Consider the following 72089-nt stretch of genomic DNA (forward strand, 5'->3'; position numbering starts at 1 on the left):
AATAATGTAGTTTTCATCTCATCAATAAACACTTATTTTTAATTATTGTCACACTCAGTAATCTGGATAGATAAAAAGAAGTTGGTGAAAGAATATTCCAGACTAGATGATCTTGACTCTCTTTTTTATGCTTGTCAGACATTTGTTTTTTTTGCTTAAGAGTCAGACATTTGTTCAGAAGATGCTTCTATCATATTATTGGCAATTTACATCTCAAGGATGAGTGAAACAACATTATAGATGCAATATATAATATAAAATGCAAGACTTCTTATTGAAATGCAATATCAATAAGATCCAAGGAAAGATGCGAGTGATTTCAAAACTTTTATTCAAGGTATTGCATCTCGGTACCGAGCCCCGTACCAGTTCCACTCTGTTACTATATCAGTATGCCTGGTACGGTGTCTGGTTCGATGTACCGAGTGTTGGTATGCCTCCCGTATTATGTTTCAGTTAACTTGGCGTTGGCATCAAGCAACAAATACTTTACATGTTAATAGTAAGGAGTGCTACATCTTAGGTTGTTTGTTTGAAAATTTAGTCATTTTAAAGTCCAAATGTTAGTTTTATTTTATTTGGCCAGAGTATATATTTGAAGACAAGAAAAAATTCCTTAGTTCTTCTTTCCTAAGTTCTGCACAAAGATCCATATTTTTCATAGCAATGGATGCATCAATTTGCTAGATAATAAGAAGTAATCCCAATATCCCATGGTACTTTATAGATGTTCCTGCTTGCTGCAAGGTCACCCTTGTTTTTCATTACCCTTGTTTTTCATTTGAGTCTGATTCACCAGTTTGTCAGCTGATATATGTAACGACATATTATGTGGTCTAGTGTTCAAATGCAGCTCAGGAAGGTCTTTGTAGCTGGATATTTCATTCCTAGAAAACTTTAAATGGTTGAGGATGCAGGATTAATGATCTACAACAACTTTATACTGCTAGGGGATGAAATTATTATCTTGCTGCTTTTAGAGTTGCATTTGGATAACAATTTCAGAAAGAAACTGCTGCATTTGGATATCTACACTTCTTTTTTATGCACACCAGGTAACAATATGCCCCGGGGGAGACGATTTAGAGATGTGGAGTTCCAGCATTCTCAGGTGGGATCTACTTCTGATCAGTCCCTACAGTCCCAGCAGCCATGTGAGCACCAGCAGCACGACTCAGGATCTCAGCACGAGCCTCCTGCTGATTGCCCGGAGGATGAGCTCCGGATCCAGGGTAATTCGATTTAAAGTTCATATTTTATGTTCTTATTTGTCTTCAACTTTATAAGACATATTTTATTTAATTTTAATAGATGGACAAGGGACGGTGAGGACGAGACGGGGACCCACTCAAGCAAAGGATGTGTGGAAGCTTCCTCCGGGTGAGAAGATCATCATCCGATGCAACGAATTGGGGCAGCCCATCAATAGAGCTGGAAGTCTTCTATCAAGCTTCTTAGGATCGGTTGCACGCAAGGGTCAGCTGTGTCCGCTCAACTATACGAAGTGGAATGACATGCTTCCTTCGTATAAGGTTGAGCTTCTTAAACTTATAGAGGTAATGAATTGAATTTATTCTTTTTAATTCAACACCTTCTGTATGTTAATTTGCTTTGTACCATAATTTTATTTTAGAGGTTTAATATTATTATAACATTCTGTACCTTGTTGTAGGGTAAGTTTGTACTCCCTCCAGAGAGCCATGATTGGGTGCTAAAGTCCCTCAACCGCAAATGGAAAGAATATAAAGCAAAATTGAAGACGGACTTCAAGCGCGAGGGTATGACAGAAGAGGAGGTTGCTCGTGTGACTCCTCCTGATGTATACCCTCAGCAGTGGAGGGAGCTTGTTCACTACTGGTTTTCTGAAAGAGGACAGGTCATGTATATTGTTTCAATATCTTCTATTATCTTTATTACTAATATAGATTGCAAATATATACATTGAATCATATTATACTGTGTGCTTTTATTTTGGCAGACATATTCTAATATTGGTAGAGCTGCACGAGCATCTCAAGCAGTTCCTCATACTTCAGGCTCGAAGAGTTATGCGAGACGTAGAAATGAATTCGTAAGTTCTTTTGAAACTATTTGAAACTCTACTAACATATAGCACGTATCATGATATATAGTTTACCAATATACTTTCCGTATGTGTAGATAGTAGAGCATGGAAGAGAGCCTGGTGAGGTAGAGTTTTATAAGATGACCCATACTGACCGAGATGGCAGCTTTGTCCGGGACGAGTCGAGAGATATAGTTGTCATATGACTGATATGGCGGAGTTGAAGCAGAGCCAAGAGTTGAAGATACAATCTTTGCAGGATCAGCTTGACCATATTTCATCTTTTTTGCAGAGATTTGCTCCTCCGGTACATAACTAAATATATTTGAATATTTTATATAATTATAATGTATTCTTGTATGAGCGTGATGATTTTCGTATTTTTCTTGTAGGTTGATGATACTTCATCTACTCGTAGAGATGATGATGCCGTCGATCCTTGATACATATCGTAGATTGTGTACTTAGAAATTTGAGATCTATATTTTTAGAATATTTTTGAAGTACAATGTAATCAAATATTATAATATGAATGTAATCAAAGTTCTTGTTTGTGACGTGTATTTTGTTATATATGTGATTTAGTGTATTTGTTTTGTTAGAATATAATGTGTACAGGGTATTAAAAATTACTTTTATAATTTTTTTTTAAAAAAAATCATTTGCCGACGCTTTTAAGCGTCGGCAAAAGCGACCGGCACAACACGGGAAAATTGGCACGCCTTTGAAGTTTGCCGACGCTTAGAAGCGTCGGCACAACACTGGGAACTGGCACGCCTTTGAAGTTTGCCGACGCTTAAAAGCGTCGGCTAACGCCACAGTTAACGACGCTTAAAAGCGTCGGCATAGGCCACATTAGCCGACGCTTAAAAGCGTCGGCATAGACCGCCGACGCTTTCTTCACGCGTCGGCCTAAACCGGCCCCACGCCCACCTGCCCGACGTCGGAGCCACGCTTTGGGGAGCGTGGGTGAGAAATCCGCCGACGCTTAAAAGCGTCGGTATAGGTGAAATATAGCGCCGGGAGATATCAATTATTTTGTAGTGATTTCAAAGACATCATAGCAGCAGCCATCATAGATTGAGTTTGAGTATCAAATAACTTTCGTTGCATTTCCACAATCATAACAATTGGAACTCAAAATTGAAAGATATAACAAATTGAAGTGGTGCCAGTTCTGCCGAGTGTAACAAGAGGTTAGCATGCTATCGGTTGGAAAATTGGCCTATAACTCCTACACTGTCTGAGTCACCTTATATCGAGCTAAATAGCAATCAGATAATTAGGTTTGGGCGGCAACATAAATGTCATTGGAAAAGTCCGGGGTTCCATAGATTGGTCTTAGTATACAAGATTGCTCAAAGTGTTCCGTTTCCTCTACTATGTTGGTGTCAAATCCGAAAAGCACCTATAAATTTTAAGTCATTGTAATCAATATATATTATTAAGTAAAAGCATTATCTCTTAAGAGTGCACTTTGAATATTTATCTCTTTGCATGGTGGATCACGTGTAAGGTTCAATAGATTCCAGAGCAATCTTGGTAGATGTAAGACCTGAGGTTTAGCTACTAATTATCTTTTTAGCCCTTAACTTAGATCCCTAATTGTCTTATTCTAATTTAGTTAAAAGGCCTTGTAGATCCTAACCAATATTAGGTATTCATCTTGAAGTCACATGCATCCCCGAATCTTGCACCCGCAGTCTCCTAATCTTGCATGATAATGTCAAGTCTAAAAATGCCATGCCACTACAAATAGAAAGGGTCTAGAAATAGGACATATTGGCCATGACATGCGCATGCAACATAGATTCCTCCGGCTCTTCTTCTTTAAACAAGCCATGTCAGTAACCAACTAGAAATTCTTCTTCTTTAAACTTGATCACCTGTCCGTGCTCACGCCTCCTTTTCTGCCAACTGATGGCCCACCAGAGGTCACTTAACAAAAATCAAATCTAATTAAACCTAGCTTAAGTCACATTGCGCATGGACTCGGTTAATCTTCATATGTAATTGACCTAATGTCGGCTTCCGCATAGTGCTAAAATAGACTTTGCTCTCCTATGTCGCATCAACTTCCTTTCGCACTGAATAATAACAAAATGAGCTGGAGCAATTGTCGGAAACGGACATTATCTATCGTCCCTTGAAAAATCCAATCAAGTCTGACTAAACCAAGACTTGATTGCCCCTCGTCAATAATAAATAACTGATACTGTGTCAGCTCTCAATCTGCCATCCACAGTGCTAAAATAAACACTCCTCTCTGTACCGCATCAACTTCTTTGCGCGTGGGATAATTACAAGATAGGATAAACGGTAACTTCTTTGAGTCCAAGCCTTCACATAATTGTTTGGTATACAAGAAATATAACACCTCTCATGGACTCTCCCAACTAAAGCGGTTATGAAGAGAAGATACAATGATAGCGGTTCAGTCAAAAAAAAAAAAAAAAAAAAAAAAAAAGAGAATCCATGCGGGGGTATATTTAATTCCACATCGTACTACAAAAAAATCAAGCATTGCCGACGCATTTTATTGTCTATACCGACGCTTATAAGCATCGTTAATTTTATTACCGATGCTTTATAAAGCGTCGCAAAAGTGTCAGCAATGTGAACGTGGCAACAAAATTTGCTGACGCAGATAGAAAATGTAGTTAATTAGCGATAAAATGCCGATGCTTACAAGCATCGCTTATAATCGTCCGTAGTTAGCGGCGCAAGATTGTATATAATATCCTTCCAAGAATTGGTAGTTTATTTTAGCCTTCAGTTGACGAAGAAGCATGGTCAAGATTAGAAAATTCAAGCCCAAATATATGCTTCCTATTATCCGAGTAGTATCACCAAACTCCATCAATAAGATGCTACAATAAAAGAACATATAATCTCATCTGGGTGCTACCATCCAGTAGCTAGATAACAATTATAACCATAAAAGCTATGATCTTCTCTTACTTCATCTTTAACGAGTAACAATTACAACAAATGCCCAATTTATATGATGTTTCTTTTACAAATTACAATAAACTGCAAAACCTATGGTTTCATTTACAAATTACAAATTATACCATACCCTAACCCCAACCCCAACCTCAACTCCAACCTCCGCCTTCGATTCCATTTCCTCTTCTCACTCTCGCATTGGCGGTGGCCGCTTCTGCACCATCCTGGAGTTGCCATGAGGTGGTCCTGGGGTTCCGCGGCAACGCGGCAATCCGCCTTCTTCCGTATATAGCCTAGCGAAGGGGCCTCCAACCGAACAATGCCGATCTGACTATCGGAGAACCACTCGAAGCTCCCTCGGCAGCCGGAGAACACAGTGGCAAATCTGGTCCGGGTGGCAGTCGAGACATATGCCAAGTAGGGTCGCCGACTGCTGCTCCCCCACACTGATCCCAAGCCTTTCGACCTCCACTACTCTCAGTATAGCCTAGAGAGGTACACGCACTCCTCCTCTCTCTCCCTCTCTCTGACCGTGACTAGGGTTTCCATCGCCTGAATTTATTATTGGTGTTTTATAGGGGGACTTGGCCTATGACGATGCAGTTGAGCATCGTCTTAGGTCCCTTGGACCATAGGATTCCGATGACATTTTTAAGCATTGTCTGGCCCAAGTTTGCACTTCAGCTCCAGAGGTTTGCATCTATGCTTCCGAAGATGCTTACAAGCATCATTTTAGGTTAGTGTTTAAGGAGGGTTTAAGGGGGAAGTTAGTGTTAAGTGGATTTATTGAGTAGGATTCCGACGATGCTTTTAAGCGTCGTCTGCTCTTTTCCCTTCTTGGCCTCTAACGACGCTTAGAAGCATCGTTTTACAATTTGCTTTGGATGACGCTAATTAGTATTGTCTTAGTTTCATCCCTGCCGATGCTACTTAAAAGCGTCGACAAATTTTGGTGTCGAAGCCAAAATTACCGACATTTCTATCTAGCATCGACATGTATATGTTGACATTGTCCCCTTTTCCTGTAGTGTCAGCTATACGTTGGGTAGATCTTGAATATTTATACAAGGTTAAGAAATCTAAATAATACCTCAGCTAGATTGTTTGAGTAAGATTCTATATTGTGACATATGGTATTACACCGGATCCGACTTATGACCTATGGGACTAAAGGATGCTACAATACAGATTCATTGTGATGATCATGGGTCAATCGTAGTGGGTTAGATTTAAATAGATTTTAATCTCTAGCAAGACGTGAATGTCAGAACATAAACGAAAAAAGTATGTGATGATCCATATGGACATATTTGTAGTCCTATATTGACTATACACTCAGTAGATCATGCCAACTTATATAGGGTTAAGGCTGCAAATGGGTCGAGTTGACCGGTGACCCGACCCGACCTGGCCCAACCCGCTTATCTCCAATCCTACCCATTTTAAAGGACCCGTGGGGTTGGTTCGGGTTGCCGACCAGCTTATCCCCAATCCGACCCGTTTTAAAGGATCCGTGGGGCCGGGTCGAGGTCCAAACCGACCCGGTCCGACTGGCTTAGCCCCAATCCAAGCCATTTTAAAGTATTCGTGGGATGAGTTGGGTTCTAAAATTGGACCCATTTCATTTTTGGGGTCGAGCCTGAGATTCCTAAATTCTGACTCGACTCGATCTGATTCATTTGAAATTTGTGTAATTTCGGATTTTCAACCCTATGATCCGACCAAATTTGACCTGAACCTGGTAAACCGTTTGGGTGCATGAACCATTTGTGTAATTAGACTTTACTCTAAAATTGGATTTTTTCTGCTATCTTGGTTAATTTTATATACTATAAGTTTGAATACAACCTTTTATTTTATCTGTGCAAGAATTTTTTGAAAGAGTTTTATATATTTCTTCCCCAACCTTTTAGGGGGGTAAGTGATATTGATAGGTCATGTTTTTTTCCCAAGTGATCCTTGTGCTTGTTCTTTTGACTCTTGCATTTTAGTTCAATTGTCACCTTAATCATACATATATAAATTGTGAAATGGACTATTCGGCTGAATCATATTCAATCATTTGCAAATTATTTAGATAGCAAATTATATCTTTCAATGCTATGCATTGCCCTCTATCATTTTCACTGAAGTTTACTAGAGAATCATCAGTCTGCATACCAAATAATCAAACATTTAACTAGTAAAAAAATCGATCGTTTTTCCTTTCTGACAATATGTGTTCAATTTCTAGAGGAACCTGCCAATGAGATAGTATTATTTAGTTTTTCTGATCCTCATTACTATTAGAAGAAAAAGAAGCATGCTCACTCTAATTATCTGTTAATGATATCTATTTTCTAAGTTGGGCTTTTTTCTCTTTATGAAAGAATTGGAGGTCAAGCTTTGGAGATGCAATCTACAAGAGCATTGTTATTGAAATGCTTGACCCTGATGAGTTTCTAGCATCAATGGACTTGTCGACGGAGCACAAAGTCCATGACCTTAAAAATTGGATGGAAGCATCCAATGTAATTTGGAAGGGAAAGAAGCATAATAAGGATGGCAATTTATTTTGGGATTCTACTGTTAGTTTAGGAAAGAGGGTATAGTTTGAAGAGAGGGCAGAAATCCGAATCTGAATCGGAGCCGATCTGAACCCATCTCGGACTCCAATTTTTTGGGTTGGCATCGAGTTATATAACGACCCAACCCGACCCGAATGATTAGTTGGATAAAAAATTGTAGTCATAGATCCGATCCGATTTGATCCAACCCGATCTGATTCGATCCAATTTTTTATTATATTGGGTTTCGGTTCAACATTAGAACATGAACAAGGAATCAGATTGGACCGGAGTTACTCATGATCCGATCCGATCCAATCTATTTATATCTCTATATGGAGTCAAAAAATTTAAATAATATTTTTTAGCTAGTTTTTTTATAAAATTATGATTTAGAGAGAAAAAAAATCTACATGCAGCTCTTATAACGAAGAACTTTGGAAGGGCTGCTTAATGACTTGTCCGTATCATGTCTCTTATAACGAAGAACTTTGAAAGGGCTGCTCAATGACTAATCTGTCCCTCACAGCCCACAACAAAATTATGTAGGAGGAAGCTGGCAGGCAAAGAAAGAGGTTAGACTTAGAATAAAGCAATTAAACACCGTTCAATATTCACAAGCAGCTGGGGGGACACCAGCCGGCCCCTGCCTGACGTCAGGTCTGGACACCAAAAAATGAGCGAATCGAACGTACTCCTGTGACCCCTCAATTTTTAACTTGACTCCAAGATAAGTCTTCATATAATCTACTAAGAATCAGGAAAATGTTCTCTCCCTCTATTTACCGGTAGGTTCTATCAGATAAGAAAATCTCTCTACCTCGTCTAGGGCGAGTCTTGGATTATTTATAGTTATGGTTCAGAGAAACACTCAAGATATCTGAACCCCCGGTAAGCAGTAAAGACTAACTAGAGTCTAAAGAAAAATATTGGGATCTCGTCAAGTTGTGGCCCACATTGACAAATGGCGTCAATATGCAGGGGCGGCCCAATACATTTAGGGGCCTAAGGCGAATCCAATGAATGAGGCCTTTTTTTTTAATAATAATTTTTTTAATAAATATAAAATATTAAAAAAATGATATGAAAATGGATAGCTATCAAGTACACTATTTCAACAAAGGTACATGAATCTAACAAAGATAGGCCAGAAATCTTTTTAATTTAATATTATTTTTGAATGGAAATGCAGAAAAGTAATTATCCTAAAAGAAGGGCCATAAAACTGATTAAATAACTGAGATAATGCTTGGCAATTTTGTTTATCATGTCAAGCAAGAGCGGAATAGGAAAAGGTCATCCCATGGCACTTCATGGTCATGGTAAAGAAAAGAATTTCTCCAGGAGCTTCTCTATAAGAGAAAGTAGGGGCATTATGGAAAATTAACTCCATCTAATTAATAAAAGTCCCATCCCTCCATCTCCCCTTCAAGTGAGTACCCAAGCAGCAACCGCAACATCACAGCACAGCAGCCATTCAACCCCCTCCCTCCTTCTCTCTCTACCACCCAAGAGGGGAGAAGAAACCGAGAGGAGAAAATTAAAAGAATCTCCACCCTCCAAGAAGTCCATTTCCAATCCCCCTTTCTTCCTGATGGCCCAGCTGGATCAGGAGTAATGTGAGGGAAGGAAAACCAAGACCAAAACCAAACAAGAGAAGGGATGAAAGGTAAGAGTGGCTTCAGGCGTGTATCAAGCCAACCAAATCCCTCCTCTCTCTCTCTCTCTCCATCCAAAACAAAACTACTGTCCCCAACTTCCTAAATTTCCCCTCTGCAGGCCAAGAAACTCTCCACCTCCCTTCCATCAAGGGGGAAGACTCGTAGCCAGCTCATCCCGTTTTATATGGGGCCTTTGCTTCCTTTTGGTCACGGTCCCTCCCTCCCTCCCTCCCTCTCTCTCTCTCTCTCTCTCTCTTCACCTTCCGGAGGCCTTCCGTTGGCCCGAGGCCTTAGGCGACCGCCTCAGTCGCCTAAGGCTCGGGCCGGCCCTGTCAATATGGTACAAGTGGAAGAATGTTGGATCCCATTTTAATTAAATCCTGATCCCGTTTAATTAAAACCCACATTTGACAAGTGTCCCTTGAATTTCGTAAATCCTGATAATCACAAGGGCATTAAGGTAATTGCACGGCAGTGAAAGGTTGCCTTGATGGAGGGTGACTCTTCACGGATGTAACTAATCACGGCGTTTGGTCCCTAGAGAGGGCTGTAAATAGCCTGTCAGACCCCTTCTCTAATACATGCATTCAGTGCTCTCTCTCCAGAAGATCTCTCGCTAATTTCTGTCCAGATCACGCTAATCTCTGTCCAGATCAGAGCAATCTCAGTTGATCGAAGCTGCGCACGCATCTCAGAGTTCAATCGAAGATGGATATAGCGACTCATGGTATGATTCATTATATATTAAGGTTAATCATTCCATCAATGGTATCAGAGCAGATGGATTCCAAAATAAATTATGCTAATTTAATCTGCTAGACGAGAAAATTAGAGAACCCGATGTTATTTAAACATCGAAAAGATTTTTAACTTTCCGATGTGGGACTAAAAGCCTCTTTCGGGATGAAAGTTTTTGCCCATATTACTTAAAGCAATGAAATCTTTTCAATTGGGCGATGTGGGACTAAAACCTTCATCTGTTTTTTTCCCTCCTTCCACCTTTGTTTAAGAAAATTAAGAAGGGAGAGCCGCTGCCATGGCCGTCGCTGCGATGGGTCTCGGTCGTGGCCCTCCCCGTCCTAACCAGTGGCCAACAGGACCACCGTCCAGCCGCCGCCTCCCCGGCCGCTGCTACGGTCCGCCCCCCCGGCGAGCCGGCAGCGGCTGCAACCCGCCATGGCTACCATGGCCACCACGGGCGAAGAAAGAAAAAAAAAAAGGGAAAGGGAGGACTCGGCCGCCATGGCTTGCGGCCCGCCGCTAAGCGGCCCGGGCTGCTGCCAGCAGCGCCAGCCGTGCCACCCACGGCGCCCACAGCAAGGCCTGCGGCCGACGCCCCTGTGGCCCGCGACCGCGGGCTACGGCCGCACCCTGCGGCCGAACTCCGCGGCCTCCGGCCCCGCCTTATGGCCGCCCCGCGGCGTGCGGCCGTGCCTACGACCGGTGGCGGCGGTTGCGCTGCCGTCGTTTAGGAGAGAAGGGGCCACTGGTTTTGGCCCCCTTCTCCTCCTTTCATTTGGGGAAGATAAAGAGATGGGTTTCGAATTTCGGGCATGGAATCCAACCCGAAATCCGAATCCATTTAAATAATAAAAAAAAAGGTGAAGGTATTAACAGGTTTCGGGTTATTGGGTTTCGACCCGCAACCCGAAACCCGAATCCTTTTGACTTAAAGTGTGCTTTTTACAATGAAACTCCTGACATTATATTATTCTAAAAATGGGGCTTCCAAAATTCATATATGCTGCCCAGCCGAAAGTGAAATTACAGAAAGGTCTTCAAATATATTTATTTGATCCTGTACTTAAGATTCATTACAGAACGGTACACTGATTATTACATATTGGTCTCTGTAATGAATTTATTACATAAATGATCAATTTATATGCTTTCTTATGATGATACATGATTGTTTAAATTATTCATATTTTTCATAATAAAAGGATGATATATGCATGAGACGAGCCAAAGCATCTTATGTAGGAAAAGATATATAAATGATTAAATTTTTGGCAGATTTGTGGTAACTAGCCAAAGCATCCCATAAATTTAGAATGCTTTAATTTAATTTAATCAATTAAGAGTCTTTTATCACCATCTCATGAAATTGAATAGTTGCATCATATATAATGAACCGGCCCCAAAGGAAGTCATTATACAAAGTTAATGATGGGATGAAATAATGTTATTAGTATGATATTTATGATGAAATTTTGTTGCCCAAAGGCCTTGAATTCTTCATTAATATTGAACAATATCTAGTAAAATTTTATCCATTGAATAACGGTGTCTAAGAAAAGCTTGTCAAAAAGGCATACGTGCCTAAGAAAGGCTGGTACTTAAGTGAGTCTAGTGCTTCACCACCGATCTGGAGCTGATCTGGCTGTTATTCTTTGGATCTTTCCAACTAGATATATAAAGTTCATTAAATATCATACTTAATGCATTAGTTTTATCGTAAAGGGGTAAATCATGTAAAGTTAATTTTGATTTACTCACTAAATTACTAATATGGGTTAGTGATTTAGATAAGGTTTTAGCGTAATTATAGCATGCATATTGATAGCGAGCATATGTTTTGCAGCTTTGTTTCCGACAGTTTTTTCACAATCCACATCATGCATCCCAATACTTAATGGTTCAATTTTTTTGGAATGGAAAGAAAGACTGACATTTACTTTAGGGTGCATGGATATTGATCTGGCACTTCGTGAGGACATGCCACCTGTCCCTACAGAGGAAACTACGCCAGAGGAGAAAAAGTTGTATGAGAGGTGGGAGCGGTCAAACCGCTTAAGTCTTTTACTCATACAAAATCATATCTCCAGAAAGATAAGGGGCTTAATTCCTGATTGCAAAACTACAAAAGAATTCTTAACAGGAGTAGAAGAGCAATTTGTGAGTTCGAAGAAAGCCCTAGCCAGTACCTTAATATCAAGGTTTGCTTTCTTAAAGTATAATGATAATGGTGGCATACACGAGCACATTATGGAATTACATGACATCGCTGCCCAATTAAAATTATTGGAAGTAGACATGTCAGAGACTTTTCTTATACACTTTGCTCTTAATTCTCTGCCTATGAAGTATGCACCATTTAAGATCTCATACAACACACATACAAAAAAATGGACTATGAATCAACTTCTAGCCATGTGTGTTGATGAAGAGCAAAGAATAAAACAAGAGAGTGTTTATCTCACCTCTCATAAGGGAAAAGGACATAAAGAGGTCGGCGGTACCAGTCATCATATTCCTGTTAAGAAGAAGAAAATGAAAGTGTCAGCCAAAGTGACTGACAAAAGGCAAATAAAGTGCTTCTTCTGTAGAAAACTGATAAGTGCTGATTAATCTATAAGTTAATATTCTTTTTCCAGCACTTATCAATGATCTTAAACGGATAACTACTTGTTTTACCATGAGATTGAATAATTATTGAAATAAATTCAAATTATGGTAAGAAGTAAATAATTCTTTTCTTAAAACCGACTCTGAACTTGTCCCTCTTCCGGTTGCGATCTTTCATGAAAACTACAAGAAAACATATAAGGAGGAGATTGTGTTGACCTGAATTATTAACCTGATGGAGTTGCAATCAAGCTAAGGGTATAATTCAATGGGCTTTGGTCCTGGTTAGATTGAAAGTTATAATTGTATGAAAAAATATTTGATTAACCCTTTTATTAAGTCACGGTCTGATCTGGTTGAGTTCAATCTGAAGCGGTTTAGTAAGAATAAAATGACATTGGGCTCAAGAACAAGTTCAAGCAAATCAACGATCATGACCCACCTCAAACCCAAAGTCAATTCCCAACCAATGCCTTGCGTGCCTTCATATAAAATTTATAATTTAAAATATATATATATAATAAAATAAAATAATAAAATAAATAAAAATAGCACAAAAGTGCAATCATCGTACCACCTTAATTAGTATTATAGTTAATTTTTAATGATGAAATTAATGAATTAACATTGTATTTGTGTTTGAGTGCAAGGAATCCAAGAGACCCAATAACATTGGGTTTGAGTCCAATGCCCGGCAGCCCGAGCTCAACAAATTTTCCAGCTGCCATGCAAGCATGAAATCCCGCGCCGTCCATCAGATCACCTTCCAAATCAGTCCCACATCAAGGCCCCGCGATCATTTCCTTCTCAGCCATCCAGCCAATCATTAACATCCCAAATAAATCCATTCCGTCCGCATCTCCAACGAGTCCTCCTAAGCATCCCACGGTTCACGCCATCATCACAGCCGTTCGTCCGTGGGCCAAAGAAGAAATCTTCTTCTTCCTCCTGCAATGTTCCAACCGGATCAGCCTTTGCGTGATCCACCTCCTCCGCATCACCTAATCCCAGCCGCAGCCATTCCGGGCATTCCATTCCCAACAATCAAGCCGTGAAGCATGCCTCCCGCTTCCATTCCGGTTGTCCGCGTGCGAGAGCCTCCTCCTCCGGCAAAGATTTTGCAATCAATCCTTGCCATCTTTCAAAGCTCGCTTCCGATTTCATTCCGTGATCCAAGCTTCCACCGATTGCCGTGATCGGCTCCTCCTCTCAGCCCGCGCCTCTTTCATTCCGTGATCCGGCGATCCCGCACCGCGTCTCAGCGCCCAGATCCAAGCCGTGAACGCCTCCTCCCGTCTTCAACGCCATCATCCCGCGGCTAGCCCCCTCTCCCATGGAATCCAAGCCTCCCGTGATACTAGCAGTGGTCCCACGGCAGCCTCCGCCTCAGCCCGCCAGCTCCTCCTTCCCGTCGGCATTCATTTCAACGCGTCCCCGTGATAGCAGCATCCGGCGTCCGCTCCGCGATTCCTCCCAGCTCCATGGATCGTGCCTCCAAGTCCGCCCTTCCGGAATCCCAAGCATCCTCGCCTATAAATAGGAGGGTGGCCGGCGGACCAGAGGAGGGGGAGGGCTCGGTTGAGAAGAAAGAAACAGGGGAGACCCCTGTTTCGGTGAAGAAAAGAAGCCACCAGCCGAGAGAAAAGAGAGAAAAAGAAATAAAAAAAAGAGAGAAAAAGGGGGGAAAGAGAAGAGTTTGTGATATTTTGGGAAGAATGAGAGGTGCTCAATTTCATTTGAAGATGGGAGGTCGTCCGGAAGCCATGCTCGGCTAAACATCTAGTCTAGGGCTGGATGAAGCCCTAGCAATGTATCAGGGCATTGTAGTTCTTATTTTTATTATTATTTTGGAGCTTGTTTAAATTCTTATTTTCAATGAAATATTCCCTTATGATATTTAAACTTTGAGCATGCTAGTTACTAATCATGTTTGCTAAAGTAGTCTAAAATGATCCATGCCTAGGAAGATGAAGTGTGCTGCATCCTAGATTAGCATACTTAGGTAGACACTTCATGCTACACCGAAGATGGATCTTCCTAACACTCTTTATGCTTTTATTTTAAAAGGCTTGTAGCCAAAATTGCATGCCTCTCCAAAAGATAAAAACTAAGAACACAATCCTTGATGCAATGCTATGTGGTGGATTCCAAACCCTAGATCTATTTACTTTGATAAAATTTCAATTCGTACTCATAGATTAATTTAGTTAAATCAAGTTAGCAAATCCTTCTTTTTGATTTATTTTTAAAAGAAAAATAACTTGTCTCCAATCCCTGTGGACCGACACCCGTAATCACTATCCTACAAGATACGTGCTATTGCGTGGTTTATTTTCAAAATTGAAAGAACCGATCAATAACATGGACATTTGAAAAAGGACTGTACCAAGTACAAGAAATGGCTCGAAAAGAAAGGTACTTCTCTTTCCTTAGTGTGTTATGAATCAAATTTTATTGATGTACCTCATAACATATGGTAGATTGACTCTGGTGCTACTATCCATATATGTAAAACTTTGCAGGGATTATTGAACAAAAGAATTCCAACGGAAAGTGAGCGAAGCATCATAATGGAAAATAAGATGCGTTCACATGTGGAAGCTGTTGGAACGTTCAAATTGACCTTAAAGACTGGCCATATTTTGTACCTAGAAAATACCTTTTATGTACCTGGATTTTCTAGAAACCTAATATCTATTTCGAAACTTGTTTCCTTTGGATATACCGTTTTATTTGGACGGTCTTTTGTAAACCTTTCCTTGAATAATATTATTGTTGGTAATTGCTTGTTAGAGGATGGTCTATTCAAATTAGACCTTGATACATCCTTTGAGCTATCCCTTTTATCCCTGCAAAATAAAGATCATTATGGATTAAAACGTAGCATGATAAATGAAAATTTCTCTATGTTATGGCACCGAAGATTAGGCCATATCTCCATAAAAAGAATCAAGAGATTAGTAAATGATGGAATTTTTCCAACTCTTGACTATGGTGATTTTGAAACTTGTTTAGACTGCATCAAAGGAAAGCAGACTAACAAGTTTAAGAAAGGTGCTATAAGAAGCACAAATTTATTGGATGTCATACATACAGATATATGTGGGCCCTTTTCGACCCCATATTTTACTGGTCATAAATATTTTATCACCTTTATTGATGATTACTCACGCTATGGGTATCTCTACTTATTGTATGACAAGGTTGAGGCATTAAATGCCTTTAAGCTTTTCAAAACAGAGGTAGAGTTACAACTTGATAAAAAAATTAAAGTTGTGAGATCAGATAGAGGTGGTGAATACTACGGTAGGTATACTGAAATTGGACAACATTTAGGTCCATTTGCTCGATTTCTTCAAGCGCAAGGTATAGTTGCACAATACACTATGCCTGGTACTCCTGATCAAAATGGAGTTGCGGAAAGAAGAAACCGAACATTAATGGAGATGGTAAGAAGCATGATTAGTCACTCAACTCTCCCAAAAACACCCTATGAAGTTTGGACAGGTAGGAAACCTAGTTTAAGACATCTACACATTTGGGAGTATCAAGCTGAGGCAAGGGTGTACAACCCACAAGAGAAAAAGTTGGACTTTAGAACCATTAGTAGTTATTTTATTGGTTATCCATAAAAGTCCAAGGGATACAGATTTTATTGTCCTACTCATACTTTGAGGATTGTGGAGACAAGAAATGCTAGATTTCTTGAAAATGACCAAATTAGTAGGAGTATAAAACCTCAATAAATTAATTTTGAGGAAAAGCAAACTCCATATGGTGTGCAAGATTCAAATAAGCAGCCAATGATTCCTCCACCTATCATTAATAATAATTTAGAGGAGGATGAGTCTACTATTAATGTTCCACTTGAATCTATGCCAATTATTACTGAGAATGTTGCTCCTCCACCTATAGAACCAGTGGATCAAGAAGCAACTTTAAGAAGGTCATCAAGGTTAAGGAGATCTCCAATTCCACCAGATTATATAGTATACCTTCAAGAAAGCGATTATGACATAGGGAATATAGATGATCCAATAAATTTCTCACAAGCTATAAATTCAGTAAATTCCTCCAAATGGCTAGATGCTATGAAAGATGAGATAGATTCTATGGCTAAAAATAATGTTTGGAATCTAGTTGAACTACCTCCTGGAGCTACTGCAGTACGCTGCAAATGGGTTTTTAAAACCAAAAGAGACTCCAAGGACAAGGTAGAGCGACATAAGGCCAGACTTGTTGCCAAAGGATTTACTCAAAAGGAGGATATTGATTATTATGAGACCTTCTCTCCAGTTTCAAAGAAGGACTCTTTAAGAATAATTATGGCTTTGGTGGCTTATTTTGACTTAGAGCTGCACCAAATGGATGTAAAAACTGCATTTCTTAATGGAGATTTAGAGAAAGAAGTTTATATGAAACAACCTGAAGGCTTTGTTTCAGAAGGTCAGAGTCAAAAAGTTTGCAAGCTAAATAAGTCTATATATGGACTCAAGCAATCATTCCGACAGTGGTATCTTAAGTTCAATAACGTCATTTCTACATTTGGCTTTGTAGAAAACGTTGTTGATAGATGTATTTATCTTAAGATCAGTGGGAGTCGATTTATTTTTCTAGTCCTATATGTAGATGATATTTTGTTTGTTAGCAGTGATTTGGCATTGCTTAGAGAGACTAAGCAATTTCTCTCCAGTAATTTTGATATGAAGGATATGGGTGAAGCCTCATATGTCATCGGCATTGAGGTTCATAGAGATAAATCTAAGGAAAAAGTTTGTCTATCTCAAAAAGCCTACATTAAGAAAATGTTGGAGAGATTTGGTATGGAAAATTCCAAACCAAGCCCAGTGCCTATTACTAAAGGTGAAAAGTTGAGCCAATCACAATCTCCGAGGAATGAAATTGAAAGGGAGCATATGAAAGCATTTCCATGAGCTTCACTAATTGGGACTTTAATGTATGCTCAAGTCTGTACCAGACCTGATATAGCATATGTTGTGGGATTACTGGGGAGATTTCAAGCTAATCCATGAATGGAACATTGGAGAGCTGCAAAGAAAGTATTGAGATATCTTTAAGGAACTCAAGATCATATGCTCACATACAACAAATCCGATCTTTTGGAGATAGTTGGATACTCAGACTCAGACTTTGCGGGATGTCCAGATAGTAGAAAATCAACATCAGGTTATATCTTTCTACTAGCTGGTGGTGCAGTCTCGTGGAAGAGTTCGAAGCAAAAGATGACAGCTGCTTCAACAATGGAGGCTGAGTTATTAGCATGCTATGATGCAGTTACACAGGCTATTTGGTTGAGGAACTTTATCGCAGGCCTACAGATCGTGGACACTATTTCAAGGCCCATAAAGTTATATTGTGATAATTTAGCAGCAGTTTCCTCAATAAAAAATAACAAGATATCCAATGGAAATAAGCACATGGAGGTGAAATATCTTGTTATAAAAGAAAAATGTGATGACCATAAAGTTTCAGTTCAATACATCAATACTATGCTTGTGTTGGCAGATCTTTTGACCAAAGCAATAACCCCGGGATTGCATAAGGAGCATGTCAGTCAAATGGGCCTTTTCTGTATAAATTAATTGATGTATTATTGTGCACATTTCAGATGGTTGTAAATCACATTTATTATATTTTCTGCTTTAATGAATTCATCTGGTTTATGCATATTATGGTAGCAGAAAATGTGACCAAAGAATGGATTTTATGAGAAGTTCATTCATAAGGGTTTGGTTATGATGGTTTAGTAATATAGTGATCATGAAAGGTTATACGCCGATCAAATAGATGTTATTTCCGCCATGGTTCGTATTATTATTGTCAAAGTAATCAAACATAAAGTTTGCCCAAATTGATATCAGGATAGAAAGAACACGCGTATAAAGATTATAAAATTCAAGTGCTAAGGATATTTCACTTGTCAATATGGTCCAAGTAGGAGAATGTTGGGATCTCGTCAAGTTGTGGCCCACATTGACAAATGGCGTCAATATGGTCCAAGTGGGAGAATGTTGGATCCCGTTTTAATTAAATCCTGATCCCGTTTAATTAAAACCCACATTTGACAAGTATCCCTTTAATTTCATAAATCCTGATAATCACAAGGGCATAAAAAGCCAACGGTATGCTTTGCTACCGGCCATGCCCCTTTAACTCATCTCCAATCTAGCCTCCTACAGACCTCTCTCCCTTGCTCCCCGCCCCTCCTTCGAAGAGATGCACAAAAGAGATCAGAAATGACTGACCAGAAACCAGAAGCCACCAAAGTGGCTTCTCAAGTCCCCCATGACTCCCTCCTCGAGGCCGTCGCCCCACGGCCGCGCCATAACAAGAGGTACGCCTTCGCCTGCGCCATGCTCGCCTCCATGACCTCCATCCTCTTGGGCTATGGTAAGTCTCATGGACAACTTTTTTTTTTAACTCCCGATAGAACAAAAAAAAAAATCAAAAGCTTTTATAACGTTCAAAAGAGAGTATTTCTCCTCTCCTTCTAGTTTCACTAGAATATTTTTCTTAAAGAAGTTTTTTAGGATAATTTTCTTACAATAGTTCATGAATTAGTTTTTTCAGAAATTAAAATATTTCTGTAGTTCATAATATCTTTCAGTTAGAGTTGGCTTATTATATAAAAAAGCCGCTCAAGGCGGGTTCAGTTTCGAGCCAAGATCAACTTCAGCTATTCAAGCTGGGTTCTTATAAGATTTAAGTTGAGTTTTAAAAAACTAAAAAAATTAATATTCATGCTTGATTTATGAGGCTAGCTTTAAAATTTGTTTAAGTTCAGCTATATATATATTATTATTATTATTTGTAATATGCTAAGTCTAAACTTATCTCCTCCCGTTCATGAATTGCTTTGGTTATTTTTTTTATAATTTTATTGATTGTTAGAAATAATTATTTTAGAAATATTTCATAAAAATAATGGATAATATATCGCAGACATCGGAGTGATGAGTGGCGCTGCATTATTCATAAAGGACGATCTGCACGTGAATGACACTCAGATAGAGATACTCCTCGGAATCCTCAACCTCTACTCCATCGTCGGCTCCCTCGCCGCCGGCAGGACCTCCGACAGGATCGGCCGCCGCTACACCATCGTCTTTGCTGCCGTCATCTTCTTCGTCGGCGCAATCATGATGGGCCTCGCCCCCAACTACGCCTTCCTCATGGTCGGCCGCTTCGTGGCCGGCGTCGGCGTCGGCTACGCCCTCGTGATCGCCCCCGTCTACCCGACCGAGCTCGCACCCGCCTCCTCCCGCGGCTTCCTCACCTCCTTCCCGGAGGTCTTCATCAACTCCGGCATCCTCCTCGGCTACGTCTCCAACTTCGCCTTCTCCAAGCTCCCGGTGAACCTCGGCTGGCGTCTCATGCTCGGCGTCGGCGCCGTCCCCTCCGTCTTCCTCGTCGTCGGCGTCCTTGCCATGCCGGAGTCGTCCCGGTGGCTCGTCATGCAGGGCCAGCTCGGCTTGGCCAAGAAGGTCCTCGCAAAGACCTCAGACACCCCGGAAGAAGCCGGGGAACGCCTCCTCGACATCAAGAAGGTCGCCGGCATCCCCGCCGACTGCAACGACGACGTGGTCGCGGTCCAGAAGCAGAGCCACGGTGAGGGAGTGTGGAAGGAGCTCTTCCTGAGGCCAACGCCGTCAGTCCGCCGTGTCTTGATATCAGCGATCGGAATCTACTTCTTCCAGCAGGCCTCCGGTATCGCCTCCGTGGTGCTCTACAGCCCCCGAGTCTTCAAAAAAGCCGGAATTCATGACAAAGATGCGCTGCTCGGCACGACGGTGGCGGTCGGATTCACCAAAACTTTGTTCATCCTGGTGGCAACCTTTCTGTTAGACCGTGTTGGGCGGCGACCTTTGTTGTTGAGCAGCACAGGAGGGATGATAGTGTCGCTGGCCGGGCTTGGGCTTGGGCTCACCGTCGTCGATCGCCACCCGGATGGGCAACTCCCGTGGGCCGTCGGGCTCTGCATCGCATCGATATTGGCCTACGTCGCTTCCTTTTCGATCGGTCTGGGGCCGATAACTTCCGTCTATAGCTCAGAGATCTTCCCACTGAGGCTAAGAGCACAGGGGGCGAGTGTAGGGGTGGTGGTGAACCGGGTGACAAGTGGTGTGATCACGATGACCTTTATATCACTCTACAAGGCCATTACGATCGGTGGGAGCTTCTTCTTGTATGCCGGGATCGCGGCGGTGGCATGGGTGTTCTTCTTTACTTACTTGAAGGAGACCAGAGGGAAGACTCTGGAGGAGATGGAGAATTTCTTTTTACTTTAAGGGAAAGTAAACAAATTGCGTAATTATTGGAAGCTTGTTTGGTGGATCTGTCATGGATGTCGTGTTCCCACTCCATTTGATTTAAAGGAATTAAATAAAAGATAGGATCAGGGAAGGATATTTGAAGATTTCGCCGTCACCCAGGCAAACACTGGAATTCTATCGTGTTTACGGATCTTTGGTGAGGAAGTGGCTTTGTTAGAAATTTCCTCAGCTTGGCCAGCCAAATTATTTTATGGTGTCTATTGAGGATTTATCTTTCCTCTATTTGTCCTTCTTGGCTCTCTCTCATTATCAACATCGGTGTAAAATCTTGAAGGGGACATGGTTTCTAACGCCAGGAAGAGTAGGGAAATTATTGACTTTCTAGCTATTTGTTATCTCAAAGCATCGTCAGTATATAAATTGCGGAATATATGGTGTTCGAGATGCATGGTATGTGGGCACAGGATTTATGCTACCTCTCATTCCTTGTATCACGGAGAGCACTGTGCAGCTGCTAGCCGTTAGCTTAAATTAATCGAATGGTCCAAGAGCAATGCACTTGGTCTGTATGGTCTCTATTTCATGTTGCGTGGACAGATTGGCCAGGCATTCAGTAACTTGTAAAATACACCAGCTGCCCTTCGAAATGGATAAAACGATATCCTCGCTGCGTGCATCAATCAAGCTTTCTTTTTTTTGATGCAAGCCCATTTAAGCATATTTAGAAAAACCTGTCACATTTTTAATCAAAATCTCAACTTATGACATGCCGAACCAAAATATCGGCACCAACCTATTGAGGACTTAATACCGTATATTCACATAATATACCTCTTTGCAGGTGAATAGATTAAAACTAGTGCGCTTCCAATTTGGAATTGATCTGAAAATGATTTGATCCAATCTGACTTTAAGTTATTTAGAGCATAATAGTGTGGATTGAGAAATATAACTATTTTGTACTCGGAAAAATATGATTATTTGTGAGGACTCGTGCAGGCATGTGTACAGAATTCCTGTATTTCTTTTAAAAGAAAAAAATTATCTGATAAGCTTAGCATGCTTGATGAAAACTCTTGCTATGATAAACAAATAAATAGGATGGACTTTTGGTTCACGGTTTGAATAAATAGTATAGTTCTTATATGCTTGTGATTTATGGATGGACTAAACAACCTACATTAGCATAACTTAAAAATATACATGTTAATCTAGAAACACTTAATACTCAGATGCATAGTTTCACTAAGTCCCCTCCAAAAGAAAAGATCTTATTTTCTAATAGTGTAAATAGAAATAAAATATAAAATAATAAATTCAAAAATTTGGAAGAAAAGGTAGTTGAAGAATTTGAGAAGGAAAATTTTCTAAATAGAGGAAATAGCACAAATTTAATGAGAATTATCATAGATGTGAAAAATTTGGTAACAAAATTCCAGATTTCTAGGTGAAGCTCAAACAATCTAATGTTTTATCCTCTATATCAAAGTATAGAGGAGAAAAGGAAGTTGATAGTTAGGTTCTTAGTGCTTCTATTGTTGTTGTAAGTTGTCTTGACAGTCAGTATGCATACATTATTGTATCATCTCAAATGACATATATTGATTTTGCTAATGACTGGATTAATGATCTTGGGTATTCTAATTATCTTACTAGCTGTAGAGAGATACTTGATTCTCCATATGAATATACTGATTATGAGACTTGCAACTACCGATGATTCACTAGGCTGAATTGACAAGTAAAATAGTTAGGAGCTAGAGTAGTATTCAACATAGCACTTATTATATTCACTGATCTATATATGATGAAGTTGACATGAAGATCCTCTCGAGACCAAAAAATTTCTCTAGAGAAGTCCTACAGCTTCGGTCTCTGGTAAGGACAAATCATCCTCTAAAAATACTAGCCAAGCAGGTTTGGGATAATGAAGAAAAAGGATCTTGAAGTTTCTATATCTATGAGAGGAGTCCTTGTAAAAGAACCTGAAATACTTAAAAAAAAAGAAGAAAAGGAACAAGCCCTCTAAGTGAGCATACTGACGCATGATAGGAACTATATCGGTTGCATCCTTCCCAAGCATGGCACATCTCTAAGAAATAGATGTATAACCAGATTTGAAGCATTGAGAGAGGACCTCTATATCCCCAATGCCTAATACAGCTAGATCCAAATAGAATTAGAAAAAAAAGGCTTAAACTACTTGATGTGGCTCTGGGAGTCGCTAGTCTGGATGCATGATCCATCTTGTATCAAAGTTGAATCATACAAAAGACCGAAAACTGTTAAAATTTATGATGTAATAGACAAACAGAAAATCTTGCCCATTTGACATCCAAATAACTTGTGTTATATGATAACCATCCGATCCATAGATTTTGTCTATTAAGTCAAGTTGCAGAAAGCAAATTAATTTGGTGTATGTCGATTTCAATGACATCATAGCAGCAACCATCATAGATAGAGTTTGAGTATCAAATAACTTTCGTTGCATTTCCACAATCTCATCAATTGGAACTCAAATTAGAAAGATATAACAAATTGAAGCAGTTTCTTCGCTGCCGAGGGTAACAAGAGGTTAGCATGCTATCGGTTGGAAAATTGGCCTATAACTCCTACATTGTCTGAGTCACCTTATATCGAGCTAAATAGCAATCGGATAATTAGGTTTGAACGGCAACATTAATGCCATTGGAAAAGTCTGGCGTTCCATAAATTGGTCTTAGTATGCAAGATTGCTCAAAATGTTCCATTTCCTCTACTAAGTTGGTGTCAAAGCCTAAAAGCACCTATAAGTCAAGTCATCGTAATGAATATATTAATCAGTCTGCATACAAGATAATCAAACATCTAACTAGTAGAAAACCGATCGTTTTTCCTTTCTGACAATATGTGTACAATTTCTGAAGGAACCTGCCTATGAGATAGTATTATTTAGTTTTTCTTATCCTCATTAGTGTTAGAAGAAAAAGAAGCATGCTCACTCTAATTATCTGTCAATGATATCTATTTTCTGAGTTGGACTTTTTTCTCTTCATAAAAGAATGGAAGGTCAAGCCTTGGAGATGCAACCTACAAGAGCATTACTGTTGAAATGCTTGACCTTGAAGAGTTTCTGGCATCAATGGACTTCTCGACGGAGCACAAAGTCCTTGACCTTAAAAACCAAATTGAAGCATCCATTGTAAGGATGGCAATTTATCTTGGGGTCTACTGTTAGTTTAGGGAAGAGGTTGTAGTTTGAAGAGAGCAGAAATGTCGATCCCGAACCGGAGTTGTTCTGGATCCGTTTCGGATCCAATTTTTTTGGGTTGGGACAAAGTTATATATAAATCCAACCCAACCCGATTGATTCGTTGGTTCAAAAATTGTAACTATAAATCCGATCCGATCCGATCCAAACCAATCTTCTATTAGATTGGGTCTAGGTTCAACATTAGGACATGAACGAGAAATCGGATTGGATCGAGATCACTCATGACCCAGTCCGTTCCAACCTATTTGTATCTCTATATGAGATTAAAAAATTTAAAAAATATTTTTCAGCAAGTTTTTTTTTATAAAAATATCTGGAAAAAAAAAACTCTACATGCAATTCTCATCATGGCTCTTACAACGAAGAACTTTGGAAGGCCTTCTTAATGATTTGTCTGTATCCTTGAAAGGGCTGCTTAATCATTCTGGAGGCGACTCTGCGACGATCATTGGGTGGATTCAGCGGTCTTCAGGGGAATTGGCGATTACCACCCATTATTAAGAGATATCCGGACCATGATCCGTGATGGGATAGCCATTCAGGCAAAGCATACTTTCCGTGAGGCTAATGGGGCGGCCGATTGGGTGGCTTCTTTTGTTGCCAATCATTCTGGGGGACACCTATGGGTAGATGAGGCGAAGTTGACTAGGAATCTTCGAGATGTACTGTTTTTTGATTTTTTTGGCTTTATTTGTACTCATGTAGTATGATTTTTCTGATTTAGCCACCAAAAAAAAAAAAAAGGGCTGCTCAATGACTAATCTGTCCCTCACATATCACACAAAATAATGTTGGAGGAGGAAGCTGGCGGGCAAAGAAAGACGTTAGACATAAAATAAAGCAAATAAACACCGTTCGCTTACATGTGAATGCTACGTTTCCATTAAACGCTACGTCATGTCTGGACACACGCATCAAGTGGGACACCATGCCTGACGTCAGGTCTGGACACCAAAAAATGAGCGAATCGAACGTACCCCTGTGACCCTCAATTTTTTACGCGACTCACCCCCTTTATTCAATGGTATGAGAGAACTCGAAGATAAGTCTTCGTATAATCTACTAAGAATCAGGAAAATGATCTCTTTAGTCCCTCTATTTACTGGTAGGTTCTATCAGATAAGAAAATCTCTCTACCTCGTCTAGGGCGAGTCTTGGATTATTTATAGTTACAGTGGTTTAAATTAGAGAAACACTCAAGATATCTGATCCCCGGTAAGCAGTAAAGACTAACTCGAGAAAAAGCCAACAGAATGCTTCGCTACTGGCCATATCCCGTTAAGTACTCATCTCCAATCCATCCTCCTACAGACCTCTCTCCCTTGCTTCCCTTCCACTTCTTCGAAGAGATACGCAAAAGAGATCAGAAATGACTGACCAGAAACCAGAAGCCACCAAAGTGGCTTCTCAAGGCCCCCATGACTCCCTCGCTGAGGCCGTCATCCCACGGCCGCGCCATAACAAGAGGTACGCCTGCGCCTGCGCCATGCTCGCCTCCATGACCTCCATCATCTTAGGCTATGGTAAGTCTCATGGACAACTTCTTCTTTTTACTCCGAAAGAACAAAAAAAAATCGAATTCAAAAGAAAGTATTTCTCGTCTCCTTCTAGTTTTACTAGAATATTTTTCTTAAAGAAGTTTTTTTAGGATAATTTTCTTAAAATAGTTCATTAATTAGTTTTTTCAGAAATTAAAATATTTCAATAGTTCATAATATCTTTCAGTTAGACTTGGCTTATTATATAAAGAAGCTGCTCAAGGCCGGTTCAGGTTCGATCCAAGATCAACTTCAGCTATTCAAGCTGGGTTCTTATAACATTTAAGTTAAGTTATAAAAAACTAAAAAAAAATTAATATTCATGCTTGATTTATGAGGCTAGCTTTAAAATTTGTTTGAGTTCAGCTATCTATTTATTATTATTATTATTATTTGTAATATGCTAAGCCTAAACTTTCTCCTCCTGGTTCATGAATTGCTTTGGTTATTTTTTTTATAATTTTATTGATTGTTAGAAATAATTATTTTAGAAATATTTCATAAAAATAATGGATAATATATAACAGACATCGGAGTGATGAGTGGCGCTGCATTATTCATAGAGGACGATCTGCACGTGAATGACACTCAGATAGAGATACTCCTCGGAATCCTCAACCTCTACTCCATCGTCGGCTCACTCGCCGCCGGCAGGACCTCCGACTGGATCGGCCGCCGCTACACCATCGTCTTTGCTGCCGTCATCTTCTTCGTCGGCGCAATCATGATGGGCCTCGCCCCCAATTACGCCTTCCTCATGGTCGGCCGCTTCGTTGCCGGCGTCGGCGTCGGCTACGCCGCCGTGATCGCCGCCGTCTACACGGCCGAGGTCGCACCCGCCTCCTCCCGCGGCTTCCTCACCTCCTTCCCGGAGGTCTTCATCAACTGCGGCATCCTCCTCGGCTACGTCTCCAACTTCGCCTTCTCCAAGCTCCCGGAGAACCTCGGCTGGCGTCTAATGCTCGGCGTCGGCGCCGTCCCCTCCGTCTTCCTCGGCGTCGGGGTCCTTGCCATGCCGGAATCGCCCCGGTGGCTCGTCATGCAGGGCCAGCTCCGCTTGGCCAAGAAGGTCCTCTTCAAGACCTCCGACAGCCCGGAAGAAGCCGAGGAACGGCTCCTCGACATCAAGAACGTCGCCGGCATCCCCGCAGACTGCAGAGACGACGTGGTCGCGGTCCAGAAGCAGAGCCACGGCGAGGGAGTGTGGAAGGAGCTCCTCCTAAGGCCAACGCCGTCAGTCCGCCGTGTCTTGATATCAGCGATCGGAATCCACTTCTTCCAGCAGGCCTCCGGTATCGACTCCGTGGTGCTCTACAGCCCCCGAGTCTTCAAAAAAGCCGGAATTCATGACAAAGACGCGCTGCTCGGCACGACGGTGGCGGTCGGATTCACCAAAACTTTGTTCATCCTCGTGGCAACCTTCCAGTTAGACCGTGTTGGGCGGCGACCTTTGTTGTTGAGCAGCACAGGAGGGATGATAGTGTCGCTGGCCGGGCTTGGGCTTGGGCTCACCGTCGTCGATCGCCACCCGGATGGGCAACTCCCGTGGGCCGTCGGGCTCTGCATCGCATCGATATTGGCCTACGTCGCCTTCTTTTCGATCGGTCTGGGGCCGATAACTTCCGTCTATTGCTCAGAGATCTTCCCACTGAGGCTAAGAGCACAGGGGGTGAGTGTAGGGGTCGTGGTGAACCGGGTGACAAGTGGTGTGATCACGATGACCTTTATATCACTCTACAAGGCCATTACGATCGGTGGGAGCTTCTTCTTGTATGCCGGGATCGCGGCGGTGGCATGGGTGTTCTTCTTTACTTACTTGAAGGAGACCAGAGGGAAGACTCTAGAGGAGATGGAGAATTTGTTTGGAAACAAAACAGAAGAGAAGGACGGAGAAGTTCAGATGGTGAGTGGCGCTGGGGGAGGGAGTAATGGGGAAGCTTGATAACTTTCGGGTGTTTTCTGCAAAATTATTACGGAGGTGGAAGATTCTCTAACGAGGCCCACGAGGGTGGCCAACCAAGGCTTTGGGGTTGATAGGGATAAGAAAACGTTTTCTTTTTACTTCAGGGGAAAGTAAACATATTGCATAATTATTGGAAGTCTTGTTTGGTGGATCTGTCATGGATGTCGTGCTCCAAGTCCATTTGATTTAACGAATTAAATAAAAGATAGGATCTGAGAAGGATATTTGAAGATTTCGCCGTCACCCAAGCAAACACTGGAATTCTATCGTGTTTATGGATCTTTTGAGAGCAAGTGGCTTTGTTAGAAATTTCCTCAGCTTGGCCAGCCAAATTATTTTATGGTGTCTGTTGACGAGTTGTCTTTCCTCTATTTGTCCTTTCTTGGCTCTCTCTCATTATCAACATCGGTGTAAAATCTTGAAGTGGACGTGGTTTCTAACGCCAGGACGAGTAGGGAAATTGTTACTTTTTCTAGCTATTTGTTATCTCAATGCATTGTCAGCTGCACATAAATTGCGGAATACATGGTGTTCGAGATGCATGCTATGTGGGCACAGGTTTTATGCTGCCTCTCATTCCATGCATCCCGGAGAGCACTGTGCAGCTGCTGTTAGCCTAAATTAATCGAATGGTCCAAGAGCAATGCACTTGGTCTGTATGGTCTCTATTTCATGTTGCGTGGACAGATTGGCCAGGCATTCAGTAACTCCTAAGATACAGGTGCTGCCCTTGGAAATGGATTAAACAATATCCTTGCTGCATGCATCAATCAAGCTTTCTTTTTTTGATGTAAGCCCATTTAAGCAAATTTAGAAAAACCTGTCACATTTGTAATCAAAATCTAAACTTATAATATGCTTAACCAAAATCTCGACACCAACCTATTCAGGACTTAATACCGTATATTCACATAATATACCTCTTTGCAGGTGAATAGATTAAAACTAGCCCACTTCCGTTCTGAAAATGATTTGATCCAACCTGACTTTAAGTTATTTAGAGCATAAGTGTGGATTGAAAAATATACTGTTGTGGTTCAAAATTGGCCTGAGGGTGATCACGCCGGAGGAGTCGAGAGAGCCGCCGGAATGTCGAGGAAGAAGGCGAGCCACCTCCCGCCCGGCGGTATACCTGCACAAAGCCTCACCGGTGGTTCCGGTGGGCCCTCCGACGATCAAGTTAGAATGAATTTAGGATGGATTCTCTAAAAGTCCCCTTTACGTTACCTTACGGGGCTATTTATAATCTCTGTAGAGGTGTCCAGATGGTGGAGGTGTGGCCCGTTCTCATCATGAGAGGAAGTGACTTTAAGCCAGATGGCGTGTGACTGGGGCTTGCTTGTGGTGCGCAGTACAGTCCGTTCTTATGAACAGTAAAGCATTAATAGTCGTAGTAAGGGACGGCCGGAGTAGCATAGCATTGTCCTTGACTGTCGTTGGCCAGCAGGTAAAGCATGGGGCGGCGGTGTTGCGATGTACGGCTTTGTAGGTAGGAGTGGACGAGGCCGAGCTCATTGAGAGATCGCATCATATACTCGGCGAGGTCGGCTTGATGGATGCTGAGGCTAGCTCGGCATCCCTGGTTTCGAGATGTGCTCGGTAGAGCGCCCCGAGCTCGGGGGTCGGGGCGCGTCATTGGATAAGGCACCCCAGGCTCGGTTGGGGTATGTCGGTGAATGTAGGGGCGCCCTGAGCTTGGCCAGGGTGCATTGTCTATGAAGAATGCTGGAGCAGCTCTGTGGAGAGTAAGGTATTGTCCGCTTTGGGGGAGCACGCACGTGCTTAACCTCGTGTGCAGCTCGTGCATGGCAATTTTTTCCTCATGGTTTCGTCCCACGAGGGGCGCCTTGCTATAAGCGTCGAAGAAGGTCGGCGCAGGTTGTAGCAGCAGGAAAACCCGTCCAAGGTCGACTGAGCCCTTGACGAAGTTCGAGCCCGGAGTGACTTTTAGCAGGGCCGGAGTCCGGCTCAACCGTCGTCGGGGTTTATTTCGGCTAAAATCGGGTGCCTTTACTATAGCAAGTAGGACAATCCCTTTTGCCCCCATCATTTGCCCCCCGACTTCCGAGGTCGAGTTGCTTTTTAGTTCGGGCGAAGAAAGTAGCTGGATTATTGGTCGGCCTACGATGAGGTTAAGTGCTTATGGAGGCGTACACACCGAGTTGGGAACACTTATGTGTTGTTGCAGCCGATAGCTTTGAGTCGGGCTTGGGTGGATTAGGCTGCCATATTGCTCCGAGCAGAAGCGAATGTGGGAACTTCTTAATGTACCACGTGCGCTCCTGTCCGAGGTGTTGTTATATGGAACGCGGGGGCCGCCAATCATTAATGCCCCATCCTCCGAAGTGCCCCGCCTGATGGAACGCGAGAGGGCGGTTATTAATATTCCGTTCTCCGAAGTGCCCAACATGATGGTGGCTTTTAGTGCCGCAATCTGGAAAGATTTACTGAGGTCGTTTTTGGGCCTAACAGGTGGTGGGATTTGACCTGCTTGATCACTCGAGTTAGCCGATCAGGGCCATTGCAGTAGGTTATATAAGGCCTGGAGGGGATCCTAGGGCCGTTATTTGATCTTTTTTGCCCCTATCCCCTTTATTCCCGGTCGCCATCGTCGTGGTGTTCGAACTTCTCCTTGGGTGTTTTTGGATCTTTCCGACAATCTTTGCATTGGGGTTTATTTGCGATCCCGGGCGATTGTTCTTTGTTTCCTCGGTCATCTTCTTCGGCAAACTTTCGGATAGACATTTTATCCCTTTTTCGGTCGCTCGGAGAGTTTTTTGTCTTCTCCCTTCTTTATAATTGTGGCAAGGCAATGAGTTTGCTTATGAGAGCCCTGATACTCGGTGCAGATTTGTCTCGAGCCCAGGCTTCTTCCGATGTGGAGGAGGTTGAGCTTGAGGTGGGCCAGGGTCTGTATGGGACCGGCTTGCTCATGAGTGATGAGGACCTACGCTCGGTTCGGGCTCGGTTCTTCTTTCTTCTAGAGTTTGTCCTCGAGCTTCCGAACCTCGGGGGGCGAGTCACCAACCCGCCTAGAGGTTAGATCGGGGTGCATGTAGAGACGCTCTGAGTAGGGCTGAGATTCCCTCTATATGGGTTCATGGATGAGCTCTTGACGGCATACTGTCTTGTGCCCGCACGGCTCGCCCCGAACTCGTGGAGAATGATAATTGGCTTTACCGCTTTCTACCTTGTACATGGTCTGCTCCCCCTGATGAGCGTCTTTCGAAGTTGTTTTATATTAAAAGGCAACCCTGCCGACAAAGGATGGTGGTACTTCTCCTTCCGAGAAGGCCGTAAGCTCTTTCGGGGCATTTCTTCCTCCATTCATGGGTGGAAGAATAAATTCTTCTTTGTTTCCTCCGAGTGGTCATGGAGGTTTAACCCGACCTGGAGCTTCCTATTGGCCTCGATGAACTACCATCTGCCCCAGTTATCACAGTCCGAGCAGGGTGTTCTAGACAGTTTGCTCGGGTCGGAAGGGACTCCACGGCTTCCCAACCTGCTTAGCGAGGAAGCCTTAGTAAATGTTGGCCTGAGCCCAGCTCGCCCTGAGGGTAAGAATTGCGCGGCCTTTCCTCCTTTTCATTTTTTGTGTTGGGTCCTGACAAGGTCTTTTATTGCCCGACATTGCAAGGATGATCATCAGCATCGAGACGTTGATGGCCAGATACAGGAAGAGGGTGGCCACCTCGGATGGAGCTCAATCTGAAAGTAAGCCGAAGAGAGCCAGAGCTGCTTATGGCCCCAGGGTTGAGCAGGGCGAGCTCGCTCTGATTGAGGGCGTCGTCCCTGCTTAAGCTAGATTCGATCAGGTTCCTTTAGTGGAGGTCGAGGTGCTCCGATCGGTAGCGGAAGGGGGTTCTTTTGAAGAAGTGGTGGCCGTGCCTGTCGGCCGAACCCAGGAGGTTTGCGAGGCCGCCCTTCTGCACAAATCGAGTTCCGAGTCGGAGAGCGGGCTCGAGATCCGAACTTATCTTGAGGTCTCGACTCCTGTCGAGGCTAGGACCTCCCTCGAGGTTGTGAGCTCTGCCGGGGTTCCAATTCCTGCCGAGGCCCCGATAGTAGCTGAGGTCCCGTCCTCAGCTGGGGTCGACCCTGCTTCCTCTGAGCCTGGGCGGAGGTGGTTTCGACCCGAGTGTTGTGTATTTCAAGATGACATGGCCCTTGCGTCTGGTGCTGTTGACCGTGAACTTGTTCACTGCTTCACGCTTCCGGGCAACCGGGCTTTTTGGACTGGAAGGGGTTTGATATATTTGCCGAGGAGGCCTATACGACCAGCACCTTGGTGAGTGACACTGCCTTTTTCCTTCTCACATTTGAGTTTTCAGCTCCGGCAAATACTTCGTTTCTTGTGCCAGGTCCTTCATATGATCGACATGCTTGTGTTTGGAGTGTCTAGCTATCGGGAGAAGCTGAGGGTGCTCCGGCCAAAGATGGAGCATGCCGAGCTTCTCAGATGAGAGGCCGAGGGACTAACAACGGTCGCCGCAAAGCGGCCACGAAAGGCCAAGTAAAGGGTGACGGCTGCTGAGCAGCAGTGGGGCGAGGCCGAGCAAAGGGCAACAATTGCCGAGCAGCAGCAACATGAGACCGAGAAAAGAGCAGCGGCTGCAGAGTTGCGGTATCGAAGGGCCAGGAGGAAAGCACGGGCGGTTGAAGTCCTGATTAGAGACGGACTCGCCCGAATCTAGAATATGGAGGTTGAGCACGCTCGGGTTTGTTCGGCTGCTAAAGGTCCTATCTCCGAGCTTCAAGCAATACTAGACGGCCATCGGGGCGAAGCGAAGGCTCTAAGGTTGAGGGCCGAGCGACTCGAAGGGCTCATGAAGGAGTCCGCTCGAGAAGCCGTCGAGAATTTTTGCCAGTCGGAGGGGTATCTTGACAAACTGGCGGAAGGGGCTACCAGCACCATGATTCAGGGCTTTGAGAACTGTCGTGATCAAGCTCAGCGGCTCTACCTTGGAGTCGATCTCAGCAGCCTTCAGCTGAATCTGGGCGAAGTTGCCGAAGCGAACGGGGACGCTGCAGAGGCCATGGCTGAAGTTAGGTCGGAGATCGCCCCCGAAGTGGTCACCAGGATGGAGCCAGAAGCCGTTCTGGAGCTGACACTAAAACTGGGGCTGTGCCTGAAGTCGGTGCCGAAGTCGTTCAAGTTGACTAGGCCAGCCTTTTATTTTTCTTTTTGTGAAGTCAGCCACTTGAGCCTTCTGTATTCAACCCGACCTCAAGGTCGATTCCTTTTGCACTCGGCTCTTGTCCCCTTTTTGATATTAATAAAGCACAATTTTCTCTGACGCTTTGCTTTTTGAGGTCCGATGAAACGTTTAAACTTGTTTCATTTGGTACCTGGCGTTGAGTTCTTACTCCCAATTTTAGTGATGTCCTCACAGTCAAATGAGCTGGTAGGTCTTCATTTGATCCCGTAGGGCACCCCAAGGCCGACCTGGGGAGCGGCATCGGAGAATGAGGGAGACCAGTTGGAGGATAAAACCCAGTACAAGAGTAGAAATCTACCCAAGAATAGAAATGAGAGCATCGGACCGAGAATAGAAATGAGCTCGGGGGTAAGTACCGGGCCGAGAATAGAAATCCAGCTCGGGGGTAAGCACCGGTTCCGAGAATAGAAATCGAGCTCGGGGGTAAGCACCGGCCCGAGAATAGAAATCCGGCTCCGGGGTAAGCACCGGCTCGAGAATAGAAATTCAGCTCAGGGGTAGGCACCGGCCCGAGAGTAGAAATCCGGCTCAGAGGTAAGCACCAGCCCGAGAATAGAAATTCAGCTCGGGGTAAGCACCAGCTTGAGAATAAAAATGAGCTCGGGGGTAAGCACCGGCCCAAGAATAGAAATTCAACTCGGAGGTAAGCATGAGCCTGAGAATAGAAATGAGCTCGGGGGTAAGTACCGGGCCGAGAATAGAAATTCAGATCGGAGGTAAGCACCAGCCCGAGAGTAGATATTTGATTCGGGGGTAAGCACCGACCCGAGAATAGAAATCTGGCTCAGGGGTAAGCACCAGCTCGAGAATAGAAATGAGCTCGGAGGTAAGCACCGGTCCGAGAATAGATATATGCTCGGGGGTAAGCACCGGCACGAGAGTAGAAATTCAGCTCGGGGGTAAGCACCAGCCCGAGAATATAAATTCAACTTGGGGGTAAGCACCGGCCCGAGAGTACAAATTCGGCTCGGAGGTAAGCATCAGCCCGAGAATAGAAATCCAGCTAGCACCAGCCCGAGAGTACAAATTCGGCTCGGGGGTAAGCATCAGCCCGAGAATAGAAATGAGCTCGGAGGTAAGCATCAGCCCGAGAGTAGAAATCTGGCTCGAAGATAAGCACCAGCCCGAGAATAGAAATTTAGCTTGGGGGTAAGCACTAGCTTGAGAGTAGAAATCCGGCTTAGGGGTAAGCACCAGCCTGAGAATAAAAATCCGGCTTAGGGGTAAGCACCAGCTCGAGAATAAAAATGAGCTCAAGGGTAAGCACCAGCCTAAGAATAGAAATAGGCCAGCTCGGGAGTAAGCACCAGCCCGAGAATAGAAATGAGCTCAGAGGTAAGCACCGGATTGAAAATAGAAATTCAGCTTGGGGGTAGGCACCAGTTCGAGAATAAAAATGAGCTCGAGGGTAAGCACTAGTCCGAGAATAAAAATCCAGCTCGGGGGTAAGCACCAGCCCAAGAATAGAAATGAGCTCCGAGGTAAGCACCGGGCTGAAAGTAGAAATTAAGCTCGGGGGTAAGCACCAGCCTGAGAATAGAAATGAGCTCAAAGGTAAACACCGGGCTAAAAATAGAAATTCTGCTCAAGGGTAAGCACCAACCCAAGAATAGAAATGAGCTCGGGGGAAAGCACCGGCCCGAGAGTAGAAATCCGGCTCGAGGGTAAGCACCGGCCCGAGAATAGAAATGAGCTTGGGGGTAAGCACCGGCCCGAGAATAGAAATGAGCTCGAGGGTAAGCACCGGCCTGGGAATAGAAATTCGGCTCGGGGGTAAGCACCAGCTCGAGCTCGAACGGATTAGGCTGCCACGTCAATTGGGGCGGAAACGGCCGTAGGAGTTCTTTGGAGAGTTACGTGTTGGGATCCCTTGCACGTCGCAGAAAAATTCTGAATGCAGCGGAAGGGCATGCGCGAGATCCCGTTCATCGCATGAACGTATTTCAAAACCAATGTTCGTAGATGGATTAGGATCAAAACTTTTATATAAGATTAGGAAGATCAGATCTTCACCTTGTGCGGGTAGATGATTACCGCAAATCTGATGATCATGGTATTTGTTGAAGGTTCGCTTGAAGCCGCACACGTGTCTGGCCTCTACGGGTATCCACACGAGGCAGAGGACCGATCAAAGCTCTTGAATCTTCCCGGGGTGCTAGCTCCCTTGCAGAGATGGCTTTTGATGACTGAAATCCTCTCCTTTGAATTAACTCTTGATTGACTTGAGAGGAGAAAGAAGAAGAATAGATCAAAAAGAAAAAGGCCAAACCCCTTTGCAGCTTTTTTTTTTTTTCTTTTATTGGAACCAAAAATCAGCAAGGGAGGAATGGCTGCACCCTTCCTTTTTTTTTTTTTTCTTGGTTGCTGGCGGCTGAAACCCAAGAGGAAAGAGGCTCTCCCACAGCACAAAAACCAAGAGAGTGGTAGGCTCTCTCACGGCACAAAAAGGAGGAGAGATCCATCATGTGGGCCACCCCTTGTTTCCCTTTTTTTCTTTTTTTTTTCTTTTTTTTTTTTTGCTGAATACTCAAGAGGAAAGAGGCTTTCCCACGGCACAAAAACCAACAGAGTGGTAGGCTCTCTCACGGCACAAATCCATCATGTGGGCCACCCCTTGTTTCCTTTTTTTTTTTTTTTTTTTTTTTTTTTTTTTTTTTTTTTTTTTGCCGGCTGAATACCCAAGGGAAGGGAGGGCCATCACGGCTGAAATTAATGAGGAGAAAAACCATCAGGGGCCACCCCCTATATTTTTTTTTTTCTTTAGGACGTGTGGAGCTCCTAATTTTTAGGAGCTCCAAGTCTATCCACTAGGTACGCCCCTCTCTTCCCTTCATCACGCACGCCCAAGTGATCCCATCATGATGGGCGTGGCTGATTTTAATTTGAGCGTCTAATCCTCTTCTAAAGAGGATTAGGTGGCTCCATTGCAAGTGAGTCCTAATCTAATTAGGTCTCCATCAATTTATGAATCAACTTGCACTTATCCATAAGAGTCTAATCCTCTACTAAAGAGGATTAGATGAACCCAATCCCTTTCCATATGAGTCCTAATCTAGTTAGGGCCCAATTGGATCATGACTCAATGGAACTCTTCAATCCTAATCCAATTAGGAGTCATCTTAGATCAAAATTAATTAGGACTTTAGGAATCCTAATCCAATTATGACTCATTTAATTTTAGTCCTAATCCAATTAGGACTTTAAGAATTCTAATTCAATTAGAATTCTAATTTAATTTGAAGTCCTAATCTAATTAGGACTCTAGGAGTCCTACACTAAGTAGGACTCTAATTTAATTTAAAGTCCTAATCTAATTAGGACTCTAGGAGTCCTACACCAAGTAGGACTCTAATTTAATTTGAAGTTCTAATCTAATTAGGACTCTAGGAGTCCTATTGCAAGTAGGACTCTTATTTAATAAGATCAAGCCCAATTATTTAAGTCCAATTGATTCAATTAAATTGCAATCCAATTGCAATTATTCCTTCTTCAACTCACTAACTCTTAGTGGGTTAAACCAATTATCAATCAAATTGATAATCATGAATTATTTGTGATTTCAAATCACAATTCAACCATCGGATTGGTCAATACCTCTAATGTATGTGATTCCACAGGTTCTATTCTATCTGATAGTGAGATATATTATGATCCCTATCACAATATCATTGAAACTTCTTTCAATGGATTGGAACAATTCTAACTCTTTTCATTCGGGTTCACTGATCACCAAGTGAATGCCTTTGAGTCTCACAATCCACCAGTGACACCTAGCAGCATGTAGTGGCAACCGAGCAGAATGGAATGATGAACCTCTAGGTGCAGTTAGTTGATGATACAATCCCTTTATCGTGGATTCCAACAAGATGGAGGTCATGGATAACTCGTCAAATCCCTATCGTCTGTCATATATCAAGATTTATTCGACTTAAGTTCGAGAGTGGAAAACTCTTTTTCCAAAAGCTACCTTGGCCAAGGATTTACGAACTCAGTCTCATAAATCACATAGGATCTCTTCTAATCTATCAAGGTCAATAGATTCCATCTAGATGCATCCCTACTCCTACAATGAATTTATTGCAGCCAATCTGCACCATAGGGACCCAAATGGATAGGGCTCATGTTTATGTGCTCGTCAAACTACAGCAACCTCATTGTGAATAGCCGAGGCATCGCAGGTCAAAGGACCAGTCATACAACTGCAGCATCAAGTATGTCACTGACGAGTAGATAGACATCCAAGTGACTACTTGCTATGGTCACGCTCAGTACCCTTGTTCTCTAACATGCATGCACTTGCACAATTGCTCCAGTGTCGCCACACTGTGGACTTAAGACTCGTCCATCAAAGAAAGCAATCTGTGCACTAATCTCAGCGGATCGATCACCATCCTCGTGATGATCCATCGATCATGAGCAATTCAGAAATTAATCACGAATGACACATGCCTCAAATTCTCAACTCTTGAGAATATGCGTCATCATCTTATTAATTTCTTGGGCGATTCATGAACACATAAGAACATGAATGATAAGAATGCCTAACTTAATAAATTTATAATTAGGTCAAGTACAAATTTATGTCCCAAAATATAATAATGCGTCAGCCAAATTGGCTTCTAGGGTATACTTCTAACATTACGTGGGCGCTCTTTTTCAAGGCGTCACTGGGTGGAAGGGCAAAGAGTTAGGCATCAATGGCCCGCCCTCCGAAGTGGCTCTCATAACTATTTCGATCTTCAATATTATGACCCGGGGAGATCCACCAAGGGAGCCTCTAGGCATGCCACGTGGTAAGATCCAGCTAGTTAGGCGTTTGGTTAACCCAATTCGAGCCATTGAAGTAGGCTATATAAGATCTTGGGAAGAAAGTCTCAGGGCCTTCACTTGATTTCTCTTACCTTCATCTCCTTCCCTGGCTACCATCCTTGCTGTGGGAAGTTGCAGGGATGGTCTTTAGCAATAAGATCCTGATGGCCCGACACAATGGGGTGGTTGCGTCAGATGGAGCTCAGTCTAAGAAGAGGTCGAAGAACCTCATCACCGGCATGACGAAGGGCTTCCGCTATAGGATGCGCTTTATCTACGCCCACGGACTCTAGGGAGAATGATGTCTGAGATGAGCAGGCTCGTCGAGTCGAGCGAGCTCACAGAGGGGGTGACGGTCCGGGACGCCGTGGAAGCTGTTGTTGCGGCCGGGTCGGAAGTTTGTTCAAGCCGATAGTTCTTTTCAAGTTTTCTTTTTCCTTTTTGCTTTTGCTAAATAGGCTATTTAGGCCTTTTTGTATTTAGCCCGATCTTAAAGTTGGCCATTTTTGTAATCGACCCCTGGCCTTTCAGCAAAAATGAAGTGGATTTTCTTCACCACCTTGAAATCTAGCATAATGTTTTAAACTTACTTCGCTTGAGGCTTCGTGCCTAACTAGTAAGACCTGAACTGCATAGCTAAGGGATTAGCTCAGTCTCCATGTTGCCATGCAACTCCCGCAGAGTTGGCGAAGGGCTTGCCGAGCTTTCTAGGCAGAGCTCAGATGATACGTCCCTCAATGTGGAAGCAGCCATGGGAGGTTCTTTTGGCTTGCGGCCGATATAACGTTGGGCGCCCCGAACTCAGGTTGGGGCATGTTGTCAAAGGATACTTGGTGATCGGTCGACAGAGTTTCTTGGGCCCTTGGTCAACTCTGTAGGGTGCCCCGAGCTCGGCTCGAGGGTCATTTTTGTGGATACCTACGGCCGCGAAAGCTCCTCGGCTTGCGATCGATACTACACAGGGCGCCCCGAGCCCGGCTCAAGGAACGTCATTGTAGACACCTGCAAGGTATCCCCCACTCGAACCAGGGGATGCTTGAATACTGCGATCGGGGGAGCTCTTCAATGGCTCCCCGTTGACGCCGCAGGGCGCCCCCCACTCAGATCAGGACGTACTTGTAGGATACCACGGTTAGAGGAGCTCTTCAATGGCTCTCCGTTGATGCCATGGGGCGCCCTCCACTCAGATCGGGGGCGTACTTGTAGAATACCGCAGTCGGAGGAGCTCTTCAATCGCTCCTCATTGATGCCACAGGGTGCCTCCCACTTGGATCGGGGGCGTAGTTGTAGAATACCGCAGTCAGAGGAGCTCTTCAATGGCTCCCCATTGGCGCCACGGAGTGTCTCAAGCCGATCTCCAGAGACGACTTTGTAGATTTAGATCTTGCAGCCGCGGAGCGTATTGGCCCTCGACCGGCGCTGCAGGCATCCCGAGCCGAGTTCCAGGGACGACTTTGTAGATTTAGATCCTGCAGCCACGGAGCTCTTTGGCCCTCGACCGGTGCTGCAGGACGTCTCGAGGCAAGCTCTAGGGATGACTTTGTAGATTTGAATCCCGCAGCTACGGAATGCTTTGGCCCTCAATCGGTGCTGCAGGGCGTCCCAAGTCGAGCTCTAGGGATGACTTTGTAAATTTGTAACTCGTGTCGCAGAGATCACCGAGGCATATCAAACTCATTAAGGCATTTCAGAGACACTTTTAGGGAAATCCCCGAAGACTACTTTATTGATTAACATGTTTTGGGATTTCAAAAAGAATCCTAACCTGGAGGAACTAAAGTTCCGTCTCGGGGTTGTAGCTTAAATTTCGGGTCAGCAGGTTCGGATTGATAGGGATGAGGCCTCTTCGCTGCACCCTGAGGTCACGAAGCCGCTAGCATGTGGGATACACGATTGCAGCGTCGACGATGCCCGCGATGGGACGATGGTTGTTCTGCGCATCCCGTGGCCCCAGGCTCTGCCCCCTGAGACCCCTTTCATCGGCTTGACCACGGACAAATCGGCCCAACCATCCTTGGCGGACGAGTGCCTCGATCCTATTATGGAGCTAGTAGCAGTCCTCCGTGTCATGACCGTGATCTTTATGGAAGCAGCAAAACTTGTCCGAGCGCCCCCGCATCTCTGAGGGTCGCACCCTTGGTGGGGTTGGAGGCAGCCACAATCCTCGATTTCTATGAGGATCTCCGACCGAGTGGATGTGAGGGGAGTGTACCTCCCGAGCCTTTGGAGGGGAATATATTTTTTGGGCCCCCAGAGGGAGAATATCAGACGAAACTCACTCCCAGGTCGAGGAGGTCCTCTCCTACGCCGTGGGGATCTGCTCCTTGATCGACTACGTTTCCCGCGGCACTCTGCGACCTGATCCCGGAGGATCTGAATTTGTCACCCCAATTCTTTGACCTTTTTGTTGAGCTCGGCAATAGATGGTGTTCCTACTAGCTGGAGGTTTTGAACAACCGCGGTGAGTGTTTGGACTTGCGGGGCGAGCAGATCAAACTGCTCCGGCCGGACTTGAAAGGTTCGATCTGCCGGTGTAAGTGCTGCAGGGGGTGAGCTCTGGAGCGAGTTGCCAGGCGTTGGTACCCGGTGGCTCGACGCAACTCCGTGACTTCTCAACCTCATGATCACGACTCAGGTCCTTCCTCTAGCGCCAAATGTTGTGGTTCAAATTTGGCCCAAGGGTGACCATGCCAGAGGAGTCGAGGGAGCCACCGGAATGCCGAGAAAGAAGTCGAGCCACCTCCTACATGGTGGTATACCTGCACAAAGCCTCACCGGTGGTCAGGTGAGAGCCCTCCGATGATCAAGTTAGAGTGGATTTAGGATGGATTCCCCAAAAGTCTCCTTGACGTTACCTTACAGGGCTATTTATAGTCCCTGTAGAGGTGTCCAGGTGGTGGACGTATGGTCCATTCTCATCATGAGAGGGAGTGGCTTTAAGCCAGATGGCATGTGGCTGGGGCTTGCTTGTGGTGCGTAGTACAATCCGTTCTTATGAACGGTAAGGCGTTGACTTTCGTAATAGGGGACGGCCGGAGTAGCATAGCATTGTCCTTGACTGTCGTTGGCTAGTAGGTAAAGCATGGCACAGCGGTGTTGCAATGTACGGCTATGTTGGTGGGCATGGACGAGGCCGAGCTCATTAAGAGGTCGTATCATAGACATGGCAAGGTCGGCTTGATGGTTGCTGAGGCTGACACGGTGTCCCTGATTTTGAGATGTGCTCAGTAAAGTGCTCCGAGCTCAAGGGTCGGGGTGCGTCATTGGATAAGGCATCCCGAGCACGGTTAGGGTGCGTCGGTGAATGTAGGGGCACCCTAAGCTTGGCCAAGGGGCATTGTCTATGGAGAATGCTGGAGCAGCTCGGTGGAGAGAAAGGTACTGTCCGCTTTGGGGCAGCACGCATGTGCTTAACATCGTGCATGGCTAGTGCATGGCAATTTTTCCCTCACAGCTTGGTCCCACGAGGGGCGCCTTGCTATGAGCATCGGAGAAGGTCGAAGCAGGTTGTAGCAGCAGGAAAACCCGTCCATGGTCGACTGAGTCCTTGACGAAGTTTGAGCCCGGAGTGACTCTTAGTGGAGCGGGATCTGGCTCAACCCTCGTCGGGGTTTATTTCAGCTAAAATCGGGTGCTCCTACAGTAGCGGGTAGGACGATCCATTTTGCCCCCATCAATAACTATTTTGTACTTAGAAAGATATGATTATTTGCGAGGACTTGTGCAGGCATGTGTATATGTGACTTTCACAGGTATGTGTTTCATCCCATATCAGCTATGCACTGAGTAGATCTTGGAAAGTTATATAGAGTTAACAAATCCAAATAATATTTTCTAATTAGCTTTCTTGGATGAGATTTTGGATTGTTATAAATGGTATTAGAATAAATTCGGCCCATGCGGACTAGAGAACACTACATTATAGGCCTATTTGAGCTGGCCACGAGTTGATCACGATGTTTGTATTTGGATTTGTGGTACTTATAAATAGATTTGGACTCTTAGCTTGGTAAAGATGTTAAGACTTTAATGGACGGAGTATATGAGTATTCATGCGGTCATATGTTTAGGCTCACATTGGCTATGCACTGGATAAATTTTGGATACCCATATAGGATTAAGGAACCCAAAAACTATATTTTGACTATTTTTTTTGAGTGAGGTCCTTAAATTGTTACAATATTTCTAGCGTAGTAATGCGGGGGATAGTAATGCAAGGCTTTTTATTGAGGAAAGTTTTTTGTGTGAGGTGTATTGGAGAGAATCGAGCTTATATTTCAGTTTTCTAATATTTTCATTGAATAAAAAGCCATTCTCTTCTCTCCAATATTTTTTATATTTTTCTTTTACTGTCGTTGCTTGAGTTAATTTATCCTTGTTCTGGATCTAGGACCAACATGTTGATTTATATCAAAAGACATCATTTTGCATGGTATCAATGTCCTATGCTTTATGCTTAGAGATTTGTGTATTCGTAGATCGATATAGTTAAAGAGCTTTCCAGTAGTTCAGTATGCATCAATGGTAGTGTGGACTCATGTTGGCATAATTCAACAGATGAATCATTATGACTCATGCTACTATCATATCTCTCATCAAGATTGAAAAATTGAATAGCACCAATTATATCTATTAAAAGTGTTGTATCATATATGATTGAGCAAGATTTTTAGGAGGTCATGAACAGGACAGACATAGTGATACCACTAGAAACTCCTAGCAATGCAAAAGTGAGGAGAAAGTGGAAGGTTAAACCTAGAAAAGCTATGCATCTTCTCCAAGTCAAAGAAAGCATTCAATATTCTTACAACTATGCGCTTAATATCTATTGAGCTTTAGATTCAGTTTGGAGACTGAGATTGATAATCTCAAAAATGGCAATCTCAAGATCTTCCAGTATAACTTTTTAAAAGAAATAAATTGTCTGATTAACTTAGCAAGCTTGATTAAAACTCTTGCTATGATAAACAAATAAATAGGATAAACTTTTGGTTCATGGTTTGAATAAATGTTATAGTTCTTATATTTTTACGATTTATAGATACACAAAACAACCTACATTAGCATAACTTAAACATATACATGTTAATCAAGAAACACTTAATACTCAAATGCATGGTTTCACTAAATCCCCTCCAAAAGAAGAGATCTTATTTTCTAATAACATAAATAAAATAAATATAGAATAATAAGTGCAAAAATTTAGAAAAAAAGGGTAGTTGAAGAATTTGAGATGGAAAAACTCCTAAATAGAGGAAATAGTATAAAATTAAGGAGAATTATCATAGATATGGAAAATTTGGTAATAAATTTCTAGATTTGCATGTGAAACTCAAACAATCTATTTTTTTTATCCTCCACGTCGGAGTATGGAGGAGAGAAGGAAGCTGATAGGTTCTTAATACTTTTTTTGTTGATGTAACTTGTATTAATAGTCAGTATGCATACATTGTCGTATTTTCTCATATGACATATATTGATTTTGCTAATAACTAGATTAATGATCTTGGGTGTTATAATCATCTTACTAGCTATAAAGAGATACTTGATTCTCCATATGAATATACTGATTCTGAGATATTGCAACTACTGATGAATCACTTTATCCTATCAAAAGTATTGGTGATCAATCTCTCACATAATCTTGTGGTTTTTCTTTTTTTGTAAGTAATGTTTATTATGTACCTAGTATTAAAAAAAATAATTTCTATTTTATAAACCATAGACAAAAGTATTTTATTTTATTTGGGCCTAGTACTATGGAGGTTTATGCTAATCTTAAATCTTTTTATTTCAGGCAGGAAAGTAAATAAGCTTATGTTATATCTGCTAGCAATTCTTATATGGATCAAACTCTCAAGCATGATATGACTAATTTATAGTATGCTTGATTGGCTCATTTGAATTTAGATAGACTTCAAGATATGCAAAGCAAAGGACTAATTAAAATAGATGTCCCAAAATGAAAGCGTATACTGGCACAATTTACAGTAGATGACAATATGGAAGATGCATAAGCTACCCTTTAAAAAGAGCAGAATAAGATCATCTCGACCACTATATTTGATACATTTAGATCTCACTAGGAGGATAAGCATTCAATCTTTCATTAATATGAGATATGCAATTATATTTATTGATGATTTCTCTAGAAATACCTAAATTTATTTTGTCGAAGAAAAGTTAGAAGTGTTCATTAAGTTTTATCAACTTAAAAATATGGTTGAAAAACTCTGTAAATTAAAAATTGACTATTTAAGCACTTGATGGCGGTGGTGGATATATTTCAAATACTTAGTTATGGTATACGTAAAGAGTTTACTTGCCCAAGTACTCTAAGCAAAATGTTGTCATGGAGAGAAAGAATAGATATCTATTGGTATAATTAATGCGAAGAATGTGAAATGTGAATTTTTAGTAAAGCGCATGCAGACGGCAGTATATGTTATTACCAAAACAACTTTGAGAAGTATTGATTATATTACTCCGATATGAAAAATTATTTGGGAAGGGCCCTAATATTTATCATCTACATGTGTTTGGATATATGTACTTTGTACATGATTATGATGAATTCTCAAGTAGGTTATATAAGAAGTCTGTCATGTATGTGTTTCTTAGTTATGATAAGACTAGGAAAGGTTGGAAGAATATTAATCCTGAGACAGTGAATATTTATATCTCCAAACATATTTCTTTTATGAGAGCTCCTTTCGATGGTCATTTGATAGGTCCTATTTTTCGATTGGTAATTTTGAATCAATTGTTAATGAGGACCACATATAAGGATGTTGCTTCAGAAAAACAAGGTGGTCAACTTTCTTCTCCATCTCCAGCTTCTTTTTCACCAACTCAATAGCTAGATTCTTTTTTATCTTTGCATGCTTCTAGTAGCTATATCCTAAAACTCCATGGAAATTTTGTTTAAATATCTAAAATTTTAAGAAAAAAGGAACATATTGTTAGAGAAGAAGAGGAGAATGAAATACTTGAAGATGAATATGTTGCTTCTGAAAATTTAGCACAATTGCTATAAAGTAAGAGAAAGAAGAAACTAGTTAACAGGTTTGGAGATAGAAATTATGCTTCTGTTGCTTATTGTTATACTTCTATTATTGTTAATCAATTAGAATCCACTTCATATGATGAGACCAAAGTGTTTGCATTTGGGAGGATGTCATGAAAGATGAGATCTCAACTCTTAAGAAAGATGAGATATGAGATTTAGTTTCTTTACCTAGTGGTGTTTCTTTTATTACTTACAAGTGGGTTTATAAAGTGTAAAGGAAGAGAAATGGCTCTATTGAATACTACAAAGTTAGGCTTGTAGCAAGGGGATTCTCACAAAACTATAAGTTGATTTTGATGAAACCTATAGTTTAGTTGCAAAATTAAAAGACTAAAGTACTTATTTCCTTAGTATTTTGCAAGATTTGGTTTTTATGGTAGATAGATGTAAAAAATTCTTTCTTTTATGGTGATTTTGACAAGGATGTTTATACATTGTATCTTCTTGGTTTTGTTGACACCTCTCATCTTGAGTTTGTTTGCAACCTTAGGAAAGCTCTGTATAGTCTCAAGCTAGCATCCAAAGCCAGGTATAAAAAAATAAAAAAATATTTATTATTTTGTAGCTATTCTCCATTTTCTACAAATTTAATTTATTTGTGAAGGTTAATAATAAGGGTGTGGTGATAGTTTACCTTTATGTTGATGACTTGATTGGCATCAGTGATGATGTTGATGAGATCCATATTATTCCTGAAGAGCTATTTGTATAATTTGAGATGAAAGAACTTGACGAATTAAAATATTTTCTTGAATTGAAATAACTAAGCTCAAGGATTGCTATTTTATTTTTCAAAGAAAATATGCTCTTGATTTATTGAAGAAATATGGATTGGCTAATTACAAGCATATGCAGACATCAATTGAATCAAATTTAAAGTTGAGCAAAGAACAAGGCGAGCTTCTTGATGGTCCTACTATGAATAAATAGGTAGGGGGTTGTTTTATTTATTTAACAATCACGTGGCTGGTTATTTCTTATGTTATTGGCATTGTTAGCCAATATATATAAAGTCCTAGATGGCCACAGCTTGATGCAGTTTTATGAATCTTGAGGTATATTGCTACGACCGTTGGCGATAGTACTTTATATACTATTAACTCTTCAATCAAGTTTACTAACTTTACAGATAGAGACTATGCTGATGAGGTGGATACATATAGGTCTATCTTTGATCATGGTTTTAGCTTGAGATCTAGTGTTGTTTTTGGTGTCATAAGATACAATCTGCTTTTGCATTACCTTCTGTAGAGGAAGAGTATCATGCCATCATGAGGGTAGTTTAGGAGTCGGCTTGGCTCACTAAGTTGTCTAGAGATTTAGGTCAAGAGACTAATTATATTGTTCCCTATATTTTGATAATGGAAGTGCTATTCGACAGGCAAGGAATCTGGTATTTCATGAAAGGACAAAGCAAGTTGAGGTTCATCAAGCTCAAGTGAAGAAGTCAATTTGTTTTCACCTTCCATAAAGAATTAGTTGGTAGGTATGTTTACTAAAGAATTAGCAAGCAAGCGGTTTAAAACAGCACGCTTGATATTGTTAACATGAAGTTTGCAATGAGAAGTCCTGAAGTCATTTGATCCATGTTTAGTTAGGTTGGGAGTTAAGCTCAATAGAAACAAGATCATATCTTAATAGGTTGTCTTTGATGGTGGTTTTCTTGCGCGTGCACATGCGAGAGAGAGAGAGAGAGAGAGAGAGAGAGAGAGAGAGAGCTTAATCTAAGTTTGGTATTCGATTTACATTTTTTAATAAAAGAACCTTCTCTTTTCAAATTTTTTAATATTCTTCTTCCACTATAATTGCTTCTATTTCGATGCTTGTTTTGGAATTTTACACCGACATGTTTGAGCTACACACACAAAAAAAGAAAAAGAAAAAGAGAAAAACCATTTTACACTATTTTGATGTAGTTCAGTGATTTCTTTTTTCAGGATGTTTGAATACTAATTTCACAAAATTCGGCTCGAAGGAGATGTTCATAGTTGTGGGATTGGGCTTCACAATGCCCATCTCAAGCCTTGTAGTCACTGGATGGCTTTGATGAGATGTATAACATTGGTGCTTCAATTAAGTTGAAGCTTGCACTTCAAGTGATTGATGCGATTGGCCCATCGAGTGTAGTAGGATCCTGAGGAATGGTGAAGTTGAAGCTTGAAGTTTGTTCATGCGGAGCCCATTTATATTTTGTGGTGAGCTAGTATTGCCAGGTGCAATGGGCATAACAACAATACAAACCGGACCATGAAATGATGGAGAAGATGTATGGGCTACCACCATCAGGGGGCCTAGAAAGCAAGCAATCTAAGTAGTCGGACTAGCGACAATATTAGGTTTATCAAAAAGATGGCCGTGATTCTTAAAAGGAAAGTTGATCTCATTAAAGACTACATGGTGAGAGAGATACATTTGACTCGTTGAAGGGTAACAATAGCCTCTACGTTAGTGGCAGTATCCAAGAGAAATACAATGTATGGACCAGGAGTCGAACTTTGTCTTGATGTGATCTCCCAAATATGAAGAGCACCTTAACAAAAACTCCTAAGGATTCATAGTCTAGGTTTTTCCCAAATATCTTTTCATGAGGGCATCACATATACAACATCTGAGCAGAAAGTCCATTGATCAACGAAACAACAGTACTTTACCAAGGGCATTTTGGCACATTGTTAGATGCTCAGTCACATTGCCATGTTTTCTTTCTACTATACCATTTTGCTTCGGAGTATAAGAATTTGGATATTTGATGACGAATGTCATTGTCTACCCAATATGACAAAAAATTTTATCAACAAACTCTCCACCACCATGTATTTAAAGAATTTTAGTTTGCCTATTGAACACATTTTAATAAACTTGTGTAAGGCAATAATGAAAATTTGTGGCCTGGCAGTCGAGGAGATAGATAATGGTGCCTTTGGAGATGTAGATGGAGTCAGAATTAAGAAAGTCTTAAACTCATCAGGCCAAGAAATATCAGCCATAACATCGGTCACAAAGATCAAAAGTAACTCTGACACTTGAGGCTCTCGAGAAAGATCAAAATGTAGAGAGCGAGAAGTCAATCTAGTCTAGAGAGCCCAATCTCCAAAAAAGGTGGCATGTGGTGAGTCCATGATGTCAGCAGTGATGTCAAGTGATTCATCTTCCAAGTTCTTGCTAATGCCCAATACTAGAAACTTGGAATATATAGCCCCTTCTGTCTTTATAAGTTGTCTCACTCTACCACTGCATTAAAGATGAGCAGGTCTGGACTTGTGAACCACAACTTTTATTCTTTTGGAGGCGGTAACTTCAATCTTTGAGGCTGACCGAACAAAAGGAACCGTCATGGAGCTACAAGGTTAAGGATCGATCAAGAAATGATCGCAACCATGCATTCAAACACATCAACTCCATTTGGTCAAAAATAATTTTGCTTTTGACAGGAACTAGAGTTTTGCTTACAAATGATTGAGATTTACTACCAATCGGCTATAAATCAAAGAGATCATTAGGTGTCGAGTGAGAGGAGAGCCGATATTGATATAGTCCAGGATGGAGATAGGCACACTTTCATACTGAATATTGGTAATTTGAGCACCCCACCAACCCATAAGCTCTCCCATCATTGCAGGGCAAATATCAAAAGGGACAAAATGATAATCCAAGCATAATTGCTTATAAAAGAAATACACTAATGCAATCTAATACTTCCCAGAGACAAGTAGCCAATTAGAAAGCAAAGCATTCAAAGTAGAAGGATAGACAAAGGATGCCTTGGACTAGGTTGAATTGATGAGTAAAAAAGGTAGGAGAGTAGTATTCAACAGAGCACTTATTATATTCACCAATCTACATATGATGACGTTGACATGAAGATCTCTGGACACCAGAAAATCTCTCCAGAAAAGTCCTACAGCTTCGGTCTTTGGTGAGGACATATCATCCTTTTAAAATACTAGTCAGGTAGGTTTGGGAAAATGAAGAAAAGGGAACTCGAAGTTTCTATCTCTATGAGAGGAGTCCTTGTAAAAAAAAAAATCTAAAACACTCTTAAAAAAATTGGAACAAGCCCTTTAAGTGAGCATACTGATGCCCGATAGGAACTATATCGGTCCATCATAAGCACGGTAGATCTCAAAGAAATAGATGCATAACCAGATTAATTAGGAGCATCTAGAGAGGACCTCTATATCCCCAATGCCCAGTACAACTAGTTCCAAACAAAATTAAATAAAAAAAAAGCTTAAACTACTTGATGTGGCTCTAGGATTCGCTAGTTTGGATACATGATCCATCTTGTATCAAAGTTGTAACAAAAGGTCTCAAATGAATGCTACAAAAGACCAAAAACTATTAAAATTTATGATGGAATAGACAAACAGAAAACCATGTTATCTCAGGCTTTAAAACCGACCCATTTGACATCCAAATAACTTGTGCTATATGATAATCATCCAATCCATAGATTTTGTCTATTAAGTCAAGTTGCAGAAAGAAAATTAATTTGGTGTATGTCGATTTCAAAGACATCATAGCAGCAGCCATCATAGATAGAGTTGAGTATCACATAACTTTCATTGCATTTCCACAATCATATCAATTGGAACTCAAATTAGAAAGATATAACAAATTGAAGCCGTGTCGGCACTGCCGAGTGTAGCAAGAGGTTAGCATGCTGTCGGTTGGAAAATTGGTCTATAACTCCTACTTTGTCTGAGTCACCTTATATCGAGCTAAATGACCATCAGATAATTAGGTTTGGGCAGCAACATAAATGCCATTGGAAAAGTCTGGTGTTCCATCAATTGGTCTTAGTATGCAAGATTGCTGAAAATTTTCTGTTTCCTCTACTAAGTTGGGGACAAATCCTAAAAGCACCTATAAGTTTTCAGTCATCGTAATCAATATATTTATCAGTAAAAGCATTATCCCTTAAGAGTGCACTTTGAATATTTATCTCTTTGCATGGTGGATCAGGCGTAAAGTTCAATAGATTCTAGAGCGATCTTGGTAGATGTTAGACCTGAGGTTTAGCTACTAATTATCTTTTTAGCCCTTAACTCTGATCCCTAATTGTCTTATTCTAGGTGAGTTAAAGGCCTTGCCGATCCTAACCAATATTCGGTATTCATCTTGAAGTCACATGCATCCCTGAATCTTGCACCTGTAATCTCCTAATCTTGCATGATAGCGTCGAGTCTAAACATGCCATGCCACTACTACTAGAAAGGGTCGAGAAATGGGACATATTGGCCATGAGATGCGCATGCAACATAGATTCCTCCAGCTCTTCTTCTTTAAACAAGCCATGTTAGTAACCAACTAGAAATTCTTCTTTAAACTTGATCACGAGATTTACATCACCTATCCTTGCTCACGCCTCCTTTCCTGCCAACTGATGGCCCAGCAGAAATTACTTCTTATTCCGTACACGTCAGTTGCTCATAGCTAGTAAATAATATGACATTACATTATATGATTAAGGCTTGATGCCCAGAGAAATTATGTGCATAGCTATGCACTCTGTAGCCATACACATAGATAATCATAGCCGCTTGTTTCTATAATGATACACTAAGATGAGCAATTGATAAATGGAGCTTATAGAAATAAGCAGTTGTAATTAGTTGCGTGCATGACATGGTGCGTGCAGTGTAACGTATAATCTCTTTGATTTCTAAGGGGTGGCTGAATCTGTGGCCTGCTGTAGCTTTACTTTTGGGTCAAAGTAGTAGCTATAAGATAACCTACCAAATTAACTAAGCCTAACCCAACTGACCAAAGGAACCGTAGCTCCCAACCCATGTCTCTGACGACGAGCTCCTTTTGCCGAGAAAATTCAAGAGGAGGACTATCTTTATTTAACAATCGCGCTTCTGTGGATCTTTTGCCGCCAGGTGTGGCTGTTTTTATCCGGCACGTTCCCATCAGTGAATGAAAGCACGAGCCATTCGACAATGGCATGGGCCACTAGGTTCCAATTATGGAGACGCTCTTTGTCGAGTCAACTAAATTTGTGTAGCTAGTCCAATTTGAAATCAATTTAGAGTTGGATTGTAGCACTAGAGGGTGACGCAAGAGGGCCATAACTTAACATCTAGACAGCACTGCCTGAGACTATAAACTTTCTCTTTTTTTTTATTCAAATAAATTACAAAAATTCTTTTGAAATTAGAAATAAATTACACTTACATTTAATAGTTTAAAAAAACTTATGCTTATCCCCTTAAAGTTTATTTTTTCTGCAACACTTTAATCTATAATTTAATAGAACGTTAGTCAAACTGCTAATCTTAAATAACATTTAAATACCACATTAATTTTTTTTTTAAAATGACCAAAATACCACCTAAAGGGTATAAGAAAAATTCATTCATCTCCTGTCCATCTAAGGGCAAGTTCAATTTTTTATATAAGATAAAAGGTTTTTCTAATTTTCTTAATTTAATTGGATGTAAGTGTAGATTCTACAAACTATTGGATGTAATTATAATAAACATAAATCTCAATGAGATTTTTATATTTTTTTTAATTTATACTTTGAAAGATAAAATAAAAAAGTTTGCTCTCTGAATTTACCCCAAGAGTGATGCTAGCTAACTAGGGTAGGGCTTATTAGCCATGTTTGGAGAGGATATACTGATAGACATATGATGCAGCATTTTATTGTGCATGCGGTATTGTAACGAGGATAAAATACATAAAACTTATTAGCTAAGTCTACAATTTATTTGGGAGGCTTATAACTAAAATGATTGGTACGAGTTCTTTAATGAAACATATGACTTGTCATCTCTAATCTTTGCTTTCTAGAAGAAACAAATGACTATTATAACTAGGTGCAAGCATGGCATTGTAGTGTTTTCCTGACCCTACTTCTTGGTAAGATAGATAATGATGTCCTGCATTGCTAATGCTTCTCGCTTTCATGGCATTATTGATGTTGAGACCTAGACATGAAAAAGAAAAATTTGTTGTCCAAATTAGTCGCTATATGGGGCCACCAGTGCCGCTATTTTGGACCACCAATATTTCACTAGATTGGCTCACATTGCTATGCCGATTAAAGCTTCATTTTGGTTAATGAAAGGACAACATGTGATATCCGATATCGAAATCCTCAAGACACATAATTTATACGGAATCAGCTGTAGTTGTATTCCATGATTAAAATTCGTAGTGAATATAAGAATTTCATAAATGCTCTCTTGGCAGCATAAAAATTTAAAATATACTGTTCTGAATTTTTTTTTTGAAATATGGTCCCTTAGAAACTAAGCGGCCAGACTATTTCGATGTAAGTATGAAAAATAGATATCTAAAACAGGTCGTGCATCAGTGCATGGTAGCCTTTCATTCAAGCTTTATGTCATGGCAAAATTAGGCCACATCTTCTCTACAAAAATAGTGGGAGTGGAAAAGGGCAGAAAGCACTACCAGCCTGGAAAAGAAAAGGACAGAAAAATACATGACACCAGGAGATTCGTTTGTTGTTTGCAATTTTAGGTGATATGCCTAAGATTCTATATTGAAATTGACCAATAGCAGCGTGCCATACGGCCTCCACCGAATGCACCATAAAGCCATTTAAAACTTTTACGATGGAACAGCTTGCCTATGGTACACGTTAAGCCCAGCGACGTGCATAACTTGCGGATGAATATTGAGCAGTTAAGGTGCGTCTTCCCAGATAATCGGCACGACCCTCACTCTATATAATATACATTCAAGTATGCTTGTTTGTATACTCTTATACTATTTTATTTTCTTTCAGGCCTATGTTGTTTCTCTAAATTTATGTCGGTTTTAGACATCAAAGAATTCTCCCTCAAATAAAGTTACTGCCAATCTTTCCACTTTTATTTTCAAGTCGCTCTTCTATCTCCAAATAGATTATTACGTCCGAGCACAACCGACCACACTCCATTTGCTAGTTCGTCCAATCCTCTCAGCCCGAATTTTGGCGGCAACATTAGAATGAACCAACTGATATCGGTGCGTTATTTGGTTGTTATGAGTAAGCAAGGTTTTAAAGTAATGGCCGTAATAGAAAAAAGCTGCAACGTACAATGATTTCGCCCCCTTCATTGCATCACATACACAACGAGAGAAAAAGATAGCAGTTATGTTAGAATGGATTATTAAGTATTTCAGTATCCTGGTATAACACAAAAGGTCTTTGTTAGTTACATTTATACTATTAAATTAAATATTAGTTAAATTTCAAAATTTTAACAATTTTTCTCTCAATTAAAGCTTATACCTTCTAAGAAAAAAAGAGAAAACATTAGACAAATAGTTATTTGAAAATACCCTTATCAATCTTTCATTTTATGTTGTATATATTTTATTATAATACCATTGTAAAAATTATATTAATAGTAAAATTTTGATGTCACACATTGTTAGACAAATAATAGTTATTATATTATATATAACAATTAGTAGCGGTTTTGATATAATACTGTTATAATCTGTATAACAAAGAGTTAATAATATAATATATATAATTATTGGCGCTCTTTCCATTCCATCCGAACGTGTCGTAGGATCCTCTGGCATAGTTCTGTCCAGATATAGTGGAGAAGAATGGTGACAAGCCAGATAGTGCGAGTTGGTGTGTGCATGTATACTACCAACGCTGGATTAGCCGGAAAGTGATCAAAGTTAAGATGAAAGTAGCATAGGTCCAAATATCTTGATCTGCATAAATTTTTACTACCGTCATACCACCATTCAATGGAGATGGATAAGGGATGTAGCGCTATGCTACAATTAAGGGATATAACGTTGAGCTACTATATTGAAAGTTAAGTTACTTCTATTCTTAAGGTAGAAAGTACGACAGACTAAGATAGATAAAATGCATTGAATTGATTGTTGAAGGATCCATTGTAAAGGACAATTTTTACTTATTTATATTAATAGACAATAAATGCATACTCTAACGATTGCCACCAGTCTAGCCTCCACGCTAGATGGTTTTAGTATATGACGCTAGTTATCCTCTACTCTTCATATTTGTCAGCACAGTTATACAGCAACTGTTAGCCTAATAATCATATTTTTTCAGGTTTGGCTTATTCATATGTGTCCCAACTATTCATCTTTATGATGGCTAGGTCCTAAGCTTTCAATCTGCTTATCAACACCAGGACTGAACCCTCTTCCTTTGGACTATGCTTTCTCATTAAGTGAGATTTATCACAATTGGAACTCTATCCAATTCAACAAAAGTCATATGACCCTCGTCTAGCTGATCCACATAACGGTTGCTCTCAGCCGCCAGCTGGATTAAGATGGGACACAAATAATGCCTTCGATATCTTCTTGGCTGATAATCAAGAGACTAGGAGGATGTCTGTCATCATATGCTCGGTATCTGCAGAGTCATAATCCTAATTCGTTGATCGATTATTATTTTCCTTTGAACGAAGTATCGCTTTGATAATTTGCTCATATCTTTTCTATTTCCCCCAAGCTTGATGCTTTTTTCATGAAGTATTTTCATGTACCAAAACGGTCGGCACATCGCTCAAAAGATCTTCCACATCCATAAGGATCCGACTATCTTTGTATTAATGGCTTGGGTGCCAGATTCTTCATCGTTTGTCCTATCTCTTGGCAGATCAAGCCGACAATCTTCAATATTAGTCAAAAGAGCCGAATCATGTCCTTTGACATAGAGTTCATCGACCTTCGTTGAAAAGTACGATTCTTGGAGAAACCTACGAACTAGCATCCAAAGTTCTCCTAGAGGAGTAGAAAAAATTAAAAAATTATAAAAAGGTTGGTAGCATGGAATCCGTCATAGTGAAATATTATCATCTGTATCGACTTATTGGTCGAAACTCTTGTGGAACTTCTTACTAGATAATATGTAATACTATTATTTATTATGCCTTTATATTCATCAGTTCTTTGATCTTTTAACAGCCTTTTTATATAGCATTGAGAGCCATACTATCCGTAATCTATATGAAGAACTTTTATCATTAGTAATGTCGAGTACCAGGCCGAATCAGCCCTTGTGTTGCTCCATTGTCTCTCGGCATATGGCAAACGAATCATATAGAAAATCTCTTGTGTGGAGTGATCGATTAAAACCCCATTTGATTTTGATGAGCTCAAAGCATTTGAGTATATCTTGTGATTACTAATGAATTCAATTGAGTGTTTCAGTGAAAATCCTGTCCAAGTGTCTCTAGATTTGGTTCATAGTATTTTGGATAAGGTAAGAAGTCTGCTGAACCAAAGTCTGAGACTCGAGTCGACTCCCGAGTATCACGAGTCGACTCCAAGCGTATCAAGTTCACTGGCACGAGCTCGAGTCGACTCCAGATCAGTACGAGTCGACTCCGACTGAGAACAGACAGAAGGACAGAAAGCTTCAACTCAGAAACTGTCAACGAGTCGACTTCCGAAGTGCGCGAGTCGACTCCAATGTTCAACGAGTCGACTCCAGGGTAGTAAGAGTCGACTCCAAGAGAAACACAAGGAAAAAGTCAGAGAACGATTTTCGGACTCTGAGATTCGAGTCGACTCCCGCAGTACGCGAGTCGACTCCGAGACTGAGCGACCATCAACAGACAGAAGACCATGTTACTGCCTCTGAGATTCGAGTCGACTCACAGACAGCTCGAGTCGACTCCGAGACAAGCTTCACGTCAAAAGGCAGAAGACCAACTTTCGGAAACTGAGAGCCGAGTCGACTCCAAGGAAGTTCGAGTCGACTCCAAGACTGGATGAGCCAAAAGACAGAGAATCGGGAGTTCGGGCTCTGAGATTCGAGTCGACTCCCAGGATAGTCGAGTCGACTCGAGTGGACAAAATTCAAAATTGGATCCACGGACTTCAGTGGATGAGCCGACTCCAAAATTGCCAGGTCAGCTCCAGAAGTTGGCGAGTCGACTCCAGGTCAAGACGAGTCGACTCCCAGTCAAGACGGCAACTTTAATTCAAATTTGGAACAGTTGCCGAGTCGACTCCGGAAAAGCGTGAGTCGACTCCTGCTACAGCCGAGTCGACTCCTGATCGCGCGAGTCGACTCCAACCCACCAACGGTCATATTGTCAGGCTGCGCAGAGTGTGCAGAACGGCCAGAAAAAGCAGAGTAACGGCTAGTTTCCGTGGGGGTTGGCTTAAATAGCCACAGAGGATTGTAGCAAGGTAGAGAACAGAAATTCCACTCCAAGCATTCAAGTTTTCAAGCTCTCCAAGTGCTCTTAAACGAAAAAGGGAAGATCTGCATTTACTGCTCCAACAACTTCTTCCCAACAATCAAAGCTTCCTCCTCCTGCATTCAAGTCGACCACTCTTTCAAGAGGAGACCGGAGTTCCAGAAGCCATACCTCTTCACCAGCTTAAAAGCGTTTGAGGGCTTCTAACTCCTTTACGATTATATTGTTTTAAATCTGCTTTTTGAGAAGCTATTTTCTGTTTTCTTCTATCTCTTGTATTTACTTGATTCAATCGGGGGATTGAATCAAGGGGTTTAAGGTTGGTTGGTGAGCCAAGTTAAAACCAACGTGTGTAAGGATTTGATTGTGAGCCCGGAAAAACAATCGGGATTGGTTCTAGTCGGTGAGCCTGGGAAAACCGACCGAGTTCGTTGTGAGCTCGTAAAACAACAAGTTTGGTTGTGAGCTTGCAAAACAACCGGCTGTAATCCAAGGGGGTTATAGTGAAATTCCCAAGTGAGACTTGGGGAGTGGACGTAGGAGCAAGGGTTAGCTCCGAACCACTATAAAACTTTGTGTTTGTAGTGCATTGTCCCTCATCTTCTTCCCCGCACATTACTCACAGCACTAGGCTTTAATTAAATAACTTGCTATAGTTTTTAATTAATCATCCACAAAGTTTTAATTAGCCAAATTATTTTAAAAACCCAATTCACCCCCCCCTCTTGGGTTGTCTATCTGGGCAACAAGTGGTATCAGAGCCAAAAACTCTTCCACTCAAGAGTTAAAAGATCAAAATGACAACCCCATTTGGATCTTCTCACATTGAGGGTCAGTCCACCCAAAGACCCCCTTTCTTCAATGGATCTGACTACTCATACTGGAAGGCTAGGATGAGAATATTCATCCAAGCCCAAGACTATGAGATGTGGTCCATTGTAGTAAATGGGCCATACATCCCATCCATTTACGTAGATGGTGTTAAGGTACCTAAACTAGAAATGGACTGGGATGAACATGACATGAGGAAGGCACAATTATACTCTAAAGCAATGAATGTCTTCTATTGTGCCTTAGACCGTAATGAATTCAATAGGATTTCAACTTGTAATTCAGCAAAAAAAATTTGGGACAGACTTGAAGTGACCCATGAGGGCACGAATCAAGTCAAGGAATCCAAAATAAACATCTTGGTTCATAAATATGAACTATTTAAAATGGATTCAAATGAAACAATCACATCCATGTTCACTAGGTTTACTGATATTGTCAATGGTCTAAAAAGCCTGGGCAAGAACTATACTAACAGTGAGCTTGTCAGAAAAATCCTTCGGTGTCTACCGAGGTCGTGGGAAGCTAAAGTGACAGCAATCCAAGAAGCCAAGGACTTGAACAAGCTACCACTTGAGGAGCTTCTTGGATCCCTCATGACGCACGAGCTCACCATGAAACAACACAACGAGGAAGAGTCCTCCCATAAGAAAAAGGTAATAGCCCTTAAATCTACATCTTCTAACAAGGACTTGTCTTGCAGCAGCAGCAGTGAAGAAGAAGAAGATGAGGAAGATGGTGGTGAGGCTCTTCTTGTGCGCAAGTTCAAGAAATTCATCAACCACAAGAAGTCCTATCATCAAAGGAGAGGCCCCTCAAATTCCTACCGCAAAGACAAAGGTAAGGAAAGGGAAAATGAGGGGATTGGTTGTTACGAGTGCAAGAAGCCGGGTCACATAAGAGCGGAGTGGCCCTTACTGAAGAAGGGGAGTAAGTACAAGAAGAAAAAGGCACTTGTCACTACCCTATCGGACTCCGACTCATTATCCTCCTCATCAGATGATGAACAAGAAGAGAAGGCCAATTTCTGTTTCATGGCCAACGAAAACGAGGTAACTTCCGACACGCATCCTGATTTTTCTTTTGATGAACTTTATGATGCATTTAATGAATTAATGGTAGAATATAAGGCTATAAATCTTAAGAATAAAGAACTAAAAATAACTAATCAATCATACCCACATAAATACGATAAATTAGTTAAGGATAAGGATTTAATCACCAAAGAAAATATAGAACTTAAAACAAGCAACCAACTTTTAACTCAAAAGACCAACACCTTAACTAAAGAAAATGAAAAACTAACTAAGGAATTTTCAGAACTTAAAAAATATAAACAAACCTTAGATAAGGATCTTACTAAAGAACTTAATGATCTAAAAGCCGAAAATCAGACACTAACTAAAGAACTTAACAAATACAAACCCTTAGTTGAAAGATTTACCTATAGTTCTGAAAAATTAAACATGATACTAAATAGTCAACGTGCAGTGTTTAATAAAGCCGGTTTAGGATATAAACCAAGGAATAAGCAAAAACTTCTTAGTAACTTCTTTGTTAAAGCTGGAGAAATAAAAACTAAGAAAATAACCTGCTTTTGTTGTGGTACAGTAGGCCATAAAGCAAATATATGTAATTTTAGGAAAAGTAAAACTAAAAGAAAAATTAAAAGGGTATGGGTTCCAAAAGGAACCAACTTGACTAACCATGAAGGACCCAAGAAAACTTGGGTACCTAAGATGACATGATTTGCTTGTGTAGGAGTGTCTTGCAGCCAAGGTCAATAAAAATTGCTGGTATTTGGATAGTGGCTGCTCAAGGCACATGACGGGTGATAAAGACCAATTTTTCACCCTTGAAGCTAAGAAGGGAGGTGCTGTGACGTTTGGAGACAACAACCAAGGTCACATCATTGGTATTGGTAAAGTTCAAATCACCCCTTCTGCTTTTATAGATAATGTTAGATATGTTGATGGTCTTAAGCATAACTTGTTAAGCATCAGTCAATTATGTGATAAAGGATATGATGTTATGTTTAAACCATCACTATGTATTATAACAAATTCTAATGATAATAGCTTAGTTTTTAAAGGGATTAGACGTGGAAATGTATATGTTGTAGACCTAGAAGATCTTGCAAAACATAACCAATGTCTAGTTGTAAATGAAACTAAAGATAATGATGCTAGTTGGTTATGGCACCGTAAGTTAGGTCATGCAAGCATGGACACAATAACTAAATTAGTTAAAAGAGACTCCGTGATAGGTTTGCCAAAATTAAAATTTGAAAAGAACAAAATATGTGAAGCATGTCAATTTGGCAAACAATCTAGGAACTCTTTTAAATCCATAAAATGTGTCTCTACCTCTAGGCCTCTAGAATTATTACACATGGACCTATTTGGTCCAACTAGAACAACAAGCCTAGGTGGAAATAAATATGGTCTAGTCATAGTAGATGATTACTCTAGGTACACATGGGTCATGTTTCTAGCACATAAGGACCAAGCATTTTCAATGTTTAAAAAGTTCCATAAGGAAGTAACAAATGCTAGAGAGTCTTCAATCATAGCCATTAGAAGTGACCATGGTACCGAATTCGAAAATCAATTATTTGATGAATTTTGTAGTAAAAAGGGGATAACCCATAATTTTTCTGCACCTAGGACACCACAACAAAATGGAGTTGTGGAAAGGAAGAATAGAACTCTAGAGGAAATGGCTAGAACGATGTTATGTGAAAGTAACCTCCCTAAGTACTTTTGGGGAGAAGCCATTAATACTTCTTGCCATATATTAAATAGAGTTTTATTAAGACCCATTATAAAGAAAACACCTTATGAACTGTGGAAAAACAGAAAACCAAAAGTTAACTATTTTCATGTTTTTGGATGTAGGTGTTTTGTACATAATAATGGAAAAGATAATCTAGGAAAATTTGATCCTAAATCTGATGAAGGAATATTCCTAGGTTATTCTACAACTAGTAAAGCCTATAGAATCTTTAATAAAAGAACCCTAGTTATAGAAGAATCTATATATGTTGTTTTTGATGACTCTAGTGACATCTCATCTAGTAAGAAGGTTAATTTTGATGATGATATTGAAATACTTGAAGAAAAGATAGATGAGATGGGATTACAAGATGATAATCAAAAGTTGATTGAAGGAGAATCGTCAAACCAAGAGCCTATAGTGGATCATGGGCTAGCTAAAGCTTGGAGGTATGCTCACGGGCATCCTAAGGAACTAATTCTAGATGATCCATCACAACCGGTTAGGACTAGAGCATCCCTTAGGAATTTGAATAATCATCTAGCTTTTGTTTCACACTTTGAGCCCAAACATATAGAAGAAGCCAAAAATGATGTAAATTGGATAAATGCAATGCAAGAAGAACTAAATCAATTTACTAGAAACAAGGTTTGGGATCTAGTGGAGAGACCTTTTGAATATCCAATTATAGGTACTAAATGTATATATAAAAATAAGCTAGATGAATATGGAATTGTTATAAGGAATAAGGCTAGACTAGTAGCAAAGGGTTATAATCAAGAAGAAGGCATAGATTTTGATGAAACCTTTGCTCCCGTAGCTAGACTTGAGGCAATTAGACTTCTATTAGCATATGCATGCTCTAAGGACTTCAAACTATATCAAATGGATGTAAAGAGTGCTTCTCTAAATGGGTTTATTAATGAGGAGGTGTATTGATGAGAGCACAAAAGTGCGATCTACATGTCACTAAAATTAATGTTATTGCTAACCGATAATAATAAATTCACTAGATTAATATTATATTTGGGTTTGACACAGATTATCATAAATTAGAGATAAAATGCACATTGAGTACAAATTTGACTTCAGAATGATCCCTTCCCAGATCCGACCCAGTTGAAGATCGAGTCGGGTTCGGGTCCGAGTCGGGTCCGAGTCGGGTTTGGGTCCGGATCCAATTTTTCTGTACTTTTGGGAAAGAATTTTTAGCAGATCTAATTTGACCATATCATAACTATGAGTTGCTGGGTGACCCATGACTTGAAAGACTTGCAATTGACCTCCAGTCAGAACAGATGACTCCTCCCATCTCAGGAGGGCAAAGAAAGTCCCAGACCTTCTTCCAAAATCCAATTCCATTGCAGAAACTGGCACATAACCCATATTCAATGAAGGGAGATCCTCTCACCCGCATCAAAGCATCCATGCGAAAACAGGGGAGAGGGAATGATCCCATGCGTCCGCCACATCGATCCCAAGTGCCCGTTCGAATGCATCCAACTCCCGTGCCAGCCACCGTGCCAGCAGCCCGCGTTCTTCACGCGGTGAACATCCCAGCGATCCAGCCTTCTCCATCACGCCCAATCATCCCGGAATCCCAGCGGCCAGCCCCTCCTTCCAACGATCCCGCCTCACAGATCGCCTCCAGCCGCATCCGCAGCATGATCGGCGGCCTCCCAGTGATCCCACGGCTCCCTCCACGGATCAAGCTCCCGCGTCCGCGTCCAAGGATCTGGCCATTCGAGATGTCCGCCCGTGATTCTCCCCCACACGCCACGGATCAAGCTTCCACGCATTCCTCCGAGAAATCCCCGCTTCTCCCTTCCGGATTCAAGACCCCCCTCTGCCTCTGCTTCCGCCCATGATGCGGATGCTAATCCCGGCGTTTCAGCCTCGTCCGTTGTCCATGCCGCGTCCGTGATCCCGCCACCGTTTTGATTCTCAAGCCAGCTTCAAGGTGGGGGCGAGCTATAAAAGGAGGTGGTGCTCGGCTGTTGAGGGGGAGGAAGAAGGAGGTGGCCGGCGGGTCCAAGGAGGAGGAGGAGAGCTCGGTTGAGAAGGAAAACAGAGCATTGCTCTGTTCTTGGGGGAAAGAAGAAAGAATTAAAAAATAGAGGAGGGAAGAAAGAGGAGTTTTCTAATTTCTTTTATTCCTTCCTTTGATTTTTATGTTTTATTTTGTAGAAGGAGGAGGCAATAGGCTTCCAAACTTCATTTTATTTCTTTTGTAATTGTCCTTTTTATGCAATCAATAAATTTTCTTTTATGCAATCCTTGCTCTAGGTTTAAGTTAATTTATGCTTTTTATGCAATCTTTTAATTTCTTTTATGCAATACATGTCTAAGTTTTAATTTAACATTCTACAATTTATTATATGCATTCTAGAATTCTTAACCTTGGAATGAATCTTTGCAGTTCGATTGACGATTTTGATTTATATTCTGTCTTTAGAAATCGAATCCTACTCTGCATCAAATTTCAATTGCAAGTTTTTTTTCTTTCCTTTGTTTATTTTCAAATAGAAACCATTCTCTAATAGACTCGAGAATCATTCCACATCCCCGAAATAATGTTTTTCCTTTATCATTCAAAAATCGATTTTGAATCCGAGTGAATGTTCTAATTTTTATGCAACTCCAACCGCCTCCCTGTGGATCGACCTCTTACAACCACTATTCTTCGAGTAGGAAAGGTAAGAGTAAAAATTTAAATTTAACTTTTGTTCGTCGGTTCTAACAACGATCTGTCTAGCATATTTTTAGGTAGACAGGAATTGGACGAACATGTATGTAGAACAACCTCCTGGTTTTGAAAATCATCAATACCCTAATCATGTGTATAAACTGAACAAAGCACTTTATGGACTAAAACAAGCACCTAGAGCATGGTATGAGAGACTTAGTAAATTCCTATTAGAACATGAATTCTCTAGGGGAAATGTAGATACAACATTATTTCTGAAAAAGAAAAATAAGGATATGTTATTGTTCGTCCGATTTCTGTCTACCTAAAAATATGCTAGACAGATCGTTGTTAGAACCGACGAACAAAAGTTAATTTAAATTTACTCTTACCTTTCCTACTCGAAGAATAGCGGTTGTAAGAGGTCGATCCACAGGGAGGCGATTGGAGTTGCATAAAAATCAGAACGTTCACTCGGATTTGAAATCGATTTTTGAATGATTAAAGAAAAACATTATTTTGAGGATGTTGATGGATTCTCTAGTCTACCGGAGAATATTTTTTTATTTAAAAATAATAAAAAGATAAGTACTTAGAAATCAAAGAGTATTTATGAATTCATGAAATGTTTAACTATTCAAAGGAAAATTTTTGCATAAATTAAAATGGATGAAGACAAGTGCAAAGAAAGATTGAAGCCTGGAACATAAATTGCATAAAAGAAAATTTAATGTATTGCATCAAAGAAGAATTAAAAGTTGCATAAAAAAAAAGCAGAAATTAACTTGAACCTAGAACAAGGATTGCATGAAAATAAATGTACTTATTGCATAAAAAGGATAATTACAAAATAAATAAAATGAAGTTTGGAAGCCTAGTGCTTCCTCCTTCTACAAAATAAAACATAAAAACCAAGAAAGAAAAATAAGAAAACTCTCCTTCCTTCCTCCCCTAATTTTTTTATTCTTTCTTTTCAACCCGAAACAGAGCCATGCTCTGTTTCTTTTTTTCTTTTTCTCACAAACAGGGCCTTCCCCTGTTTCTTGGCCTCTCTTCTTCTTCCCGGTTCTTTGGCCCAACCGAGCACACCACCACTCCCCCCCTGTTTCTTTCTTGGACCAGCCGGCCACCACCCGCCTCCCTTGTTCCGCCGGCCACCCTCCTATTTATAGGCGAGGATGCTTGGGATTCCGGAAGGGCGGACTTGGAGGCACGATCCATGGAGGAATCGCGGAGCGGACGCCGGATGCTGCTATCACGGGGACGCGTTGAAATGAATGCCGACGGGAAGGAGGCGTCACGGCTTGGATCCGGGCGCTGAGACGTGGTGCGGGATCGCCGGATCACGGAATGGAATCTTGGGCTGCTTCACAGGCTGGGATCATGGCGGATTGCGGAGGAGGGGGTCGATGATCGTTGGAGCTCGGACGCGGCGTCGGAGGCTGGGAGATCGCTCGGGATCATTTGGAGGCTGCCGCGGGATCGACGGGGCTTGACGCTGATCACGGGATGCTAGAGACGCAGGCGTTGTGATGCGGACGAAGCAGGGACTCAGGAAGGCTGATCCGGCTGGAAGCTGGGATTTGGGACGATGGCCGCTGGGATTCCGGAGGAGCTTAGATCACGGTAGAGGAGCTGGCCAAGGAATGCTTGCAGACGCGGATGAGGCGGACGGGATTCCGGGAGGACATGGATCCGTGGCTGCAGAGGCGGAGGAGGAGCAATCGTGGGATGAACTGGATCACGGGAACGTTGGAGGCCGCCGCGGGATTGACTGGGATGTGCTTGATTGCGTTGATGGCATGGAGGATTCGGATGAAGAGCGGACTCGTGAATCTGGACAGCTGGCTGCATCGCGGGCTGAGCTCCATCACGTGAAGATGCTGGCTTGACTTGAGCTCGGGTTGCCGGATATTGGCTCAAACCCAATGTTAATTGATTTCTTGGATTAGTTGCACTCAAACATAAATACAATGTTAATTAGTTAATTTTATTATTAATGATTAGTTATAATACTAATTAAGATGGTATTACGATTGCACTTTTGTGCTCTCATCACACCCTCCAACTAGCTTATTGCTAGTCTCTAGCAATTTAGTGCGAAATGATAAAATAAGAGTGCAAAAGTGTTATTTATTATATAAATATACTAAGATAAATACTCACTTTCGTAGAGCATTACGATTGCACTTAGCACGTGCAACAAGCCTTTAAACCCCTAAGTTATCCTAGTGGACGAGTGTTGTCTCGTGAGGGTTTGCAGTGAAGTTACCCACAAACTTCATTAGTCAGGAATTTTCAAATTTTAACTCGAAATTTGAACAAGTATTACTGTATGCAACTAGAATTGCAAGGACAATAGAGATTTGTTGTTATCATATTTAAACAGACTTTAACTCAAGTTTCATTACACCCCATCTATCTGCTAACAAGTCAAGAATGTAGTGAGGTGCAAGATAGTATCATATAAATGAGTGGCTTTTACTTACTTCCAATATGATCACTCCAATTTTCAAGACTTTCTAGATTTAAATGGTAATGAACACCCCGGATTTATTTATTCATTTATTTTTTTTTTCAGACTAAATGCTAAGCAGAATGACTTGTGCAATATCTAGCCTTATTAAGCTTTCTAGCTGACCCATGTAGCGAGTGTTAGGCCAGTGACTTCCGATCCAGATGGCTCAGGGCACTAGGTGTAGAGACACCCTAACAGGCTTAATAGCTCAAGTTAACTAGGCTTCAAGGCCAAATTAGTCACTCAGAGTTTAATCTCAATCATCCTCACCTTTTTACGCGAACACTCGCTGCTTGCCAGGCAAGAGGCCCGGTTACTCAGTGAGAAGACTTAAAATAAACTCATTATTTTTATTTTATCTTTGTTCTTTTTTTTTTTTTTTTTTTAGGATGTTCATCACACATATAACTTTAAATTATTCCGAAGATTAAAAGTATTCATATTAGTTGCAAGTATACATACCCCACTATTCATGTGCTTACGTGTTGGTGCTAAATCATCTTGTAACATGTTAGCAGAAGATAGGTGGGACGAAAACTCAAGCTAGAACTGCTATCATATTGCTTAACTCAAAGCTATTGTCAAAGCAATTCCTAGTTTGTACAGCCAAAAAGATTAGAGTTTGAGTTAAAAATTTGAACTCCCTTTTTTTTTAAAAAAAAATTATTATTTTTATTTATTTATTTATTTATTTATTTTTTTGGCACAAAGAATCAAAAATATTCTCACCCCCATACCTAAATCTAACATTGTCCTCAATGTTAAAGAAAATTTAAAGCAGTAATAGGATAGAGGAGAAGTTACCTGATATGGGTGGGTAAAGTGACAATAGGGACAAACCTGCATTTTTTTTTTTTTTTGAGCACAAAGAATCAAAAATATTTACATGTTGGGTTGCCTCCCAAGAGCGCTAAGTTTTATGTCTTCAGCCAGACAAAATGTAGATTCAATTTTTTTCAACCATTATCTAAGAATGGTTTTCGAAGAGTCCGAGGAAGAACAGTTGGCTGATGACGATCTATGCTCATGAGGGGAACAGAATTAGGGAGCGCATGCTCGACCCCTTCCTCGGAATGGGCAAGGTAAGCTTCTAAAGGGTCCTTATTATAAGTTTGTAAGAAAGTCTCCTGAACCAGACTTTCAATCATGTCAACTTCATTGATTTTTTTGTCGTCTGGTGGTTGTTTACTTATGTTGAAGACATTAAGCTCGACTTTCATGTTGCCAAAAGATAACTTCAGCATCCCATTTCGACAGTTGATCACAACATTTGCTGTGGCTAAGAAAGGTCTACCTAAAATTATAGGTGTGTGACTGTCTGGATGTATTGCAAGTTCAGTCTCAAGGATAACGAAGTCCACAGGATAGTAAAACTCGTTTACTTTCACTATTACATCCTCTACAATCCCCTTGGGGTACTTCACTGTCCTATCTGCTAAGGAAAGGGTAATATTTGTGGGCTTTAATTTTTTCAAACCTAACTTTTGGTACACATAGTAGGGAAGTAGGTTTACACTGGCTCCTAAATCTAATAGGGCTCTCTGAATGATCGTCTCTCCTATTTTTATTTCAATGGTGGGGCAACCAGGGTCTTTGTTGAATGAGAGATGAGGCTTGTGCAGCCATAACAGCTTGCCTGGGAATACTGGTTTTTCTTTTGACCGTGGTGAGGTTTTTTAAGAATTTTGTATAGGAGGGGATTTGTCTGATGGCATCTAGGAAGGGTAAATTTATTTGGACATTTTTAAAGACTTCCATGATTTCATCAAAGTTAGATTGTTTCTTGGAGTCCTGAAGTCTACTGGGAAAGGGAACCTTAGGTTTGTATGTTTCTATGGGTTCTTCCCTTTTGTCTGATTTATCCTGTTCTTGACCCCTCTTCTGAATAGGATTTTTATCGGATTCATTTTTATTTTCTTTTTCATGTTCAGGAAGTTGGACTTTATTATCCACTTGCTTGCCAGACCTTAAAGTGGTAATTGCCTGGACTTCATAGGTCGGATTTTCATTAGAATTGATTTGATACTGACCTATCTGACCTTGATTTTGTTGTCTACTAGGGTTAGGCACTGGTTGACTAGGTAGTTCATCTTTCTTCCTATCCCCTAGAGAGTTAGCTATTTGGCTCAGACTAACCTCAAGTTTTGCAATTGCTTGCGCATGGAATTGGTTAGTCTGGGCTTGGGCTGTATTGGTCTGTTGTTGTTGCTTGATAAAATCTTGTTGTTGTTTCATCATATTAGCCATCATGGTTTCTAATTGTGAAGGTTGCTGTGGGATAGGGGCATTATAAGGCGGTACAGATGGAACCAAAGGTTGGTTCATTTGTGGTGGACCTATCCTGGGGAAGTTGTTTTGAAAACCTGGTGGACCACTTTGATGCTGAATAGGTTCATTTTGCTTGTATGAGAAATTTGGGTGGAACCTATTATCAGGGTGGTAAACTGGGCTGAACGAGTTGGGAGTGGGCTTCTTAAAGGCACTATATGAATTTAGAGCATTTGCTTGCTCGGCCTTTATGATGGGCAGATTAGGGCAGCACTCCACTAGATGCTCCGGACTGTTACACAAGACACACAAACTATATGACTCGTGTTCCACTTTCATGATGGGATTTGACTCTTTGTATGAACTCGAACTAGTGGAAACAGTAAAAGCATCAAACTTTTTACTTAAATTGTTCATCCCATTCACTAGGTTGGACATAACATTTTTGAGTTCTGGGTCTGTTTTCATTTCATAATTACCTGGTTTTCTAGACCCGAACTCATCTCTATTTACTTCCTCACCATAGCTACTCCAATTTTGGGCGTTCTCGGCTAAGTCAACAAGAAATTCATAGGCTTGATCCGGGGTTTGGTTCATGAACCTACCCTTGTGCATGGACTCAATCATGTTTCTATGTGCTGGAGGTAGTCCTTTATAAAAGAAGTGGACCAGATCAGCTTTATCGAGCCCATGGTGTGGGCATTTGACCAACAAGTCATGGAATCTTTCCCAAAGTTGGGAAAATTCCTCCTCAGATTTTCCTCTAAAAGTTCTTATGGCATCCTTAATTTTTTCAGTCTTTACCATAGGATAGAACTTAGCCATAAACTTCTTAGATAGTTGTTCCCATGATGTGATGGAATTTGAACCAAGGGAATACAGCCATGCAGCAGCACGATCCTCTAAAGTCATTGGAAACAACCTTAATTTAATACCCTCTTCATCTAAGTTTTGATTTCTAAACGTTTGACAGATGGTCAAAAATTTGTTTAGATGAATGTAGGGTTGTTCACTCTCGAACCCATGAAACTTGGGTAACATGTTTATTGTTGCAGCCCGAATCTTGAATTGGGCTGCATTATTAATTGGTAATACTATGCAAGTAGGGGGACTAGCGGATGCGGGTGCAAACAATTCATTTAGGGTTCTAATATGTTCACCCATTGTAGAGATCGACGGTTGGTTTACAGTTCGCAGGTTGTGATGAAAAGTTCTTTTATTCTCAGGATCAAATGGGGTTAACTTATCCCTTAATGACCTTCTACCATGCATACATTTTCCACAACTTAATTAGACTCAATTTTTTTTTTTTTTTAAACGAAATCCTAAAAGATAAGAAGAAGGGCTAGACCAAGATGACCACAATCAACACCACACAATAATTTGACCCTATTAATTTTAGAGCTAAGTGAGGTTTAGTAGCTTCTTATATCTAGTTGCATAGAGACTTCTCAGGTTAAAAAAGTTCCTGAAATTCTCTCTAGATTAGACAGCTCCTAATCTCCCTTTCAGATTAAGCTTGAGCTTACCAGTTAAGTGATCCAGTAACCAGTGACCAGGAAAGTCCCGGGGTGTGCAGTGGTGCCAGAAGGGATACACCGATACCACAATACCCGTAACAGTTCTCACTGTTGTAAAACTTTCCTAGACATCACCAATTACTAAATCCTCACTGGAGTGGCTTTCAGCCGCTTCTTTCCAAGAGCCTAATTGAGCTCGAAAACCCTAAGGCCAACGTCTAATTTGATTTTAATTTAATTTGGCTTAGGATAAGTATGCAATGTAGTAATTTTTGGGCTAAGGACAGGTAATGACTTCCTGACCTTATCTTTTTAGTGGGTTTTGCCCTTAAATTATTTTATGCAATGCTTGATGCAACAAATAATCAATAATTTTTTTTTAAAGTTTATGCAATGTCATTAGGTTGTATTGATTAACTGAGCAAGCAAAATATATTTTTTTTTCTTAATTTTTTTTAATTTTATGTTGTTTTTTTTTAATTTTTAATATAGGAATAACTTGAATGTAAACTAAAACTAATCCTTATGCGTCAGTCAATCTCCGAATGCCCGTTGAATAAGCTCTGGAGATTACTCCGTGAGGAGCCCCAATAGAGGTATGATCACCTCGGGGGATTGCACCCTATCAATTACTAGCAAAAATAATATATATTTTTTTTGTTTTTTTTAAATTTTTATTTTTAATTTACTTAACTTTTTTTTTAAAATTTTTTTTTTTTTAATTTCAAATTTCGAATCACAGAATTCAAATTTTGAATTTAAATTTTTTTGAATTTTTGAATTTTGGAAATTTTTCAATTTTTTTTTTACTTTTTTAGAAAACTTTAAATTTCGAATTTCAAATTTCAGAATAACTAATAAAAAAAACTTATAATAACTAATAATAACTACAAAATTACTTAACTAAAAATAATCAAAATAAGAAAAATTAATAAAAATAAAAACTTAGTACCGGAGTGCGTTCACTCCGGGTATCCAAAATCTGATTTGATCTTCATGATCGTTCTTGCTTCTCGATTTGACTCTCCGGCAACGGCGCCAAAATTCTGTTCGTCCGATTTCTGTCTACCTAAAAATATGCTAGACAGATCGTTGTTAGAACCGACGAACAAAAGTTAATTTAAATTTACTCTTACCTTTCCTACTCGAAGAATAGCGGTTGTAAGAGGTCGATCCACAGGGAGGCGATTGGAGTTGCATAAAAATCAGAACGTTCACTCGAATTTGAAATCGATTTTTGAATGATTAAAGAAAAACATTATTTTGAGGATGTTGATGGATTCTCTAGTCTACCGGAGAATTTTTTTTATTTAAAAATAATAAAAAGATAAGTACTTAGAAATCAAAGAGTATTTATGAATTCATGAAATGTTTAACTATTCAAAGGAAAATTTTTGCATAAATTAAAATGGATGAAGACAAGTGCTAAGAAAGATTGAAGCCTGGAACATAAATTGCATAAAAGAAAATTTAATGTATTGCATCAAAGAAGAATTAAAAGTTACATAAAAAAAAAGCAGAAATTAACTTGAACCTAGAACAAGGATTGCATGAAAATAAATGTACTTATTGCATAAAAAGGATAATTACAAAATAAATAAAATGAAGTTTGGAAGCCTAGTGCTTCCTCCTTCTACAAAATAAAACATAAAAACCAAGAAAGAAAAATAAGAAAACTCTCCTTCCTTCCTCCCCTAATTTTTTTTATTCTTTCTTTTCAACCCGAAACAGAGCCATGCTCTGTTTCTTTTTTTCTTTTTCTCACAAACAGGGCCTTCCCCTGTTTCTTGGCCTTTCTTCTTCTTCCCGGTTCTTTGGCCCAACCGAGCACACCACCACTCCCCCCCTGTTTCTTTCTTGGACCAGCCGGCCACCACCCGCCTCCCTTGTTCTGCCGGCCACCCTCCTATTTATAGGCGAGGATGCTTGGGATTCCAGAAGGGCGGACTTGGAGGCACGATCCATGGAGGAATCGCGGAGCGGACGCCGGATGCTGCTATCACGGGGACGCGTTGAAATGAATGCCGACGGGAAGGAGGCGTTCACGGCTTGGATCCGGGCGCTGAGACGTGGTGCGGGATCGCCAGATCACGGAATGGAATCTTGGGCTGCTTCACAGGCTGGGATCATGGCGGATTGCGGAGGAGGGGGTCGATGATCGTTGGAGCTCGGACGCGGCGTCGGAGGCTGGGAGATCGCTCGGGATCATTTGGAGGCTGCCGCGGGATCGACGGGGCTTGACGCTGATCACGGGATGCTAGAGACGCGGGCGTTGTGATGCGGACGAAGCAGGGACTCAGGAAGGCTGATCCGGCTGGAAGCTGGGATTTGGGACGATGGCCGCTGGGATTCCGGAGGAGCTTAGATCACGGTAGAGGAGCTGGCCAAGGAATGCTTGCAGACGCGGATGAGGCGGACGAGATTCCGGGAGGACATGGATCCGTGGCTGCAGAGGCGGAGGAGGAGCGATCGTGGGATGAACTGGATCACGGGAACGTTGGAGGCCGCCGCGGGATTGACTGGGATGTGCTTGATTGCGTTGATGGCATGGAGGATTCGAATGAAGAGCGGACTCGTGAATCTGGACAGCTGGCTGCATCGCGGGCTGAGCTCCATCACGTGAAGATGCTGGCTTGACTTGAGCTCGGGTTGCCGGATATTGGCTCAAACCCAATGTTAATTGATTTCTTGGATTAGTTGCACTCAAACATAAATACAATGTTAATTAGTTAATTTTATTATTAATGATTAGTTATAATACTAATTAAGATGGTATTACGATTGCACTTTTGTGCTCTCATCAGTTATTAGTACAGATTTATGTTGATGATATCATTTTCGGTGCTACTAACAATCGCCTCTGCGAGGAATTTGCTGATTTGATGCAGAGTGAGTTTGAGATGAGCATGATGGGAGAGCTGAACTACTTCCTTGGGCTTCAAATCAAACAATCTGAAGGAGGCATCTTCATCAATCAAGCAAAATATATCAAGGAGATGCTCAAGAAGTTTGATATGGAGGGAAACAAGTCAATCAGCACCCCCATGAGCTCATCATGTAAGTTAGACCAAGATGAATCAGGTAAATCTGTAAATCAAAAACTTTATAGAGGTATGATAGGTTCTTTACTGTATCTTACTGCAAGTAGGCCTGATATTATGTTTAGTGTGTGCATGTGTGCTAGATATCAGGCTAATCCTAAAGAATCACACCTAGCTGCAGTTAAGAGAATCTTTAAATACTTAATTGGAACTAAGAACATAGGGCTGTGGTACTCTAAAGAATCTAGCCTAAACTTAATAGGGTACACAGATTCAGACTTTGCTGGATGTAAGCTTGATAGAAAAAGTACCAGCGAGTCCTGTCAATTTCTAGGAGAAAACCTAATCTCATGGTTTAGCAAGAAACAAAACTCGGTTGCATTATCCACTGCAGAAGCTGAATATGTTGCAGCCGGGAGTTGTTGTGCTCAAATCTTATGGATTAAACAACAATTAGAAGATTATGGCATTAAACAAGATAAAATTCCCATTAATTGTGATAACACAAGTGCCATAAATCTCACTAAAAATCCAATTCAACACTCAAGAACTAAACACATTGAGA

The 72089-nt window shown here is 41.1% G+C and overlaps 1 protein-coding gene across 2 annotated transcripts; it reads left to right on the forward strand.

Annotated features, from left to right (window-relative positions):
• Positions 1 to 18742: 18742 nt before the first annotated feature.
• On the forward strand, positions 18743 to 28095 carry LOC103711298 (putative polyol transporter 1). Of its 2 annotated transcripts, XM_039119619.1 has the most exons (3): positions 18743 to 18980; positions 19533 to 20832; positions 27485 to 28095. In XM_039119619.1, the coding sequence occupies exons 1-3, from the start codon at positions 18827 to 18829 to the stop codon at positions 27597 to 27599; spliced, it is 1569 nt and encodes a 522-aa protein (XP_038975547.1). In that variant the 5' UTR covers positions 18743 to 18826; the 3' UTR covers positions 27600 to 28095. The 2 variants fall into 2 exon arrangements, with proteins under 2 accessions (XP_038975547.1, XP_008795604.1); XM_008797382.4 differs by lacking the exons at positions 18743 to 18980; positions 19533 to 20832 and adding an exon at positions 25369 to 25642 and having other exon boundaries at positions 26185 to 28095.
• Positions 28096 to 72089: the final 43994 nt, after the last annotated feature.

The sequence above is a fragment of the Phoenix dactylifera genome, unplaced genomic scaffold (assembly GCF_009389715.1).
Source record: "Phoenix dactylifera cultivar Barhee BC4 unplaced genomic scaffold, palm_55x_up_171113_PBpolish2nd_filt_p 000586F, whole genome shotgun sequence".
Taxonomy (NCBI): domain Eukaryota; kingdom Viridiplantae; phylum Streptophyta; class Magnoliopsida; order Arecales; family Arecaceae; genus Phoenix; species Phoenix dactylifera.

Bases quoted from the DNA above. Each gene is read 5' to 3' on its own strand.
- LOC103711298 (XM_039119619.1), top strand. From the start codon at position 18,827: ATGACTGACCAGAAACCAGAAGCCACCAAAGTGGCTTCTCAAGTCCCC. The intron at 18,981-19,532 runs GTAAGTCTCATG...AATATATCGCAG, and splicing joins CTCCATCCTCTTGGGCTATG to ACATCGGAGTGATGAGTGGC. The intron at 20,833-27,484 runs CAGAGGGAAGAC...CTTGAAGGAGAC, and splicing joins TTTACTTACTTGAAGGAGAC to CAGAGGGAAGACTCTAGAGG.